Source organism: Heloderma suspectum, chromosome 3, assembly GCF_057233095.1.
Source record: "Heloderma suspectum isolate Gila_16-S chromosome 3, 16-S_ref, whole genome shotgun sequence".
Lineage (NCBI taxonomy): Eukaryota > Metazoa > Chordata > Lepidosauria > Squamata > Helodermatidae > Heloderma > Heloderma suspectum.
In genome coordinates, this window is record NC_139460.1 from 997,802 (window position 1) to 1,049,688 (window position 51,887).

Sequence of the window (51,887 nt, forward strand, 5' to 3'; positions counted from 1 at the left end):
AATGCCGATTTCAATGGGTCTCCTTGGGACTAATCCGGCCTCTGGCCTCTTCTGTACAGGCCGCCTGCCTGGCACGATGCCCGAGAGACGTTAGGCCTTGAGGGGAGAGGACCACCCTCGCCCCAGCCCCAGCCCCAGCCCGGATGCGGCCCTCCCGCCCCGCTTGGCCCGGGCATCTCCTCCTGAAAGGGGCGCCGGCCTCGGCCTGGGTGGCCCTGGGGACGGCGCTGCGCCGAAGGGCGCTCAAGCCCCGCCGGCGCGGGCCAGGGACGCGAGACGACGGCTCGGGAGGCGCGCGGGCCGCCGCGGCGCTCTCTCGCGGCGCTCCGCCGGGGCCTTCGCCCGGCGCGGCCAGGCCGGGGCGCCTCAGGCCACGCTGCCCCGCTCGGCCGCGGGCAGGGCGAGCTTCGGCGCCCCGCTTCCCGGGCAGGGCAGGGCAGGGCAGGGCAGGGCAGGGCAGGGGCGGGCCCCGGCGGGGCGCCGCGCCCCCGCAGGCCCGCAGCGCGCCCCTCCCCGCGGCCAGGCGGGGCGCGTCGTCTCGGAAGCGGAAGCGGCGCCTCTTGCCGCCTCCTCGCCCCGCCGCCGCGCCGCCTCCATCCTCGCCGAAGCGCCGCCGCCGCGCCGCAGGTACCGCGCCGCGAAACGCCCCAGGAGCGGCCGGGCGGGGCCCGTCGTGACGCGCGAGCGAGCCCCGGCTGCCCCGCCGAAGGGGCCGCGGCCTCGAGCGCTTCCGGCGGGCGGGCGCCCCGGCGTAGCCCCCAGACCCGGGCGGCTGCCGCCAGCTGCCGAGGATGCCGCGGCCCAGCCGGGACCCGGAGCGGCGCCCCGGCGCGGCCTGGCGCGGGGAGCCGCCCTCCGCCTCGCGGCTGGCCCGCGCGGCGGGACGGAGCCCTTGCCGGGCGGGCGGCGCGTCGGAGCAGCCCCGCGAAGCCCCGGGCGGGTGGGCGCCGCCCTGCCTCGCGCCCTCGCTAGCGGCTGCTGCCCCCCGGCCTCCCGGGCCCCGCCCCGCCCCGGCGCAGGCTGGCGCGCACGCAGCCCGGTGGGGGGGCGCCTGCCGCGGAAGCGGGCGCCCCCCGACCTGCTGTCCTGGGCTGCGCTCGGCTCCCGCCGCACATCACCCAAAGCCCCGTGGCCCCTCGGGAGCGCGCCCGGGGCCGGAGGGGTCAAGCTCCGCCCCCGCGCTCGGGGGCCTTCGGCCCGTCTGCTGCCGAGGGGGCTTTTAGGGCCTGTCTGGTGGGGGCCTCTGGCCCGCCTGCGGCGGGGTGAGGTGTGCGAGCAGGTGCAGAGACGCGAGTGCTGCAGCGGCCCCTCGCCCCCCCCACGCCTTTTTCTCCCATCACCTGCAGAAGACCCTCACTCGAGCTTCCCCTCCCCTTTCAGCGCCGGCCCTGCTCGCCATCAGGGAAGAGGGTGCACGTGGACGTGGACGTGGGGGCTGGGAGCTCCGGGCGAGGGGGAGGTTGCCGCTGGCACGAGAGAATGCGGGGGGCGGTTCCTGGGGATGAGGGGGGGGGGCAAGGATTCTTAGGCGGAGACCTCTCCGTGGGCGGTGGGACCGAGGTGCTGCTGCCCGTGGGGTGGGGGAGCCGCCTGGGCCTCCTCCTCGCAATGTGTCCTGAGCCCCCGTTCTCTTCCGTCTCCAGGCCCTGTCGTCTGCCCGGCCCTCCTGGCGCTGCCGCCGAATTCACACCCGCAGCATGTAGTTGCCCGTCCCTCCCTCCCTCCCTCTCTCTCTTCCTCCAGCCCTGAACAGGTGAGGCCTCCCCGGGGATGGAGGTGCAGCAGGGGCATTTGGGCCGGGGCTGGCCGTGGATGGGGAATGGTGGGAAGCTTCCTGCATGCCTTAGGAGAGGGTGTTGTTGAGCATGCACAGAGTGATTTCCTCTTGGTACCACCATTGGCCCCTGCCATGCCTCCAGGAATGGGGGCAAAGCGCTGAGGTGTCTGGGACTCCGGCGCTCAGCCCGTCCCACAGCCATGACTCTTCCCTGCAACGTGGAGCTGCCACAGATCTGTGCATGTTTCCATTCTTATCCCAAATCTGGCTCCCCATTACTGTCGCCTTCAGTATGTCAGACCTCAGTGTAAACCCCGTACTGGAGCAAAGACACAAAAGTCCCATGACAAGCCTAATATCGTTCCAACAGAAGGGCTGGCGTTTGGGGAGCCTCTTTCCTGGCCCAGCTCTGGAAGCAATGCAGCCAAGCATGCACAGAGTGGCTTCCCCTTGCCACAAGCAGCCTCCGTGGGCAGGCATTAGGAGCTCCAGGGCAGGATATGCGTGTGGTGGGGGAGGGCTCTGGGGCTCTGGGCCTCCATGGCTTGACCAGCTTCTCTTCCTTCCTTCCTTCCTTCCTTCCTTGCTTCCTCCCCACTGTGGCAGGGCCTTCTTATACTTCTCCCTGACCCCCAGCACCATGTCAGGCTCCCTGAGCAAGAGAAATGGCTTGGCCAATGACAACAGCTGCCTGGGGCTGAGCCTGGCGCTGGTGGCGCCCCCAGGGGGCCAGATCCTGCCACGCAAGGGCCCCCGCAATGCCTACAGCTGCACAGAGCTGCACAGCGTCCTGGGGCTGCCACCCGCCCTGGAGGAGCCGTCCAACACCAAGTGGGTGAAGGACGGGCAGAACCAGCTGCGGCAGGCGGTGGAGCGTGGCTGTGACCAAAACCGCAATGAGCTGAGCCCCTCCACGAAGGAGCTGAGCACCCTGCTCATCCCGCTGCCGGGCGAGGACTGCGACGGTGGGGAGGAGGAGCGAGAGGAGGAGGAGGAGGGCCACGCCGGCACCCAACGGGCGGAGGAGCAGGAGGAGGACTCCGCGCCCGTCCAGAGCGAGCCCGCGACAGAGTCCGAGCAGAGCTCCGAGCGGGCACTGCCCCGGGGCGACCAGGGCCGCAGTGCCAGCCTCCTCTTCGGCGTGCGCAACAGCGGCGCCAGCGACGAGGACTCCAGCTGGGCCACCCTCAGCCAAGGCAGCCCAGCTGGCAGCTCTCCTGACGAAGCGGGTAGGGGCTGGCAGCGGGGGCCTGGGCCGGCAAGGGCGCTGTGGGGCAGGGGGCGTTGCCAGGCGGGGGGCTGGCCGGCAGGGGCGCCCGGGGGGCAGGGGGCGTTGCCAGGCGGGGGGCTGCGCCAGCAGGAGCAGCCCTCTCGTCGGCAGGTTGAGGGGCTGAGACGGGCCTCAGGGCAAGGACGGGAGGAGGGCCTGGCCGGCTGCCAGCAAAGCTGGCCTGGGCCCCAGTGCACGGTGTGTCCTGGAGCCCCAAGGATGGAGGACGCCACCACCACCACATTGCCAGTGCTGCCCTTTTCGCTGCCCTCCCCCCCCACACACATCCACCAGGCATTCTGATCCACCAGGCACACGCGACCCCTGTTTCCTTTGGGGCCGCCTTCCCTGACCTGGCGCCTTCCAGGTGTTGTGGACTTCAACTCCCGTCAGCCCCGTACAGCATGGCCAGTGGTCAGGAAACCTGGGAGATGTAGTTGAAAACATCTGGAGGGCACCGGGCTTGGGGAAGGCCCCTCGGGGGAAGCATTCAAACTTTGGAGACCCTCCCGGGGCCCCTCTGGCCCTCCAAGGCCACGTGCTCCCTGCCCCCCGGGGCTGTCTTCTGGCAGAGCTTTGCACTGCCCGCTCCTCCACTCTCCTCCCATTGTCCTGACTTATTGGCTGTCTGTGTGCAGCGCCTAGCACTCCACTCAGTGTCCAAACGAGAGACAGGATTCGGCCATTTCTCCCCCCGCCTCCACGTCCATGGTGCCTCATGAGAAGATGATTTCTCCCTTCCATGCTCCCCCCACAACAGGGCGGCATCTCAGAGGACGTAAGAGGGCGCATGTGGAGTCAGAGCCCCCCCCCCCCCCCAGCAGAGTTGGCTGCTCCCTTGTTGGGAGCTGGGCTGAATGCAGTGGGTTGTCGTCCCCCCCCCCCAGGGTTTTAAATCCACAAGAGAGGAGGGGAATTTTCGCCCCTGGCCAGCTAAATGGGGCAGGAGAAGGAGGAAACCTCCCTACTGAGGCGAGAGGGAGTCCCCCGCCAGAGCGGGTTAGCCCAGAGCAGAGCGCACGTTTTCTGGGCAGAACAGCCATTTGGGGTTTCTCCGAGAGCAAAGAGCTGCAGCTGGGTCAAGTAAGTGAGCCAAGCTGCATGAAGCTGGGAAGCCCCCCAAGGGTAAGCAACATGGCCAGCCTGCCCCCATCTCCATCTCTGGCCAGTTGAGGCTCCCCCTTCCAGTAGGGAGGATGGGTGGGAGGTCTGGGGGCCCATTTGGGAGCATCATAAATAGGCAGCAGCAGCACCCCCAGGCTGTTCCTATTGTTCCTTGCTCTGTTTTGCCCTGGGAGGGGTCTCCTGAGGCTGCTCTGGAGAAAGCGCTTCAGGTTTTGGGGACTCCATGCGCCCCCCCATGCCTCTCTTTCGCTCTCTCTGCCTCTCATGCACACATGTATGTGTTGTGCCTGCCCCCCACCCCTGAGCTTTGCTAGGCTGGCTGGGCTTGCAAGGGCTCCTTGGCCACGGGTTCCGCCTCGGCAGCTGTGATGTCAGCCGCACCTGGGGTGGCCACCTGGGAGCAGGGGAGCTGCTCGGGGAGAGCAGGAGATTGAATAGCCGTCCTCCTCAGGAGAGGGAGGGCTGCCTCTTCCCCTCTGCCCCCCCCCCCAAGCCCTGCTGGGTGCCAGGCCAAGGGAGCGGGTGCTCACCTCACCAGCCCTCGCGGTCTCCGCTGAGTCCCACGGGAGGGCTCCGTGTGCGCGTGCACGCCTGTGCAAGATGCAAAGCAAACTGGAGCAGGAGGTGGTTGCGGTGGAGGGGAGGTGCCCAGGCCTGGGTGAGGAGTGGGTGGGATCCAGGTTCTGAGAGCAAAGTAGGAGCAGGGGGCTGAGGTAGGGGTGGGGTTGGGGGGAAATGCAGTGCTGCTTGTTGTCAGGGTGGGGTTGTGGAGGCTACAGGGACCCTTGGGACTCGGACACTGATCTTGGAGTAGCAGCACCAGCAGAGCGTTCTCTGCCCCCCCGCTTTCTCTGCCCCCCCTGCTTTCTCTGCCCCCCCCCGCTTTCTGCTGAGGTGTCAGGTGCAGCCTAGTGAGCAAAGGCGTTCATTGCTGCAGCGCTTGCACCCCCCAAAAAAAATCTGGTGGGGCTTTTCTTCTGTGGGCTGGCAAGGAAGATAGGTTTGGAGGGGGCAGGGCCTACTGGACTCTCTGTAGGGAAAGTGGTGGTGGGGGCAGCCTGGGGACACCTGGGTCTATTGCTTGGGGTGGGACTGAGAGGGAGCGTGGGGGCGGCTCCAGGCCCCCTGTGCTGGACATGCGCTGGGATTGGCCCTGGGCTCCTCTGTGGCCACTGTGGCACATGCCCTGGAAATTGTGTGTGGGCTGGAGCTGTGAACAGAGTCTGGCCAGGTGGGTAGGGGTCACAGAACCATAGAATAGCAGGGTTGGAAGGGGCCTACAAGGCCATCGAGTCCAACCCCCTGCTCCATGCAGGAATCCAGGTCAGAGCATCCCCGACAGATGGCTGTCCAGCTTTGCCTTGAATGCCTCCAGTGTGGGAGAGCCCACTGCCTCCCTAGATCATTGGTTCCATTGTCATATTACTCTGACAGTCAGGAGGTTTTTCCTGATGTTCAGCCGGAATCTGGCTTCCTATAACTTGAGCCCATTATTCCATGTCCTGCACTCTGGGATGATCGAGAAGAGATCCTGGCTTTCCTCTCTGTGACAACCTTTGAGGATCGCCCCTCAGTCTTCTCAAGGCGAAACATGCCCAGTTCTTTCAGTCTCTCCTCGTAGGGCTTTGTTTCCAGTCCCCTGATCATGTTTGTTGCCCTCCTCTGAACTCTCTCCAGTTTGTCTGCATCCTTCTTAAAGTGCGGTGCCCAGAACTGGACACAGTACTCCAGATGAGGCCTAACCAGTGCTGAGTAGAGGGGAACTAGTACTTCCCGGGATTTGGAAGCTATGGTTCTATGAATTCAGCCCAAAATAGCCTTTGCCTTTTTTGCAGCCACATCACATTGTTGGCTCATCTTCAGCTTGTGATCGACAACAATTCCAAGATCCTTCTCACTTGTAGTGTTGTTGAGCCACGTATCCCCCATCTTGTAACTGAATGCCTTGGGTCCCACAAGGCATTCAGCTGCCTGCACTTGGGAACTTGGGTGGGGTACCAAGGTGGGTGGGAGGGAGTGGTGTGTGTGGGGGTCCTCCTGCACGTGGGTGTCACAGCATGATTTGGCAGCGTTGAGGACTGGGGGCTGCTCAGAATGGCAGCTCCATTTCGGGATACCGGCAGGGCTTCAGATGAGAACAGTTAGGGGTGGGGGGTGGGGGGCGGGATGGGTCTGAGCCCCAGGATGTTCCTGCTCATTGCTCTCATTCATTTATTTATATGTTTATGTATTTATTTTTACTTTATACATGTATTACATTCCTGTACCGCCCAATAGCCAAAGCTCTTACCTCCCTGCCCCCCAGCACCACCCAGCTGGGCACAGAGCTGCCACTGAGGGCCTGATCTGCCTGGAGGAACGCCTGCCCAGGAGGGGCTTCCTGGCAGCCCTGCTCCTCTCTCATGCCCCCCCCTTCAACGTTCAGGACGTCCCTGCCATGCGCAGGGTGTGGCAGGATGTCTAGCTAGTTTTGGGTTGCTGTATTTGTATGAATCTGTTTTAAATGGTTGCCCCCCCTCCGCCCAGCCCCTTCCAGATAGCTTAGTCTACACACTTGGAAGAACTGAAATGGGCTCCTACTGGAGTAAGGGAGGGATCGGGTGGGCTGGGGGGTGAAGCGGAAGGAACCAGACCTATGTAACCCATGGTCAGGCCTCACCACCTCGGAGGCAGAAGAGCGGTGGGGCGAGCGGTAGCCAAGAGTGTGTGGAGAAGCGCAAGAGGCTGTGCAGGGGATCTGTCCACTGGGTGGGGGTGGAAGTGCCTGCGTGTGTGTGTGGGGACTGGATTGCTTGTCCCTGAGAGCCGTGAATGGCAGCCCCCCCACCTTGGCTGGCAAATGCCCCAGCACCACCTCTTCTGGCTGCCCATCCCAGTGGCTCTGGGTTGGACTGGCTGGGGGCGGGCAGGAGGGATGCTCCTTCAAAACACACTCAGATGGCTCACTTGTCTTCCTGCCTGCCTGCCTTCCTTCCACAGATTCCTTCTGGCTGTGTAACTCCTTGGAGACGGACTCTGATCTCCCGGCAGGATGGATGCGGGTTCAAGACACATCTGGCACCTACTACTGGCACATTCCAACTGGCACCACCCAGTGGGAGCCCCCCTTGGGGAGTGGGAGCAGTGACTCCCTGGGAAACAGCCCCTCTAAGGAGGTGCCGGTAAGGGCTGAGTCTGTGCCCCCTCCCCCTGGAGCTGAAGCCCCTCAACTGCCAGGTTTGACAACTGCAGCAAGGGCTGTCCTTGATGGCTGCATGGAGTAGAACCAGGCAGCCCATTCCTGAGGAGGGGGATGATGGAAGGCCCCCCTATGAAGCTTTCTTCCAGGCCCAGTTTAAGAGGTGGCACCCCAATATCTCCAAGGGGCAGCTGTCTCCCCTGATCCAAATCCCCTCTTTCCTGAGCCTGCTCATCTGTGTGCCACGTTCTCAGTGGCTGGTTCCCTGCGTTGTGTAAATTTGGTCCTGTTTAACCACAGAACCTGCTCCAAATTTGTCCAAAGCTCCCCGGTGGGTAACCAAGCTACTCCCAACAGACAGACATCACTACAGACAATATTGTAAATTGAAATCTATTTAAGGCTTTATTTCAGAAAAATACAAAATATAAAGAAAGTGGCATGATGCTTATATGAGCATTAGAAACTTTATAATTACAGGGAAAGAGAATGCAAGAAAAATAGACGACCAGTTAAAAGAATTGCAATTGCCAAAGCTGGTACTATGAATTTGGCTAATAGGATAACGGCTTGAGCTTCTAACATTGTAATGACTCCTCCTTCCAACGTTTTCCTGTTTACTACTTGCAGTTTAAAGCTAAACTAAAGCAAAACTTAACTAAAACATAAGTGTTAACTCTCCCGTTACTTCCTCCTGTACCTTACTTGAATATATAAAAGGTACGCTAAAGCATTACTAAGTTCCTCTAGGCATGTGAAGAATAGAGGTACAAGTTAGAGTGGAAGGAAAAACCCAAGACTTGGAAATAATTCTAAGTCCCATCTTCAGAAATAACTCCAAGTCTCAAGCTCGGAAATAAATCTTAAGTTCCAAACTCGGCAATAATTCTAAGTTCTATTTCAGAAAATACTCTTAGGACTTAAAAAAAACAGAAAAAAATTCTAAGTTCCAAAGTCTATAAGAGTCTAAAGAGGTTCACAGTTACCCAAATCCTTGGATCTGGTGGTGAGGCAGAAAGAGTGAAGCGGCAGCAACATGAACAGCAGCAGCAAGGAGCTCTCAATGCCTGTGCTTTTATACACGTGCTCTGGTCAAAGGTGGGGCCCCCAAGGAGCAATGAGGCAACCATCTTCCAATCAAAATGGGGTGTGTGTGGGTAGACAACCCGCTCCCCAATCATTAGTCAGGTGTTTCCTCTGTCTCATAGAATCATAGAATAGTAGGGTTGGAAGGGGCCTACAAGACCATCGAGTCCAACCCGCTGCTCAATGCAGGAATCCAAATCAGAGCAGCCCTGACAGATGGCTGTCCAGCCTCATCTTGAACGCCTCCAGGGTGGGAGAGCCCACCACCTCCCTAGGGAATTGGTTCCATACCATTGTCATATTGCTCTAACAGTCAGGACGTTTCTCCTGATGTTCAGCCGGAATCCGGCTTCCTGTAACTTGAGCCCATGATTCTGTGTCCTGCACTCTGGGAGGATCGAGAAGAGATCCTGGCCTCCCTCTCTGTGGCAACCTTTCAAGTACTTGAAGAGCGCTATCATATCTCCCCTCAGCCTTTTCTTCTCAAGGCTAAACATGCCCAGTTCTTTCAGTCTGTCTTCATAAGGCTTTGTTTCCAGTCCCCTGATCATCTTTGTTGCCCTCTGAACCCTCTGAGTTGGTCTGCATCCTCCTTAAAGTGCGGTGTCCAGAACTGGACGCAGTACTCCAGATGAGGCCTAACCAGTGCTGACTAGAGGGGAACTAGTACTTCCCGGGATTTGGAAGCGATGCTTCTATGAATGCAGCCCAAAATAGCATTTGCCTTTTTTGCAGCCACATCCCATTGAGGCTTATCCCATTGATAAGCACTCTTTGAGTCCGATTCTGTAGCCAACTGTGGATCCACCGGATCGTTGTTTCATCTAGCCCAGTTTGAGCTAGTTTGTTCACCGGGATATCATAGGGCACTTTGTCAAAAGCTTTGCTGAAGTCAAGGTATATGATGTCCACAGCATTCCCACAGTCCAAAAGGGAGGCTACCTGATCCAAAAATGAGATCAGATTCGTCTGGCAGTACTTGTTCTTGACAAATCCATGTTGGCTTCAAGAAAACACTGCATTGTTTTCAAGGGGCTTTCAGTTTAATCTTGGAATTGTTGTCGATCACAAGCTGAAGATGAGCCAACAATGTGATGTGACTGCAAAAAAGGCAAAGGCTATTTTGGGCTGCATTCATAGAAGCATCGCTTCCAAATCCCTGGAAGTACTAGTTCCCCTCCACTCAGCACTGGTTAGGCCTCATCTGGAATACTGTGTCCAGTTCTGGGCACCACATTTTAAGAAGGATGCAGACAAACTGGAGAGGGTTCAGAGGAGGGCAACGAAGAGGATCAGGGGACTGGAAACAAAGCCCTATGAAGAGGGACTGAAAGAACTGGGCATGTTTAGCCTTGAGAAGAGAAGACTGAGGGGAGATATGATAGCGCTCTTCAAGGACTTGAAAGGTTGTCACAGAGAGGAAGGCCAGGATCTCTTCTTGATCATCCCAGAGTGCAGGACACGGAATAATGGGCTCAAGTGACAGGAAGCCAGATTCTGGCTGAACATCCGGAAAAACCTCCTGACTGTTAGAGCAATACGACAATGGAACCAGTTACCTGGGGAGGTGGTGGGCTCTCCGACACTGGAGGCGTTCAACACGAGGCTGGACAGCCATTTGTCAGGGATGCTCTGACTTGGATTCCTGCATTGAGCAGGGGGTTGGACTTGATGGCCTTGTAGGCCCCTTCCAACCCTACTATTCTATGATTCTATGGATTCCTTTATCATCTCCAGAATTTTCCCAGGGATTGATGTCAGACTGACTGTTCTGTAGTTCCCAGGTTCCTCCTTTTTACCCTTTTTGAAGATAGGGACAACATTAGCCCTCCTCCAGTCATCGGGCACTTCCCCCGTCCTCCATGATTTCTCAGAGAGAATAGACAGCGGTTCTGAGAGTTCTTCTGCCAGTTCCTTTATGACTGTAGGATGCAGTTCATCTGGCCCTGGAGATTTGAACTCATTCAAAGTCATTAGGTGTTCCTTGATGATATGCCTGTTGATCTCAAGCTGCAATCCTGCCCCTTCAGCCTGTACTTCGCCTTTGCCAGGGGGGTCATAGACCCTCTTTTGGGAGAACACTGAGCCAAAGTAGGAATTGAGCACCTCTGCCTTTTCTTTGTCATCTGTCATCGTTTTGCCATCCCTATTTAATAGCTGAACCACCATTTCTTTCCTCTGCCTTTTACTATGCACGTAACTGAAGAAAGCCTTTTTGTCGCTTTTAGCATCCCTCGCTAACCTCAGCTCGTTCTCAGCTTTAGCCTTCCTGACTCCATCCCTGCAATTCTGTGCTACCTGCCTGTACTCTTCCTTTGTTACTTGGCCTTCTTTCCACTTCCTACATGTGTCCTTTTTTGTTTTCAGGTCATCTCTAAGCTTTCTGTGAAGCCACATTGGCTTCTTCTGTTGCCTTCCACCTTTTCTTCTTGTTGGAATTGTTTGTGACTGTACCTTGAGAATTTCCTTTTTTAAAAGCTCCCACCCATCTTGGACTCCTTTTCTCATTAGCGTTGCTTGCCATGGGACCTTATTGATCATTGTTCTGAGTTTATTAAAATCAGCTTTCCTAAAATCCAGGGTATGCGTTTGGCTACACTCGGCATTTGCTTCCCTTAGAACCAAGAACTCAAGTATAACATGGTCGCTTTCCCCCAGAGTTCCTGTAACTCTGAGCTTGAGATCGACAGGCTTATGGTCAAGGAACACCTCATTACTTTGAATGAGTTCAAATCTCCAGGGCCAGATGAACTGCATCCTAGAGTCATAAAGGAACTGGCAGAAGAACTCTCAGAACTGCTGTCTATTCTCTCTGAGAAATCATGGAGGACCGGGGAAGTGCCAGATGACTGGAGGAGGGCTAACGTTGTCCCTATCTTCAAAAAGGGTAAAAAGGAGGAACCTGGGAACTACAGACCAGTCAGTCTGACATCAATCCCTGGGAAAATTCTGGAGCAGATCATAAAGCAATCCATCTGGAAGCACCTTGACAACAATGCCGTGATTACTTGAAGCCAACATGGATTTGTCAAAAACAAGTCCTGCCAGACAAATCTGATCTCATTTTTTGATCAAGTCACCTCCCTTGTAGACCGTGGGAATGCTGTAGACATCATATACCTCGACTTCAGCAAAGCTTTCGACAAAGTGCCCCATGATATCCTGATGAGCAAACTAGCTCCAAGTGGGCGAGATGAAACAACGATCATGTGGATCCACAGTTGGCTACAGAATCGGACTCAAAGAGTGCTTATCAATGGGACCTTCTCAAGCTGGGGAGAGGTAACGAGTGGGGTACCGCAGGGCTCAGTCCTGGGCCCAGTGCTCTTCAACGTTTTTATTAATGACTTGGAGGAGGAGGTGCAGGGAATGCTGATCAAATTTGCAGATGACACAAAATTGGGAGGGATAGCTAATACTTTGGAAGACAGAAACAAAATTCAAAGTGATCTGGATAGACTGGAGTGCTGGGCAGAAAACAACGGAATGGCATTTAATAGGGACAAATGCCAAGTTCTGCACCTAGGAAAAAGAAACCCAATGCACAGTTACAAGATGGGGGATACGTGGCTCAACCACACTACAAGCGAGAAGGATCTTGGAATTGTTGTAGATCACAAGCTGAAGATGAGCCAACAATGTGATGTGGCTGCAAAAAAGGCAAATGCTCTTTTGGGCTGCATTCATAGAAGCATCGCTTCCAAATCCTGGGAAGTACTAGTTCCCCTCTACTCAGCACTGGTTAGTCCTCATCTGGAGTACTGTGTCCAGTTCTGGGCACCACACTTTCAGAAGGATGCAGACAAAATGGAGAGGGTTCAGAGGAGGGCAACAAAGATGATCGGGGGACTGGAAACAAAGCCCTATGAAGAGAGACTGAAAGAACTGGGCATGTTTAGCCTTGAGAAGAGAAGACCGAGGGGAGACAGGATAGCGCTCTTCAAGTACTTGAAAGGTTGTCACAGAGAAGAAGGCCAGGATCTCTTCTTGATCATCCCAGAGTGCAGGACATGGAATAATGGGCTCAAGTTACAGGAAGCCAGATTCCAGCTGAACATCAGGAAAAACTTCCTGACTGTAAGAGCAATACGACAATGGAACCAATTCCCTGGGGAGGTGGTGGGCTCTCCCACACTGGAGGCCTTCAAGATGAGGCTGGACAGCCATTTGTCAGGGATGCTCTGACTTGGATTCCTGCATTGAGCAGGGGGTTGGACTCGATGGCCTTGTAGGCCCCTTCCAGTCTTACTATTCTATGATTCTATGATAACTGCTACTTTACCCACTACGTCATCTCTGTTGGTTAGGATCAAGTCAAGGATAGCCGATCCTCTAGTTCCTTCCTCTACTTTCTGTAGGAGGAGGAAGTTACCTGCCACACAAGTCAGGAATTTTCTGGAGGGGCCATGCTTTGCAGAATTTGTCTCCCAACAAATATTGGGGAAATTGTCTATTTGCTTTTCAAAAGTTTCATCCTCGTCCTCTCCTTGATTTGGTGGCCAGTAGTAGACTCTGACCACCAGGTTCCTTTTATTCTTTGCTCCATGTATTTTAACCCAGATGCTCTCCGTGGGGCGACCAATCTCATCCTCCTGTATTTCTGTGCAGAGATGAGTATTTTTCACATACAGTGCAACCCCACCTCCCTTTCTGTTCCTCCTGTTCTTTTTGAACAAGTTATATCCTGTAATTGCTGTATTCTAGGTAAGGGAGTCATCCCACCAAGTCTCAGTTCCACCTATCAAGTCATAATTTCTGTCCCGTATTAAGAGTTCACGTTCACTCTTTCTGTTTTTCATACTCTAGGCAGTAGTGTATAGGCATCAAAGATCATGTGCTTCATGGTCTGGCTTTCTTCGTACATGTTTGTGAAGGTCTCTCACAACCTCACATGTTTGGGGAACATCTCTGGCACCAGCACAAACGGGTTCATGGAATCATAGAATAGTAGGGTTGGAAGGGGCCTACAAGGCCATCGAGTCCAACCCCCTGCTCAATGCAGGAATCCAAGTCAGAGCATCCCTGACAAATGGCTGTCCAGCCTCGTCTTGAACGCCTCCAGTGTGGGAGAGCCCACCACCTCCCCAGGTAATCGGTTCCATTGTCGTATTGCTCTTACAGTCAGGACGTTTTTCCTGATGTTCAGCCGGAATCTGGCTTCCTGTAACTTGAGCCCATTATCCCGTGTCCTGCACTCTGGGAGGATCAAGAAGAGATCCTGGCCTTCTCTGTGACAACCTTTCAAATACTTGAAGAGTGCTATCATATCTCCCCTCAGTCTTCTCAAGGCTAAACATGCCCAGTTCTTTGAGTCTCTCTTCATAGGGCTTTGTTTCCAGTCCCCTGTTCATCTTTGTTGCCCTCCTCTGAACCCTCTCCAGTTTGTCTGCATCCTTCTGAAAGTGTAGTGCCCAGAACTGGACACAGTACTCCAGATGAGGCCTAACCAGTGCTGAGTAGAGGGGAACTAGTACTTCCTGGGATTTGGAAGCGATGCTTCTATGAATGCAGCCCAAAATAGCCTTTGCCTTTTTTGCAGCCACATCACATTGTTGGCTCATATTCAGCTTGTGATCGACAACAATTCCAAGATCCTTCTCACTTGTAGTGTGGTTGAGCCACGTATCCCCCATCTTGTAACTGTGCATTGGGTTTCTTTTTCCTAGGTGCAGAACTTGGCATTTGTCCCTATTAAATGTCATTCTGTTGTTTTCTGCCCAGCGCTCCAGTCTATCCAGATCACTTTGAATTTTATTTCTGTCTTCCAAAGTATTAGCTATCCTGCCCAATTTTGTGTCAACTGCAAATTCGATCAGCATTCCCTGCACCTCCTCCTCCAAGTCATTCATAAAAACGTGGAAGAGCACTGGGCCCAGGACTGAGCCCTGCAGTACCCCACTCATTACCTCTCCCCAGTTTGAGAAGGTCCCATTGATAAGCACTCTTTGAGTCCGATTCTGTAGCCAACTGTGGATCCACCGGATCGTTGTTTCATCTCGCCCACTTCGAGCTAGTTTGCTCATCAGGATATCATGGGGCACTTTGTCGAAAGCTTTGCTGAAGTCGAGGTATATGATGTCTACAGCATTCCCACGGTCTACAAGGGAGGGTTACCTTGAAATGTCCCAAAACGTGGCCCAAGGTCTGCCACCTGGACATGTACCTTGACTGACGCGTTTCTCCCTGGTCCATCTTCTCTGGACTCCCGGTCATCCTTGGCCACTTTTGGGCCTATCCGCCCAAAGACCTCCTCCCTCTATTTCGCCGCTCGTGCACAGGGCTACAGCTTCCCCCACCCCAACTGGCATCAAGGAAGGACGCTCTCACCAGCAGGTGCACAGCAGGATTTGTCAAAGAGTGCTTTCCCTCGGCAGGCCTCCGAGCAGGCTCAGCTCCGCGGTTCATCTCGCTCAGGCTCTCTGCCAGCACTGTGGCCTTGTGCAAGCGCTGCGAAGCCGTGCAAAGACAGCTGCATCCCCCCCCTTCTTCAGAGACAGCCCTGCAAGATCTTGAAGTCTCAGTCAGTGAAATCACCAGTCAGCACAGAATCAAAACTTCAGTCTTCTTGCCCAGGGGCCAAGAGTCTGGAATATAAGACTGGTTCTTAAATTCAAGTCAGGTCTTTCGGGGGCTCTTCCAATAGGTCTCCCCCAAGCCCTCACTCAGGTCATGCAGCCATTCCAGATCAAATTGGCCATCTTCAGCCTTTGTTAGCAACATTATTTAACCCCTGTAGTACAGATTAACGCTTTGGAGATCCACCAAAATCTGAGCTTCAGCGGATTTGGGAGACTCTTCAGTACTGATGCATCATGTTCCCTGTCCTTGGGATTAGTGTGCCTAGGGGTGAGCAGAAGCAGATTTCCCCCAAATTATCCAAATAAAAAGTAAAAGCAAGCTCCAAAACACACACAAAAGCTTCATTCCTATGTAAAAGCTTAACACTGACAGTGGTGCAGATGGGGGGGGGGGGCTGCCTCACTATTCTTATTGGCTGACCTCAGCCTCTCCCCCCCACCTTTGTAGCTCACCTGGATGGAATTTGGGCAGCCTGAATGCTCTGTGGATGCTGACTTCTGGAAGGTGAGGAGGGGCCTTGAGCAAGGGGGCTTAGTTTGGCCCTGTTTGCTTCCACCGGCTCAGCCAGGCTGCCGCCCTGCTCACCCACTCCCGTTTCTGCTCTGCCCAGGAGGTCCCATCGGAGGAGGCAACTCCCGAGCCCCAGCCAGGCGAGGCCCAGCCTGGTTCATACTTGGGGCCCCCCAGTGCCCGGTGAGTGAGAGCAGGAGGGTTGGAGAAGGGGCCTTATGCAGCCTCTGGGGGAGGGGGAGCCCCACCCTGAAATGACAGGCCCTCGCCTCTGATGCTGGCAGGGCACAATGGCCTGTGACAACTGCTGCAGCAGAGCACCCACGCACTGTTCCCCCGTGGCCAGGGGCACAAAGCATCCACTGAGCCACCAGCGGGGCTGCTTCTAGCCCAGTGCCTTTCCTGGGGTGGCTTCAGCCGACCACTCTTTGCCTCCCTTTTCCCAGCTCATCCCTGGAAGAGGAAGGTGAGGAAGAGGAGCAGTTCCTGGGCCTCCCCCCAGGCTCCAAGGTAACCTCACCGTGGGAGGGGCTGCGTGGCCCTGGCTGGTGTGGCGCTAGGAGGCCGCGCACTGGCCAGGGAGAGTCCAAATTGGGCCCCAGGGACACATGCAGCTCTCTGGCCTCCTTTGCTCCCAAGGTCAGAGGCCAAGCAGGTTTGCCCAGTGGGGAAAAAGCAGTGCTTGAATTTGGGGGGGGGGGAGTAGAGGGGGGTGTTGATTCATCCCACGAGCCCCCCCCCCCGCTCTTCCCATAGCCTTCTAGAAACACTAGCTGCCTGTCTGCCACCCCCTTGCATCTGGCCGCTGAAGGAAAGAGGGGAGGGATGATCCCTATTCTTCTTGGTTCGTGCACAGAGAACATGCAGAAAGGCAGCTGGAGTGGGGGGGTGCCATCCCTCCTCCCCCCTCGCACCTCCTTCAGCATCATGTTTCTCTTATTTTTGCACAACGGGGGGGGAATGTTCTGGGGTTTCTGCTTCATTGGTGCAGAGGAAGCCTGCTGCCCCCCGCCACTCACCTGCGCTGCCTCTCTCTCTGCCCCCCCTCCCGGCCCTGCAGTGCTTCCTGGTGCGCCCCCTGGGCTGGGTGGAGATGTCGGAAGAGGAACTCACGCTGGGGCGGAGCAGTGGAGCCGTCAGCAGCTGCATCCGGCAGCTCTCGGGCCAGAACGCCGGTCCCCATGGCTCCTGGGCGGAGGCGAGTCGGGGCGGGGGGCGGAGAGGGCCCTGGCTGGTGAGGGCGGAGTGTGGGAGGCCAGGGGCGGGGGGCTGGGGCTGGGAGGCCCCCTGCCCCTGCCAGCGCTGTACGGGCTCTGGAGCCTTCCTGGATTGGGGGGGGGGCTGGGCCTAGGAAGAGGAACTGGGCTGGAGGGTGATCCTGCCGGTGGAGGGGCTGCTGACGATGCCCCCGGACCCTCCTAGGGCAAGGCCATGCTGCTGGTCCTGGAGAAAGAGGTGCTGAAGCTCCTGGACCCGGAGGAGGGTACTGTGTTGCACAGCCAGCCCCTCGTCGCCATCCGTGTCTGGGGAGCCGGCCGAGACAGCGGGAGGTACGTCATGCGGGGGGCATATCCAGGCGGGGAGATGCAGTGCAGAAGGCCCAGCTCTCGCCAGGGTGGCAGTGCTGCGGGGGGGCGGGTGCTGGGATGCTTTGCCTGGGCTGCGGCAGGCTGGCCGGTCGGCCGGCCACCCAGCACAGTGCTCCTGCTCTCTGCCTCAGCTGCTCCACGCTGCCCAAGAATAGGGCCGGCCCGCCAGCAGAAACCTTTGCCCTGTTTTCAGGTAGGGGATGGGGGGGAATGGAGGGAGGAGAACCTCAAGTGTTTAACAGCCCCTTCCCAGCAATGTGCCTTGCAGAACGGGGCCCCAATCTGTCAGCGCGGGCCTGTCCTCTGTTCTAGTTGGGCGTGATTTCAGGTGCTCCCGTTCTTACTGACGTCATTTGTTTTGGGAGCCGCAGTTGTGGCAAGCGGGCAAAGGCTGAGACCGGGCGATCATAGGGACAGTGATGCTGCAGGATCGGGACGAGAGGGCAGGCAGGAGGGAACAGACATCGCACATCCATCACTTAGGCAGGGTGCACATCCCCAGCCCTCACCCTGGCTGGTTTCCAATCATCTAGCAGAGAAGTGCCCAGGAATTTTGGGTTGTGGGGCGGGGCTTAAGACTTTAAAAATAGGTGCTGAGGGGGAGAGGGGGATGCGTGGATCTTCTTGAGGGGTCTCTGCTCTCATAAGAACATCAGAAGAGCCCTGCTGCTGGATCAGACCAAGGGTACATCTGGTCCAGCATTCTGGTCACACAGTGGCCCACCAGCTTTGGCCAGGAACCTGCCTTGTGCCACTCCTGGCTGGCTGGGCTGTAGACAAGGGGTGTGGAATGTCTGGTTCTCTAGATGTTGGGGAACTACAAGTCCCATCAGCCCTAGCCAGCCTAGCCAGTAGTGAGGGATGATGGGAGCTGGAGTTGAACAACACATGTTCGTTCCCATCCTTGCTGTGGACTGAGCTGCAAGGGGCTGGTGGGTTGGCAGGGGGCTCGGTGAGGAGGGGGATGAAGTCGATACACTGCCCTTGTTGTACCTGTTGTAAGTCTTTTTAAAAAAGAGGGATAGGCCCCTGCCCCAAGGAGCTAGCAACAGTGCTGAGCGCAGGTCAGGGAGAGGCATGGGAGATGTGGGTTGTTTTGTCTCTGGGCTTTCTGACTCTGTGGTTCTCCTGTCTACCAGAAGAGGCTGGCAGAGGCAGCCCAGTTTCTCCTGGGGATTCCTGGACAGGTGTGAGTGTTTGGGGGGTGGGGGTGAGGGGGCAGCCTCTGACCGCTGGAAGATTTGTGGATTGCGTGGGACGTAATCCAGTGGAAACCAGGGAATCTCAGCTGTGGGGCCTGGTGGGCCCCTGGGGAACTTTGTGGGTTGGTCTGGAGAGCCTTAGGCACATGCGGGGCTCTTTCCCTTGGCGGCAGGCTCTGTGGTTCTGGGGCTCCCGAGGCTGCCTTTGGTCAAGCGTTCTGGCTTCAAATGAGGGGGGAGTTGGGAATGCCTCTGCTGGGTCTGGAGCAGTGACAGCCCCCCGCCTCAGCCGCGGGGAAGCAATGCGGCGTGGACAGAACGCTATTGGCCCAGGCCTGGGGGGACAGAAGGGGTGGGGCTGTGGGAGAGACTGTCTGTCATAGTGGGGGGCAGGTGCTGAGTGAGGGAAGGTCTTGGGCTGCTCCACAGGCCCCTCTCCCCTCCTGCGCCTCCCTTGCTGACCTCTGGAACTCTCCTTTCTCTTCCCTCATGCTTCACTTTGGCATTCAGGGAGAGGTATGTTGTTGGGCCTGCACCCTCCCCTCTCCCCCACAGTTCCTCAGGAGCTTCCCCTTGCGCCCCCCCGCCCGAAAACCTTTGTGAACAGGTGAAGGTGGCCCTCGGGGCGCCCTTGCAAGGACAGGCACAGATGTGGTATTCCTCATCTGCATTCCTATTTGAAAGGGGTGGCATTTGCGGGGGGAGACTCCTGCTGTGCCTGGCAGGTTTGCTTGACCCCCATCTCCCACACTGGCACCTCTCTTGGGAGAGGGGGGGGCTCCCCTCCTTGCCTGTTCACCCACTAACCACGTCTCTGGCAGGGATTTTGCATATGTGGCCCGGGACCAGCTGACCCAGATGTTGAAGTGCCACGTCTTCCGTTGTGATGCGCCTGCCACGAGCATTGCCACCGGCCTACATGATATCTGTTCCAAGGTGAAGCTCAGCCTCCAATGTCCAGCCCTCCCCACGCGTCCTCCCTCCAGCCTTGGCGCCAAAGGGGGAGCTGAAGTCGGGCCCAAGGCGTCCGGGGGGGTGGGGGCTTCCCTGAGGACACGGCAGCCATCTGTAGCCAGTGGGAATAGTGGTGAGGGACGGGTTCCACGGGCCATTGTTCACAGCCCTGAAGGGCCCAGTCGCTGGAACTGGGGCACTGTGGGGTTTGCAGGGAGAGTGCCAAGTGGGGCCAGGTGGTGGGGCAGAGTTCAGTTTCCTGGGCTCAGCTTTCTTATACGAAAAGGAAGAAACAAGCTTATGGGCCCCATTGCTCCAAAGACCTGCTTTCCAGGGGTGAGGGCATGCCCTCCATGCTTGGGGAGGCCAGAATGTCCTGGGCCAAGTCATAAAGAGGCTTCCTCAGCCATGCTCTTTGCAGCAGGGCTCAGCTTTTCTTGGGGCAAGCCCTCGGTGGGTCTCCATCCATGGCCAGAGCAGCTCTTCCCTGGCCCCTTGGGGCATTTTCCTTCTGCTGATGGTTCCCCTGTTTGGGCACCCTGCTGCCTGCTCCCCCATCAACCGTGCACAAAGGACATTTTGCCAGCTGCCCTTGTACCCCACCCCATGCTCTTTGGCAGCAGCGGAGCGATCTTTGCCACATGAGCAACGGAAGGCCAGGCCTGTCCCAGGCCACTGATATTTGGCCCCCAGGTTCTGCACTCTTAGAATAACAGAATCATAGAATAGCAGGGTTGGAAGGGGCCTACAAGGCCATCGAGTCCAACCCCCTGCTCAATGCCGGAATCCAAGTCACAGCATCCCTGACAGATGGCTGTCCAGCCTCGTCTTGAAGGCCTCCAGTGTGGGAGAGCCCACCACCACCCTGGGCTAGGTAATTCATTCCATTGTCGTGTTGCTCTAACAGTCAGGAAGTTTCTCCTGATGTTCAGCCGGAATCTGGCTTCCTGTCACTTGAGCCCATTATTCCGTGTCCTGCACTCTGGGATGATCGAGAAGAGATCCTGGCCTTCTTCTCTGTGACAACCTTTCAAGTACTTGAAGAGCGCTATCCTGTCTCCCCTCGGTCTTCTCTTTTCCAGGCTAAACACGCCCAGTTCTTTCAGTCTCTTCTCATAGGGCTTTGTTTCCAGTCCCCTGATCATTTGTTATCATTTGTTCCCACATGGATGAGAAGAAAGGGATACCTGTCAGTGGGCTTTATGAGTGCAGGCAACCCTTCAGTCACGTCTCTAGTCCGTCCTCCCGGGAGACAGCACGCCTGGCGAGTCCACGGGTCTTCTGTGACCGCCCCTCCCCCCACAGCTCTAACGCTGACAAGAGGTCTTGTGGGCAGCCTGCCGTTAGGGGACAGGCAGGGGCTGCTGAGGCTACCCGGGCCTCTTGGTTTGGTGGAAGGGCCCTGATCCCCCGATCGACCCTTTGCTCTCCCCTAGATCATGACTGAGCGGCGGAGTGTGCGGGCGCCCCTGAACGGGATGTTGCTGGATCACTCCCAGCTGGTGGAGATCCCCTTCCAAGGTAGCTGCGGGGTGGGCCAAGGGCAGGTCCTCGATTGCCTCTGTGTGTGTGGGGGGGGGGGGGGGGGGCTTCTCCATGGGAAATGACACAATTTGCCTTTTGCCCCTAAGCCAGGCTTTCCCTACTGGCACCTCTGGGGCAATTTAGGGGGCACAGCGGATGGAATGGCTTGTGCACCCTAAATGTTCATTATTAGGAGGGGGCACTTACAGTCGCTACCTGACCCCCCCCCCCTTCGCCTGGGTCAGCCTGGGCCGGTGGGGGAGGGTGTTTCAACACACCTTCTCATCGTTTTCTCTCTTTCCTCTCCCTCAGTCGAGTTTCCGGCCCCGAAAAGTGAATCAGTCCAGAAGTTCCAGGTGTATTATTTGGGCAGCGTTTCAGTGGCCAAGCCTGTGGGTAAGATGAGCTGCAGTGGAGCAGGTGGGAGGGAGGGGGGTGCTGGAGGGTCGCTGTTTGGATGAGAACCAAGAGCATTGTGTGTGTGTGCATGTGCGCGTGCGCAAGCATGGATGCCTTGGGAGAGGGCCCGAGTGGGGGTCCGGCAAAGGAGCCACAGTCTCCCCCAGTACACATACTGCCTCCCTGGCCATATTTACCACCACCAGCCACAAGGAGCTCCAGCAATGGGAATGGGGGGCAGGGGTATGGATGGTGTGACAGACCGGTGTGTCTGCACCTCCAACCCGGCGAGGTAGGACAGGCTGCAAGTCACACTTTTGTCTCCCTGTCTCAGAGGCCACAGCTCCACCACCACTCCTGTGCATTTTTAATATCCTTTATCCTCCCCACACGAGAATCCAGGCTTATGGCTTTTATATATGGAGAAAGATCGTTCTCTTTTCCAGACCTTCCTTTAACTTGCTTAACATCCAGGTCCGCGTGTTTGCCAAGCAGTCCAGTGCACAGGCAGACCGTCTTCCCAGAGAATCCAATCAACTCCAGTTTCCAACACAGTATATTTATTAAAGAATCAAGCAGAGAGAAGTTGAGGAATAGTAGCTTTTATAATAAAATGAAGCCTCAAACTCGCTCGCTAACCCTTATCTGGATCCTAAGAGTGACTCCCCAAAGCCCCTTGGTGGGGGGGCAGGGATGAAGCCCACCTGGGCTCCTGGCTTGAATGTGTCGCACACAAAGACCGTTTCCTTCCCAGACAGAGTATTCCTGGGGGATGGCGGGAGGTGCAGCCCCGGGGGGAACTCAGATGGGCCGATCAGTAGCTGGGCGGGCCTGGTCATGCGCCCCCAGGGGGCTCCTACTTTCACATGGCCGCGTTGGTTTGGGAGGGTCATGCCAACGCAAGCTGGTGTCTGCAGCCACCCGGCTCTGTTCTTTGTGAATAGACATTTCCCGAGAAGACCGGGCTGGGGCTGGAGAAGGTTGGAGTGCTGCAGTGGTCCTGGAGGGCAAGGCTTTCCACGGCTATGAGCCACAGTGCCTACCTTCAGGCACAGCAGCAGCGGGCCTCGAATGCCGGTTGCTGTAGCACTGCAGCAGGAGTAGGGTCCTCACGTCCTGCTTTTGGGCTTCCCATTGGGCATCTGGCTGGCCACTGCGGGAAACGAGATTATGCCCTCACGGAGTCTGAAGGATCCTTGGAGGTCATCTAGTCCACCCCCTCAGTGCAGGCTCTGCCGTGCAGGACGCAACGAGAGCATCACTGACAGATGGCTGTCCAGCCTTTGTTTAAATCACTCCAGCCAGGAAGGGCCCCAGCCTCTTGAGGCAGAGCCTGTTCCCCTGTCAAACACTTCACTTCTGTGCAGTCTCCACACGTTGGTTCTAGCCCTTTCCTCGGGAGCAGTGGAGAACCAGCCAGCTGCGTGGCACAGCCCCTTCGATCAAGGAAGACCGCCATCGGGCCCCCTTCATCCTCCCTTCTCCAGGCTCCACATGCCCAGCTCTTTTGACCGTTTCGCATAGGGCTTAGTTTCCAGACCCCTCACCATCCTTGTCACCTTCTTCTGGACACGCTCCAGTTTGCCAATGCCATTCTTAAAATGGGCTGCCCAGAACTGGACACAGCACTTCAGATATGGTCTGATTAGCACAGAATAACAGTGGATCTGTTACTGCTCAAGATATGGACACAGTGCTTCTGTTTATGATGCCTAATATTGCATTTGCCTTTTTAACAGCTACGTCACACCACTGGCTCTCGTTTGACTAAGTTAACAGTGCAATCCTATGCATGTCTACTCGGAAGTAAGCTCCACTGAATTCAGTGGGTCTTATTCCCAGGTAGGTGTGTATAGGATTGCAGCCTGAGACTCCTACACCCTTCTCACATGTTCTGCTGCCAAGCCAGGGCTGCCCCAGTCGATAGGCATCTTTGATGCTTTGTCATGCATCTCTGCTGAGTATCGTCTTGGTGGCTTGGCCCAACATTCCAGTCTGTCAAAGTCATTTGGAATCTTGGTTCTGTCTTCTGCAGGGTTAGCTATCCCTCCTAGCTTTGTGTCACCTGCAAATTCAATAGGCACAATCCCTCTGCTCCTTCATCTTCTATAAAAATGTTGAACCGTCCAGGGCCTGGAACAGAGTCCTGTGGCACTTCACTCAGGAGGGAGGGCCTCTCTCCCCAGGTGGACACAGAGCCTTGAATGAGCGCTTTTGTGGTATAGCTGTCGGTCCAACTAGCTGTGGTCCTTTTAACAGTCATATCATCCAGCCTGCTTTTTACCAGCTTGTCAACTGTGGTATCACGAGAGACTCTTTCAGATATTTTGCTGAGACCAAGTTATACTGTGCCCATGGCATTTTCATGATCTACTGAACAAGTAACTCTCTCAAAAAAAGGCGATCAGGTTGGTCTGGCGAGACTCACTCTTGATAAACCCACGCTGGCTCCCAGTAATCAATGTCTTCTTTTTAGATGTTCACAGACGGGCTGCTTAGTCATCTGTTCCAGAATTTTACCTGGGACCAACATCAGTCCAATTGGTCTGTAGTTTCCCGGATCCAGCTTTCCCCTCTTTTTGAACTTTTGCTTTATCAACCAGTTCTTCCCTGTTGGTTCAGGATGAAGCCAGGAGAGCTGATCCCCTTGTTCCTTCTTCCACCTTCTGAGAGATGAAGATGTCAGCAAGGCAAATTGAAAATTTATTAGATGTTCCACTAAGTTAGACGTCCAGCAGATGTCAAGGTGATTTAAATCCCCCATTACTACTAGGACAGGGCATCTGTTAAAAGTTTTGTTACCTGTTCCAGGATAATACTATCCGTATCTTCTGGCTGGTGGGCGGTCTGTAGAATACAGCCACAACATCACTTTTGTTTCTCACTCACCCGATCTTTACCCAAATGTGGAACTGATGTCCTCGCTGCGGAAGGCTGTGTGGAGCCAGAATTGGCCTTCACAGCCACCTGCAGACCCACTGCTAGATATCACTGCTAACACTGATAGGTGTTGATTGACCTGTCTTCTATGAATCTGTCTAATCCTTTTAAAGAGTTATCTATATAGACTCTATCTTTGGAAGACAATCTTACTCGGTCACAAGTGATCACCATGCTGCTGCTGCTGCTGCACCGTCCCAGTTTCCTGCTGTATTTCCCTGCAAATTACTGGGCTCCACCACCACTTCTCTGCCTTCTCCTTTGCCACACGTGTCTTTGTCCCTATTACTTGGCTTGGTACTTTGCTCTGGGTAGGGCCAGAATTTGTTTGGTTTACAATTTGATGTGAATTTACCTAATCTGCACTTTCTGAACTTCTACTTGAACCCAAATGCAGTTGCACTGCGAAGTCTGCACTTCCCCAGATACAGTGAGCAAGTTCTCCAATAAAAAAAAATCTGCACCAAAAATATGTGTATTAAGAAAAATGCACATATTAGGGGGAAATGTGCACAAAGTTACTATGTACTATGGGGGAAGGGTAGTGCATACATCTGAAAAAGTTTGCACAAAAATGCACATATTAGGAAAAATGTACATGAAAAACTACACACTTTAAAAATAGAATCTGCAAATTGCAAGGAAATGGAACGGAAGGAACTGAACTGTGGAAATTTGACAAACTGAGGAAGAATGACCTTTGCAGAATCCTCTGTCCCTGGCTCTGGGCTTTTGTCTTCCTCTCCTCTTGATCAGTCTTGTGGGGCTCTCGCCGGTCACTGTCTTCCCAGACTCCCTCCTGAGGCGCGCCCCATCTCTTGCCGGGGCTCTTCCATCGGGAGCGCTGGCCACAGTGCAAGAAGCCGCGCCTCTCCTGACTGGGCTGTCTGTGCGGGCGGGTCGTCACCTCCGTTGTCCTGCTTTCCGTGCCTGCGGCCCAGCCTCGGGCAGGCGGGAGTGCCGAAAACGCGGCTCGCACCCCCGAGGCCCGCCCAGCCTCTGGAGACCCGCCCGAGGCTTCCGCTGGCGGCGGCGGCGTTCATGGCCACGGGGGCAGCGGCAGAGGCGCGCAGTCGGAGGGACTCGCCGGGCTTCTCTCCTGCCTGTCCTGCGCGTGCTCCAGGAGGGCAGCGCAACTCCCGGGAAGACGTGTCCGGCCTGCACACCGCTGCCTCTGCCCCTCTCACGGGCAGCCGCCGACCCCCCCCACGCGCCGCCGCCGCGGGTTGTTGGTGGCGCAATTCGTCCCAGTTGGCCGGGGGCCTCGCGAGCGCCTTCTTTCGCCCCCCATGGGAGGGGGGCGGTCCTTCTCCAGAGGGCCCAGGGCCAACCTCGGAGGGGCGAGCCTGCCATCGGCCGCCCGCTTCCCGCGGCACACGCTGCCCCCCCCCCCCCCCCCGGTTCTCTCACCTGAACCTCTCCGTGCTCCGGCGAAGCCGCCAGGGGGAGAGGCGGGCCTGGAACCCCTTCCTCGCCTTCTCGCGCAGCACGGCTGCTGGCCCGCCGCTTGCTGCGGGGTCCTTCAGGCGCTCCTCGGCAGGAGGACCAGCAGCCCAGGAGGCAACGTGTAGGCTGCCACCGCAGCAGCTCCCTGCCTCGCCCGCGAGGCGAAGGACGCCGGATGCACCCAGCGCCGTCTGCGAGGGCTCCCTCTCACCCCTCCCGGCGCAAGTCCCATGGAGCCCCCCGCTCCCTGTAGACGGAGGCCCCTACCGCAGAGCTGACCCACCCGCTTCCCCAGCTACAGGCGGGGTCTCCAGCCCCAAGATTTTGGCTGACCATGGACAGGCCTTGGGCAGGTCCAGCAGGCTCTTGGGTGGGAGCGGCCCAGGCCCCCTCAGTCAGTGGTGAGCCCCTTCCAAGGTGCCCCCACCTGGGGGAGCTCTGCCAGTGTCCCCCTTCCCCCACATCAAAACATGTCCCCCCTCAAGCAGCCACTTCCTTGGTCCGGGGGTAGGAGCCTCTCTCAGCCTGAATTCCATGCCAGAAACTCTCGGGGGCCGCATTCCAGTGGGGGTGGGGCCAGAGGCAAAGGGCCGGGGCCAAGACACCCAAGTGCCAGCTGAGAGCGCTCCCTGCCAGCCGCTCAGCCCCAGGAGAGGCACCTTAGCGTTTTGAGGGGGGGACACTGCGTAGAAGCCAGGAAGCCCCCAAACGCTCAGTGGCCGTTCAGTGGTTCAGGGAAGGGGTGGGGCCATCTGAGGGATGCAGGGAACCATATTGGGGTTCCAGGAGGGCAGATTTAGCCCTCGAGCCTGGGGTTGCCCACCCCCCCGCTAAAGATTTGCCAAGCTCGCCTGTGAACATGACCGGCCTGACCATGCCCCGCGGGGCCGGTTCCCTTGGCTGCTGGCAGGAGAGAACGTTAGCCATGAGGGAAATGGAAACACCATGGGGCTGCCAGAGCAGCGAGGTCGTGCATGGTGCACCAGGGCCCAGGTGCCATGGCCCCGCCGCCCCTGTGCCGCTCAGCCCTCGCCCTCTCTTGTGGTTGACTCCCCAGGCATGGATGTCATCAACACGGCCCTCAAAGTTGCGCTGGAAGGTGGCGGCAAGGAGCAGTGGACGCCCAGCCAGGTCAGCGTGGCACCGGCCACCCTCACCCTCACGCACCAGCAGGTGAGAAGGGGCCAGGCTCTCTCCCCGGCTCCCCAGGCAGCAGGCCTGGTGGCTCCCAGCCGCTGCTCTTCCACCTCAGCTGTGATGGGCAGCGGACTGCGGGGGGCCTCAGTGCCACACGTGGGCGCACGCATCGTTCTCTGGGAGGCCCTGTTGCCGTGGGGGGCGGGTGCTTGTGCGCAGGGGCTGCTCTGACTCCCCGCCTGCTCCCACCAGTCGGACGCTGTGCTGTGTGAATGTCGTGTGCGGTTCCTCTCCTTCATGGGCATCGGGAAGGACGTCCGCTCCTTCGCCTTCATCATGGCTGCCGCCCCGGGCAACTTCCGCTGCCACATGGTCTGGTGCGAGCCCAACGCGGCTGGCCTCAGCGAGGCTGTGCAGGCCGCCTGCATGGTGAGTAGCCCGGCCTGTGCTTTGTGTTTCAGGGAAGGGAGGCACTTTCCCTTCCCAAGCCCCTTCGGTGCATTCCTGAGTTCGTTTTTGTGGACGGCCCAGAGAGCTTTGGCTGTTGGGCGGTATAAGAAATATGGCAGAGAACTGTGTGCATGCCTCCGGCCAGCTGCCCTACAGGGATGGCCCTTGCTCATCCCTTCAGCTCTTGAGCTGGGCCAGGGACTTGGCCGGTTGTGGGGGGGCAGGGGCTCCTGGCACTCCCTCCTGCCTGCCCTGGGGGAGAGGAGATGGGGAGGGTGCGTGCGTGCGTGCGTACTGCCTTCACCCGCTCCTCCTCCTCCTCAGCTCCGCTACCAGAAGTGCTTGGATGCGCGGCCTCAGACCAGCAGCTCCTGCCTCCCAGCACCCCCTGCGGATTCTGTGGCCCGCCGCGTGGGCTCCACCGTCAGGAGGGGGGTCCAGACCTTGCTGGGGACCCTCAAGCCCAAGCGCCAGGGGGCTCAGACGCCATGAACCCTCTGCAAGGAACGTGGAGCCCGTCCTCGGGGGCCCCATCAGCCCGGCTGCCCTCCTTCCCTGGCGTGCATCCCCACATGAGAGCGTGCTGCTGTGTATTTATGGGGTTCGAGTGTGTGTGCGCAAGTGGGGCAGGGGAGGGCGTCATATCTAGGGCTCTGTGCCGCTTCGGCCAGGGTGCCCCCCGCCAGGCCGGATTCCCTGTCTGCGTGTGTAGGCGCTTTTAACCACTAGAAACGGCTGCTTCTGACTGAACGAGGCGGACGTGGACGGCCCGAAGGCCCCCGGGAGGGGCGGCACCAGTCTGCAGGGGGCCCGGGGGCCCCACCAGGCCACACCGAGGGGCTGGGGAGCTGCTCTCTGCTGTAACGGGAGCGGTGTGTTGTACTACCATCGTGAATAAACTCCGTTCCCAGGACTTGGCTTCCTCCTTGAACGGAGCGGAAACGCCACAGGGCGGGGGGGGGCATCTTCTGTGGAGCTGTTGGGGCTTCTCCGCTTGAAGGTTCATCACAGCCTGACTGAAGGGCGGACCCTGGCTGCAGACGTGCTGTGTCCTGCTAGAGAACTCCGGCGCCAGAGGGAAGCTGCTCAGCGGGGGGGGGGGGGGGGTGCACTGGCTTTCCCTGCAGGCCCAGTTGCTGGCACCAGTAGGCAAAAGGGTGCCAGGTGGAGCTCCAGGGAAGCAGAGCAAACGGGGTCTCGGGGGACCAGGGGTCTGATGCAGCTGAGGGCCACTTCCCAACCTCCATCTCGGAAGAGAAGGCCGTCCCTGCATAACGCAGCAGCAGCCTGTGGGAGCTGCTGGCCCAGGCGGCGATGTGCTCTGTTGGCTTGGCGGGGGTGTGAGGCCGCCGCTTCATGGAACTGTCTACAGATGGCTCGTTAGAACCTCCAGCCTCAGGGGAAGTATGCAAGCAGGGGTGGTGGAGAGACGGAGACATACACACTGAACAAGGGAGGAACTCTGCCCTTCAGGGTCTGCTCGGGGGTGGCCAGCTTGGAAACTAGAGGCTGGCTAAATGGTCCTTTGCTCTGATCCAGAAAGGCAGCAAGGGTGGCAGGTGGACACGCTGCAGCATCAGGCCGCTGAATCCTATCCTCACCCTGGCAATACTATGGGGAAATATGGAAGAGGCGAGCGGGCGGGGCTGCTCACATGGGCCATGCATCCATCTAGCCAAATGGGCAAGGGGGCTGTAGCCACAGCTGCCACCTGGAGCTCACGGGGACGCTCCGGGCAGGACCAGAACGTCCCTGCGCCAGAGCACAAGGGGAGTGGGGGGCTGTCCCCTCCCCCTCAAAAAAAGTGCCTCAGTGCAGCCAGATGCACTCTGGGAGTTCAAGCAGGTTGCTGACGAAGGTGAAAGACAAGCAAGGTGGGACAGACTCCACTAAGCAAGGGGGGGCCCTCCCTGGACACACGTCAGGCAGCCAAGAGGAGGAGGAGAACCAGAAGCCATTTATTGCAAGGGGGGAGTCATTAAAGGGAGGAACATCCCAGTAAGCGCAGCAGAGCACAAGGGAGCAGCCCCTTGCTGAAACGGGGGCTCCTTAGGCCAGACCGAGGTGGCGGCTGTGGTGGACCCTGCCCAGGACAAGGGACCAAGGGCGGGGGTCTCCGGCAGCCCCGCCCCCAGCAGCAGCTTGCAAAACCCATGCGGACAAAGGCAGAGCTGGGGGCGGGGGGGCCTGTGGGTAGGGACAGACTGCCAGGCACAGAGCAGAGGGCGCACCTCTGCCTGCAAGCGGGGGCCACCACTCCTCCAGGGCCGGCCTCGCTGTGAGCAGGGCTCTTTGAGTGCACTGCGCCCGTCCACAGCACACCCTGGCAGCCCCCCGCCCTCAGCCCCTCTGGGCAGGAGCACCATCCTTCCGGGAGCTGGGGCGGACGGGCAGGCCGCCTGAGGGCCAGCAGGCCGTGGCCCCTCTGGGAGGCCCCCAAGGCATGGGAGGCAAGCACCTGGCCAGCGGGGTGGACAAGGCGGAGCGGTGCCCCTGCCCACTCTCCAGCAGGCTGTCACTGCTCCACTCCCGCCCAAAGAGCGGGGCGGGGCTGCTGGATCCCGGCAGTGGCCCACCTACCCAGGGCTTGCAAGGCACCCAGCAGGCGCCTCCAGAGAGACGTCCTGGAGAGACATGGGGGCAGGGGCTCTGTGCCTCCCCCAACTCAGGCAGGGCCTCCCCCCAGGCACAAACCTTTATCTCCCAGGCTCACGGGCCAGCAGCAGGCCCTGCGCGAGTGCCCGGGGCAGCCGCCCCCCTCCCCGCCCCTGCTGGGCCGCCCTGCCCTTTGCCCCTAGCAGAGCCGCTGCCGCCGCCACCAGGCCTGGATCTCTGCAAAGGGCATCTTCTGGGCCTGGGCCTGGCAAAGGCTGGGGTCGTCGGCACGGCCAGTGCGGAGGGCGCACAGCAAGGCCCCCTTGCAGGCATCGCCGCACGGCTCCCGGGGGGGGTGGCCCTTGTACATCAGGTACCAGAAGCGCTGGAAGAGGGACTCGTCGGCCTGGAAGCGCCGCAAGAGCCGGTCCCAGTCTGCCGGGAAGGCAGCGGGGAAGCCGTACGTCTCCCGAGCCCCATAGAGGCGCTGCCATTGGGGGACGGCCCCCGGCACATTGGCCAGCGTCAAGTTCAAGATGAAGGTCTCGTGGTCCAGCACCAGGTAAGAGCTGCCAGGGTAGATGCCGTCCAGGTGATAGACCCGGTACCCTAGGGGGCAGGAGGCTGGTGTCAGGCAGCAGCAGCAGCCTGGCCCCTGGGCAGAGGGGGGCTCCCAGCCAGGGAATGACGGCTCCCAGCATGCACCACTGCCTTGCAGGGGAGCAGCAGCAGGCAGCCCTCTGCCTGGAGGTGCAGAATGGGGCCACCCCTGGCCTGCGGGGGGAAGCCACTCACCTGGGTTGAGGTTGAAGTACGTGGTGACGCTGGGGGCCACGAATGCGATGCCCACCGGGCGGGAGAGCGTCTCCTCGTCGTAGAACATCTCAAATTGGTCGACGTGGGTGTGGCCAAAGAACTGCCCGGCCACAGTGCCCTCGAATCTACAAGGACAGGCAGGTGGGGTCAGCAGAGACATGCTGGATTCCAAGCGCCCCCCCCCATCCTTTGCCACACCCTGGGAACTGAGGCAGGGCTTGCAGAGACGGAGTGCACATGCCTGGGTGCGGTGGGGGGCCCCTGGGAGGAGCCTGCTCCAGCCACAGGTGTGGGGGCGCGTGCAGACACGCCTCTGTGAGGGAGGGGGCTAAAGGGAGGAAATTGAGGCACCCCAAAGCCCCGGAGATGGATCGGGGAGGGAGCTCCGCAAGCTGGCTGTTCTTGCCGACAGCAAGAAAAGCGTGACCTTTTCAGGGCCACCTGATGACTCGGGGCGGCTCTTGCCTGAGGAGACCAGCAAGGCAGCACTTGGAACTGCCCCGCCCCGGTGTTTTCAAAGCGATTCCCCGGAGTCCCGAGCTCTCGCGTGGGCGCGGGGTTCTGGGCGCGTCCATGTCTCGACTTGGGCAGTCCTGGGCCTGGCCTCAGGAGGGGCTTTGCGGGAGGGCACTGCTGGCTCCGCCGGGCTGCTCCAGGACACTGCCACCCTCGCTCCGCAGAGGAGAGATCGCCCCACAGACGCAGGCCCAGGACTTGCCTGCGTGGGTGGGACGCCCCTTGCAGGCTCGGGAAGGGCAGCTCGTGTGGCCCTGGAAGACCACCTGGGAAGGGCCGATGCTGGCAGCCACCTCCCGGGCCCAGCTGCCTCAAGGCCTCCCGTTGTGGCCTGTGGCCTGGGGCACCCCTCCCCGCCACCCCACGTGTCAGCAAGCCGGGGAGCGCGGTGCAGCAGGGCGGGCGGAGGCCTCTCACCGGTCGATGATGCGGTAGTAGTTCCATCCCCAGGAGCGCAAGCAGTGGGAGGGGGGGATGTGCCCAATGATGTGGACCTGCAACCAAGAAGAGGGCTGGTAGGGCGGCAGACACGGGGCAAGAGGCCAGCTGGGAGTCCACAGCCCGGGAGGGTCCAGGGCCAGAAGCCTCGGGCTGATGGGGGCGGATTGCCATGCAGCTGTTTGCCCTCTGACGGCGGGGCAGGGCGGGGCGGGGCAGGGCGGGGCAGCCCCCCCACACTTCAGGAAGGACTCGGACCAGGCCGGGCTCCATGCCCTGATGCCCAGCGGCTGCCAGCGGCCTGCGATCAACAGCCCCCCCAGTGCTCTCACCTTGTCCCCACGGGCCTCCGCCCTCTGCAACACGTCCACCAGCCACTGCAGCTGCCCGGCTGGGTCTGTGGAGTTGATCAGCAGCCAAAAATTGGCCTCTGAGCAAAAGTTCATGTTGAGTGAGACGAGTCGGAGGCCGGGCAAGACCCAGAGGGTGTAGAAGCCGCCTTTCCTGTGGAAAGAAGAGTCCATCAGCAGGGCAGAAGCGGCCCCAGGGGCCTCTGCAGGGCCAGGCCAGCCCCCCCCCAACCTCGGGAGGCCTCCCGGTCCAGAGGAGGGTGGCAGGCAAGGGAGCCCCGGAGCGTCTCCCTGCTCCATCAGCAGCACTGCAGGCCCCAGGCTCTGTCTGCTCCAGGGCACAGTCCAGAGTGGAAGGCCCCCTTCCCACAGAACGGAGGTGGTGGGAGCAGGCAGCTGCCCCTGCCCCTGCCCTGCCCTGCCCCCTGTGGCTCCAACCCACACTGCCCTCCTGGGCAGCACAGGGCTGCAGAAGCCCCGTGGAAAGGCCCGCCCCCCCGGTGCCCCGTCCAGCCTCTGGCACTGGCCTGACCCTCCCTCCTGCCACAGCCCCCATGCAGCAGCGACTGGGCAGTCCCCCAGGGCTCCGCTCTGGATGAGCAAGGAGAGGTGCAGGAAAGGCCAGAATCCACAAAGCCTCAGGAAAAGGGTGAGCACGGCCCCCAAGGGCACGCGCCCGGGGAGAAGGCACGCCCAGCTGGAGAGGGAAGGTCTCCCCTAGCGGCTCCACAGGAGCACCCGCCGGCTGCAGCCGTCCTGCGTTCCTCGCTTGCTTCTCAAGGTGTACCATGGCTGAATGAACTGAGATTTGGTTTTAAAAAAAATCTACATGCCCAACTTCTGAGCACTAATATTGTTCCACGGAATCATTTGAGCGCATGCTATGTGCCCTACTGAGAGTCAGAGAATGTTTGCGCAAGACCAGCCAATTGTTTTGCCAAGACAAACCGAAAGGGAGAGAGTGAAAAAGCTGGAGAGCAGTTACAGGAACTCTGGGGGAAAGCGACCATGTTGTACTTGAGTTCTTGGTTCTAAGGGAAGCAAAAGCTGAGTGTAGTCAAATGCATACCCTGGATTTTAGGAAAGCTGATTTTAATAAACTCAGAACAATGATCAGGTAGGTCCCATGGCAAGCAACGCTAATGAGAAAAGGAGCCCAAGGTGGGTGGGACCTTTTAAAAAAGGAAATTCTCAAGGCACAATGACAATTCCAGCAAGAAGAAAAGGTGGAAGACAACAGAAGAAGCCAATGTGGCTTCACAAAAAGCTTATGGATGACCTGAAAACAAAAAAAGACACATATAGGAAGTGGAAAGAAGGCCAAGTAACAAAGGAAGAGTACAGGCAGGTAGCACAGAATTGCAGGGATGGCGTCAGGAAGGCTAAAGCGGAGAACGAGCTGAGGTTAGCGAGGGATGCTAAAAACAAACAAAAAGGCTTTCTTCAGCTACGTGCACAGTAAAAGGCAGAGGAAAGAAATGGTGGTTCAGCTATTAAATAAGGATGGCAAAACGATAAGAGATGACAAAGAAAAGGCAGAGATGCTCAATTCCTACTTTGGCTCAGTCTTCTCCCAAAAGAGGGTCTATGACCCCCCCAGCAAAGGCGAAGTACAGGCTGAAGGGGCAGGATTGCAGCTTGAGATCGAAAGGCATACGGTCAAGGAACACCTAATTAATTTGAATGAGTTCAAATCCCCAGGGCCAGATGAGCTGCATCCTAGAGTCATAAAGGAACTGGTAGAACTCTCAGAACCGCTGTCTATTCTCTCTGAGAAATCATGGAGGACGGGGGAAGTGCCAGATGACTGGAGGAGGGCTAATGTTGTCCCTATCTTCAGAAAGGGCAAAAAGGAGGTACCTGGGAGCTACAGACCAGTCAGTCTGACACCAATCCCTGGGAAAATTCTGGAGCAGATGATAAAGCAATCCATCTGGAAGCACCTCGACAACAATGCCGTGATTACTCGAAGCCAACATGGATTTGTCAAAAACAAGTCCTGCCAGACGAATCTGATCTCATTTTTGGATCAAGTCACCTCCCTTGTGGACCGTGGGAATGCTGTAGACATCATCTACCTCGACTTCAGCAAAGCTTTCGACAAAGTGCCCCATGATATCCTGATGAGCAAACTAGCTCAAAGTGGGCGAGATGAAACAACGATCTGGTGGATCCACAGTTGGCTACAGAATCAGATTCAAAAGAGTGCTTATCAATGGGATCTTCTCAAACTGGGATAGGTAACAAGTGGGGTACCGCAGGGCTCAGTCCTGGGCCCAGTGCTCTTCCACATTTGTATTAATGACTTGGAGGAGGAGGTGCAGGGAATGCTGATCCAATTTGCAGATGACACAAAATTGGGCGGGATAGCTAATCCTTTGGAAGACAGAAACAAAATTCAAAGTGATCTGGATAGAGTGGAGCGCTGGGCGGAAAACCACACAATGACATTGAATAGGGATAAATGCCAAGTTCTGCACCTAGGAAAAAGAAACCCAATGCACAGTTACAAGATGGGGGATACGTAGCTCAACAACACTGCAAGCGAGAAGGATCTTGAAATTGTTGTCGATCACAAGCTGAATATGAGCCAACAATGTGATGTGGTTGCAAAAAAGGTCAATGCTGTTTTGGGCCGCATTAATAGAAGCATAGCTTCCGATTCCCGGGAAGTACTTGTTCCCCTCAACTCAGCACTGGTTAGGCCTCATATGGAGTACTGTGTCCAGTTCTGGGCACCACACTTTAAGAAGGATGCAGACAAACTGGAGTGGGTTCAGAGGAGGGCAACAAAGATGATCAGGGGACTGGAAACAAAGCCCTATGAAGAGGGACTGAAAGAACTGGGCATGTTTAGCCTTGAGAAGAGAAGACTGAGGGGAGATATGATAGCACTCCTCAAGTCCTTGAAAGGTTGTCCCAGAGAGGAAGGCCAGGATCTCTTCTTGATCATCCCAGAGTGCAGGACACAGAATCATGGGCTCAAGTGACAGGAAGCCAGATTCCGGCTGAACATCAGGAAAAACTTCCTGAGTGTCAGAGCAATACGGCAATGGAACCAATTACCTGGGGAGGTGGTGGGCTCTCCCACCCTGGAGGCGTTCAAGACGAGGCTGGACAGCCATTTGTCAGGGATGCTCTGACCTGGATTCCTGCATTGAGCAGGGGGTTGGACTCGATGGCCTTGTAGGCCCCTTCCACCCTACTATTCTATGATTCTAGGGAAGAAGAATCTTTTTGCAATGAGATAAAGATCCCCGCAGGTGCAGCTAGCAACGAGGGCTTCAGCCATGCTGCCGAGGGCCCCCCATGCCATCGCCTTTTCAGTGCCACGGTCCAGAGGGCATTTGAAAGCAATGAAGGAGGAAGGCGGGCCTTGGTGCCAGGTGGACCAACGGGGTAGAAGCGGAAAGGGCCACAAACGGCCAGGGCAGAGCAAGCAGCACTGTGCGAAAGGCAGCCGGGTTCTTGGAGACGTCATCTGATCTCTACAAGGCCTTTGCTTGCCATGACTGCCCATTGATAAATACAAATACTGTTGAAGGTGCATAAGATCACTGCCTTCACTCCGCTTTTCTGTTCACATTACACCCCAAGCGCAACACAACCGAGCGCCCCCTGAAATAAATACAACCGCAGTCACGAGCCCGCCCCACCGGACCATCCAAAGCACGGCGTCAGAGCAATGCCACCAGACATGCGTTAATCACGGACTGCAGCAGTACCCCCGGAGGCCAGTCGGGGCCAGGGGCTGGCAAGCAGAATGGAGCACCGCACGGGGTTTGAGGGGGCACCAGACGTGCCCCCTCTGTGGTCAGGCCTGACCGGAAGCTGGAGGTATTTCAGGCGGCTTCTGAGATATCCTCCTTTCCTGGTTATTTCAAGCGCCTCGAAGACAGAAGCAAGTGAGCAAGCGAGGAAGGCAACCGCAACCAGCAGAGGGGGGGGGCACTGCGGGGCAGGGGGGGTCCCATGGGGCCATTTCAGAGCTGACTGAGCACGTTTTCTGCTTGAGCGCTGGGGCGGAAGAAATGCTCTTGGTGCACTTTGTACGCAGGCTGGACTGGGCAGCTTCTCCTTCGAGGGACTTTGGCTAGCAAGGCTGGGAAAAGGGCCCCTCTCAGCACAAGGCCCCAGAGACCGGCTGCTGGAGGAGGAAGAGACCACCACGCAACCTCCGTCAGCAGACCGAGAACATGTCCGTCCTGAGAAGCCCGGCTGGCAGCCAGGGGTCCTGGCTCCCACACTGTGCCTGGCGCTCCGCTCCATCCTGGCCAAGCAGCCCCCCCACCCAGCCAGCCTGGCCACTTCCTGCCCCTGCGGAGATGTGCCAGGTGTCGGCGCCCTTGGTTTAGGGCAGGGATGGAGAACCTGTGGTCCTCCAGATGTTCTTGGACTACTCATCCCTGGCCATTGGCCCTGCTGGCTGCAGTAGATGGGATGTGGAGCCCAAGGCCATCTGGAGGGACACAGGTCCCCTGCCCCAGACCTGGGAGATGCTCCATGAGAACAGGAGCAAGGAAGCCCGGCCATCAGGGGTCCCTCAGCTCATGCTCTCCCCGCACCCTGCCAGACCCTCAAAGCATGCACTCAGCGCCCCTACCTCAGGGTGGCCAGCGCCTCGGAAGGCAGCCACGGGTGCCAAGCCTCGGCCATGGCAGAGTAGAGCCAGGCGGAGGACTGGTTCCCATGCACGTAGGGCGGGGGGAAGGCGTTGACCGGCACAGACTCGTGGTTGCCCACAGCAGGGTAGACAGGCAGTGGCCCCAGGTGCTTTTGGATCAGGCTGGTGACGGTGTGGAGGGCTTGCAGCTGGTCCCCACGGCTCTGCTGCCAGATGTTGTGGGCCGGGATGTCCCCAGTCCAGTAGGCCATGTCGTAGGGTCCCGTGGCCGCCAGATGCTGCAAGAGGTTCTCCAGCGTGTGCAGGGGCAGGTCGCACTTGCCGTAGGTGCCCCAGTGGCCAGCCCCCGGCCCCCGAGGCTTCCCGCCCCGGCAGCACAGCGGGTCCTTGCAGGCGGGGTCGCTGCCGGGCGTGTAGCCCCGGTCCCAGTGCAGGTCGGTGAGGAAGAGCACGCGGGCCATGGGGGTGCCCGGGGGCGGGGGCACAGGGGGCCGCACGGGTGGCTTGGGCGTCTCTGGCAGCGTGACGTTCCAGTCTGAGAAGATGTCCCAGCGGCCGCAGCGAGCGCCCACCAGGAGCCCGCAGATCTCGGCTGGGCGCAGGACAGAGCGGGTCCAGGCAGCCAGCAAGTCCTGCTCAAAGAGGCGGATGGTCTCGTTGCACACGTGGGGGGGCGCCAGGTGCAGCTTCACACAGACACTCACGGCCACCTGCTGGATGTGGCCCACGCTGGTCTCGAGCTGCGAAGCACAGAGTGGGGACCGCGTCACACGAGGGGCAGGCAAGGAGGGCCTGGAGGGGGCAGTGCACTGCCTCCCGCCGAACAGTCCCAGGGCCGTGGGGAGCTGGAAGGGGTGCAGAGCAGAAGCCGGGGCCCTTGGCAAGTCTGCACGTAGTGCCAAGCCTGCAAGGGGCTGGCAGCACAGGCCTCTGAAAGCGGGCCAAGAGCCAAGGCCAGCTGGAGGGGAGGGCTGCTTTGGGGCCGCCCCCACGTGCGTGAGGCTGCCGCCGCCTCCTACAAAGGAGCTCCTTGAATGCAGCAAAGATGCTGATGCAAATGCCGCCTCAGCTGAAAACAGCCGGATACAAGAAATGAGAAGTGCCGAGAAAGGGCCCTGCAGGAAGAACTGGGCTCAGCTCTCCACCGCCTGGGCTTCCTGCGCAGGGCTGAGTGCGAGCAAAGGAGAGCACAGTCTCCACTGGCCATGGGTGCCCCGGTGGCCTCTGGCCTCGACAGCAGAGACTGCGCACAGAAGGAAGGGGCACCTGACCCTTCACCCTGCCCACCCATTCTCCCATGAAGCAGCCTGGAGGCAGAGCGGGAGCATTGTCCAGGGAGAATGGGATCTCGCAGCCCTCCCTTCCTGCCTATCTGCCCCGCCCCTGGCCCCCCACAGCAACGGTGTGGGTTGGGAGCAGAAATGTCCAAGGTAATGTTTCAGGCTGGCCCTGGACGTCCTGCTTTGTCACGTAGGCTTCTGGTTCCGATGGAGACCTCCCTTCAGCACAGCACATCATCCTCTCGGATGTTTAATGTGCCCCACAGTACTCGGCGCAATGCAGAGCCACCACAAGGAACTTGCACGCCAAGGAGGCCCAAGGGGGGAGCTGCCTATGAAGCACATGGCGGCAGGGAGCAAAAGTGGCTGTGCCCCCCCCCCCCAGCCATGAGTAGTTCACGCCCTCCTCCCCTGAGCCAGGCCAGGCCCACAGCTGCTCAGTGGGCAGCAGCCAGCCATGGCTCAGGGGACGGGTGCAGCCTGAGCAAGGTGGGGGCGGCCCAGACCCCCCAGGACCTGGCAGTCAGGGGGCTACAATGTCTGAAACGGGGAGTTACATCCCCCAAACCGCCCAAGGCCAATGAGTGGAGGGCCAGGTCTCTCCACAAAAGCATCCATCTTAGCCCACAGTTGATGCCACGTCCCATGGCAACCAGGAATGCCACATTTGTTCCACATTGCTTGAGGAGGAGCTGCAAGCTTCAGCCCCGAAACTGCAGCTGGCCTGTTTCACCCCTTGCTCAAGTGACCCACCGCTCCTGGGGGGGCACTGATGGAGACACCCCCCACCGCAGGCACATCATAAACCCCCAAGCACTTCAGTCTATTCTCCCTCCTAATGAAGCTGATCTCACCCCCATGATTTTGGGATTTAAGGCCACCTCAACCAGGGACCATCAACCCTCCCTCCACCAGTGACAATTAGCCACAGGATAAGCAGGTCTGGAGGGGCCAATTCTCTCCATTCAGTTGATAACACCATTAATATCCTCCCAGAGGTTAGAACCGGAGATGGAAAACGGGAGCTGAGCTCAGCCAGCAGGGCATCCCCCCCCCCTCCAGGTGCCAGCCCTGCCCTGAGCCCCAGGACACGGGGGGGGGGGGACACAAGGGAACGCACCCCATGGCCCTGCACAAGCCTGCCCTGCAAAATGGGCAGCACTGTGACCCCCTCCCCAACTCCAAGGAAAGTAGGGGGATGAGTGGGAGGCACCAAGCGGAAGGCGCAAAGCTCACCCCGTGCCACGACGGGAGGAGCCGGACAGGCAGGGCAGAGCAGGGACTTTGGAGGAGGCCAACGGAAGGAGACCCTGGCCACCCAATGGAACCAATTCCCTGGGGAAGTGGTGGGCTCTCCCACACTGGAGGCGTTCAAGACGAGGCTGGACAGCCACCTGTCAGGGATGCTCTGACTTGGATTCCTGCACTGAGCAGGGGGTTGGACTCGATGGCCTTGTAGGCCCCTTCCAACCCTACTATTCTATGATTCTATGACACCCCCCCCTTCCAGGAGGGCAAGGGATTTCCCAGGAGAGGGGACAGAAAGCGCAACCAGTTCCGAGGGAGGACAGGCAGAAGTTCCCCTTCTACCCTTCCCTGATTAAAGGCATTTAAGTAGATGGAGACCCCGCCGGGGGCGGAGCGGAGCATGGCTCCCAGCCCCATTAAGGCTGCCCTGTAGCCCCAGCTTTTGGGACTGCCCAACCCTTACGGCAGGATTGGGGCCCTTCCTCAGCGCAGGAAGGCACCCTCCTGTGCATAGCCTCCTGGGAGCTGCGTGCTCCACACTCGCTCTGCCGAGGGGTGGGGTGGAAGACAACGGGGGTTAACCCTTCCTTCAGCTGTGACCTCCCCCAAATCGCTCCCCACACTCCCATCAGGCTGGGGCTGCATGGGGCTGCAAAGGAGGTGGCGGGCTGACCATAGAGGGCGCGTGGGCCTCTGCTTGCCCAGCCCTGAGGCAGCCGGCCTGAGCCACGCGCCCCTGGCAGCTCCACGGCTCGAGCCAGAGATGGCTGGAGCAGGGAGTGCCGTCGGTGCGACAGCCTTGGTGACAGCCCGTGGACTGTGGCACCTGGGCAAGGTGCTCGTGGAGGCTGTGGGCAAGAGACGCGGGGCCTGGGGCAGGCTGAGGTGAGAGTGGCCCACGCCGGGGCAGGCCTGCTTGGGGAGAGGCTGCAGAGGGCCCAGAGAAAGCCGCTTTCTGGGGCAAGCACAGTGCAGGTGGCAGAAGGGCAGGCCGGCACAGGGAAGCCTGGCTGGCAGCAACCTTTGCCTGCTGCCCTGGAGCGGCAGCCGCTTCCTATAACTGAAACGTCAGCCGAGGCCACGAAGCAGAAACCAAGGCAGGGAGTCATTTCTTCGTGCGACACAGAATGACACAACAATGAGCTGGAAGCCCCAGCCACAGAGCGAGGAGGGCCACTGCGACAAGGCCCACCCCCTGCCTGAGCTGCCTCGCCCCACCCACCGCCACAAGGCCCCCATGCCCACAGGCCGGCTCTCTCCGAGGGCCGGGGGGAGGGGCGTGCTGCTGCCTTCGTCCCCTTCCCACACTAAAAGGGGCTTGAGCGGGTGGTTGCCGGCCAGCTCTGTGCTGCAGTGGTTCTGCTCCTGCCTGGACAGCCAATTCCAGACCGTGGTGCTGGGGGATTATTGCTCTGCCCCCGGCAGCTACGCCATGGGGTGCCACAGGGCTCTATTCTACCTCCCGTGCTGCTCAACGCATGCATGAAACTCCTGGGGGAGGTAACCTGAGGTGTGGGCTGAGGCGCCACCAATGCACCTCTCTCTCCTTTTCTCCAAACCCAGGTGAGCCTGTGGGTGTTCTAAATCAGGGCCTGGGCATGGCAACGGGCAGGATGAGGGACAATAAACTGAGACTCCGTCCAAACAAGACAAAGGTGCCTGTTCCAGAGAAAGAGTCAGGTTCATAATCTCTCGAGTCCAGCCAGGCTGCCTCTGTGGCATGCAGCACCTTTTATCAGCTGGGGCTGATATACCACCCACGATCCCATCTGGACAGAGGCGGCCTAGCTACAGCCACCCATGCTCTGGTAGCCTCTCGTCTGGATTGCTGCAATGTGCTAGAAGTGCGGCTGCCTTTGAAAACAGTCCGGAAACTTCCGCTGGTCCAAAATAGGGCAGCAAGATGGTGAATGGGGACTGGTCAACGTGATCATATTACTCCAGTGCTTTGTGATCTCCACTGGCTGCCAGTCTGTTTTTGGGCCCAATTCAAAGTGCTGGTATTCACCTACAAAGCCCTACATGGCTTGGGGCCAGGTTACATGAAGGATTGTCTCCTCCCATATATACCCGGCTGGACCCTAAGATTATCCTTAGAGGCCCTTCTCCATGTGTCCCTGCTGAATGAGGTGAGGTGGGTGGCTACTAAAGAGAGGGCCTTTTTAGTGGTGGCACCCTGGTTGTGGAACACCTCCCTAGAGGCTCTCTTGGTGCCTCCCTTGTGGTCTTTTCGTTCTGGCACCAGGTGAAGACCTTTTTATTTTCCTACACTGTTTAGCACTTCAGTTTTGAACAACTGTGTTAGTGTGTTTTTAGAACTTTGCACTGTTTTAGATTGTTACTCTGGTTTTATTCTGTTTTAAATCTACGGGTTACTTTTATTATGTTTTACTATGCTATTGTATTATGTGGTCTTAGCTTTGGGTGGTATAGGAATGTAATAAATAAATAAAATAAACTCTCAAAAGTTATTTTAACCACTCTGTGCTAGAAACAGGGCGCTGGGCCAGGTTATTTAGGGACCTGGCCCCCTGCTGTCCAGTCCCCAAAGGGAATCCCAGAATGGCTGATGAAAGAGGCGGATGACTTGGTCCGGAGGTGTTGCTAAGCCCGGGCCCATGGGATCTTATTTGGTCGCTGCCCGGAGGAAGGTCTCAGGAGTGGGCCAGGCTGGGTTCAACTGTGGGCCCCAGGACCGCCAGTGAGCTCAGAAAGAGGGAGGGATGATGGCAGCACTAGCCTGGCAATAGGCTAGTTTCGGAAACAGAACGCTTTCAAAGAACAGCTTGAAAATCCAATGCTGAGGGGTGGCTTAAGCGGCTGGCCTTGAACCTGACCCAGTCAGAGCTACACAGTGGGGGGGGGGGGAGGCTTCCGGAGGGAAGAAGGAAGAAGACTCCCCCCCCCCCCAAGCAACACCGCACAGGAACACCGCAACGCCTTTTATAATGGCAACAGGTAGGACAAAAGACGTTCCTGTTTAGAGTGCGTAAATCAATGTTTACAATGAACATGAGACACCCCTGCCCACAACGGAGCCATTTCCACTCTTCTGAAGTTACGTGGGGAAATAATTCTGATGCTGCCCCACAGGATACCTTCCCCTCACAGGCTCCAAAGACTGGGTCCCCCCCCCCAACAGGTCTTCTTTAGAGGCAGGCAGGTGTCATTACCAAGAAGCAGAAAGAAGGAAAAGGAAGCTCTCGGAAAGGATGGTGGTGGCAGTGAGCTGTGTGCATGAGGCAGCTGGATAAGGGACAGGTGGAGAGGAAAGACGGAGCCTGTCTCCCCTGCGGGACCAGCCCAAGGAGTTTCCCAGTAGGCTGCTCTGGAGAAAACTCAGGAGCGTGACCACAGATCCTGCCAGCTCCACTTGTCTATTGCGACAGCCACGCACAGGGAAAAGCAAGGGCGGGGGAGGCATCCATATCATATGATGGCCAGCAAGAAACGGGAGGAAGGGAGGCTGTGTGCGCGCGGCGGGGTGAGGGTGCGCGCGCAGAGGGCTCTGGGGCCGTCTGTGCGGACGGGGCCTCCTCAGCAGCGGCCCCGAGACCGCGGCCTTCCTCCCCCAGGGGGCCTGCGCGACCGGCGGTCCCGCGGGAGGAGGCGTCACTTCTGGCGGGGGTGACCACCCCCAGTTCGCAGCGGCCGCCGGCCTTCCCTCGCACCGCCGCTTTGCAAGGCATCCGCGCCAGCCGCCTTCCCGGGCCGCCGCGCGCCGGCCAGAAGCCGCCCGCCGAGAAGCCCTGGCGCCGCACCCACCTGCGCGCCGGCGTCGAGCGCGGCGAAGAGGAGCTTGCAGGCGGGGCAGGTGAGGTTCCTCCAGCCGAAGCGCGCGCCGGCCACGGGCGGCGGCCCCTCCAGCGCGCCCGCCGCCGCCGCCAGCAGCAGCGCGGCCAGCAGCGCCCGCGCGCCCGGGGGCCCCCCGCCGCCGCCGCCGCCGCCGCCGCCGCCCGCTCCCATCCTCGCCCGCGGAGCGCCTGGGCCGCCGCCGGAGCAGGAAGCGCGCCGGACTGCGCAGGGCCGGGCGGGGCGGGGCGGGGCGGGGCGCCCTCCTGCGCTCTGCCGGCCGGCGGCGGCGCTGACGCGGCCCGCGGCGCTTCCGGCGCGGCGCGCACAGAGCGCTCCCGGCAGGCGACGGATGCGGCCGAGGGCGGCGCGCCCGGTTGCAAGATGGCGGCCGTGGCGTCGGGTTCCCTACGTCAGAGGCGGGGGTGGGGGAGGCGGCTCTTCCGTGGGAGCCGATTGGTGGCTGCCCTCCAATCGCCGCGCAGTGCCCCGCCCCGCCCGGCGCGGCGCGGCGCGGCGCGGCGATGGCCCGGCCCTGGCACGTGCGCGAAATCCGGGGCGGGCGCCCCCCGGCGGCTGGTTCCGCGGGGCGCCTCTTGCGCCGCCCGGCTGCCCCGGCCCCCCGGCGGGGCCGCCCCCTGGCTCCTGGCCTGGCCCTCTGAAGGCAGCGCGCGAGCTGGTCTTGATCATCTGTTCGTAAAAATTTAGCGGGGCGGCCCCCCCGCCCCCCCGCAGCAGCTGCTCCTCGTGCTGCGCTCGCCGCGCTCGCGGGGACGGGCGAGACCGCTCGAAGCATCCGACTCCGCCTAGCGAGCACCCGGCGACAGCGAGGGCGGCGCCACGGAGCTCGCCGGCAGCCTCGCAGCGTTCCGCGGCGCGCCGTGCATGTCCTCGCGGCGCCTCGACAGGCAGGCAGGTGCGTTCCCGGGTGCGCGGCGTGTGATCGGGAGCCGTGAGTGAACACGCACGTGGGCAGCGGGGCAAACGGGCCAGAGGCCGGAAGCGCGGCGCGGCCAGGCAGGGGCCCCGGCCTCATTCCAGGCCAGCCCCCGAGTGCCGGGCGCGGCGACGCGCCCACCCCGGCGCTGGCGAGGTGCCCGACGCTCGCCGTGTCATTCAGAAGCCGCGCCGTCGTTCTTGCTCAGCCCAGGACGGGAGAGCGGCACCTCTGCGGACCCCGACCCCTTCGCTGTCGCCCCACCTTCCCCACACCCTCGCCACCCGCGCCCCCCGCCTCTCCCCTTACTGGCCGAGTGATCCTCCCGGGAGCCTCCTCCGCAGGAGGAGGGCATTCCAGCTTTTCTTGCTCCAGCAGGGGTGGTGGTGATGATATGGTAATGGTGATCATCAGTTACAGAGGGCTCTCATAAAGGGCTCAGAGCACTGGACTTCTTTCAGCAGCCCTGCATGGCAGGTGAGCATCACCGCCAAGTTACGGCCTCCTCAGCCACAACAGCGGAAATGCTCTTCTGTGATCAGGCCACCAGAAGACAAAAGCCCCCAGCGCCCATTTGCCTCCACAGCAGCTTGGTGTGCTGAAGTCAGCGGGTGGCGGCATGGAGCTCAGCCGCATTGCCTGCTCACCCATGTCTGAACGTGAAGCTGCCCTCAGAGGCCCCACCGACGTGCGCCTGACTCCCCTCTGCATCCACCTGCCAGGTGACTCTCACGCAATCTCATATTTAGGGGCAAGGGCCAGTTTTCTTTCTAATCTTCTCTTTTCTTCCCAATTTTCTTTGTATTCTTTGCATTTCTTGCTGACACAACCTTGCAAAACATTCATTCCTGTGTTTCAAGTAGGGCTGTCACCCGATCAAATCAGTCAAATTTTCATACATGTGCATATGAGAAAAAAGCACCCAATCTTCCTAGAATAAGAACCATATTTTGTTTTTGTTTTGATGCCTTTGGGTCACATATAGCAGATGCCTTCTTAGCTTAGAGGAGGCACCTCCCTACCCCCAGGAGGAAATAAACACTTCTTCTAAGGCAGTTCTTGCCATTTGCAGCTTTTGTAAGTATTGCTAAGAACACATTTTAGATTCTTAAAAAATCCACCACATTTCTTAATCAGTGAGCCCTTCTTAGTAGACCGATGGCTTCCCGGGGAGGCACGAGCACTGTAGAAGCGCCAGGGGATTGCTTTGCCCTTCCTGGTGTCCAGTACCCAGCTTCAGCCAGCTGATGGCATCCTGGCTGTGCTTTCTGGAGGGGAAGCCTGAGTGGGTCTGCTGCAGCAACACAGCCAGACTGTGGTGGTTCCTAAGGCTCTCTGCAAAGCAGGCCCCTGCAGGGCTCCAGGCAATGCAGGGCGTGAGACAGGCGAATCATTCCTGCTCCATCCAAGTAGCTTATTTCCCATACCAGAACAGGTGTGCCTGGGACTCTCCTCACCAAGAGAGAAAGCTGAAGCTAAATGGACAGACTGTGCTCAGCGAAAGATTTATAAGCCCCAGCTGAGGGTTTGGGGCTTCAGGGAGGATTACAATTTATGGGCTGTGGTCGCTGAAGCCTCCCTCAAGCCAGATAACACAAAGTGCTACCGTAAAATATATATTCATTGTGCAAACAGACTTAAAGAATAACATACCTTTGCAGTGAGGAAACAAGCAAGACACATTGCCATGTACAATACAATCAGGATGATAAGAAGCATAATAGCAATTGTGGCTAGCATATTTCTTAGTAAAATTCAAGTTTAAGTTTGTATTCCTCTCAACAAAGCCATCATCGTTGAGATCTTATAGTTCCCTATCTGGCAGGCATGGTTGGAAGAACTTAGGTAACCAAGTTTGGAGGCTTCTTATTCTCCCAGGACCTCTCTGTTGCTCAACCATGCTAAAATCTCACTATTTATAACATTCTACCTAGCTCAAGTTTGTTATCTTGAGCAAACATCTATGCAGCTTGACTCCGGCAAGCGCTTCACACCCAGCCATAGCCTCCACCCAACTTCAAGAGGGCCACTCCCAATACAGCCAGGCTTACAGCTCACTTCGGAAGCCCCTCGCCCAACGAACATACGAAGACCCATGCTGGATCAGACCAAGGGCCATCCAGTCCAGCATTCTGTTCACACAGTGGCCAACCAGCTGTCGACCAGGGACCCACAAACAGGGCAACAGCATCCTCTTGCCTGTGTTCCCCAGTAACTGGTGTACATAGGCTGACTGCCTCTGGTACTGGAGGTAGCACATAGCCATCAAGACTAATAGCCATTGATTGCCTTCCCCTCCAGGAATTTAACTCCCTTTTAAAGCCATCCAAATTAGTGGCCATCCCTACATCCTGTGGTAGCAAGTTCCATAGTTTATGGAACTCCTAGTCTATGAGTCTATGATTCTACATCTTGCTTCCTTGAAACATCTTCCTGTGGTTGGTTCTGTCTACTGCACATTGGGAGATTAACTTGCCCTAGACTGAATGTCACACCCTGGTGTCCCCCTGCCACATGCAGAGCAGGCCTGACATTTTACCATTCCAGTTCAAAAAATAAAATGGCAGTTAAAGTCAGTGCTGCCCTCTCAGTAGGGCTGCCAACTTCTCAACTGGCCTTTGTAACTCTGCCTTTATCAGCTGCCTGATCTGCCTTCATGAGCCTCTGATGAGAAGCTTCCCTTTCTGCAGATTAAGATTCTGCTGACAGTAAAAGAGCAGCCCACAAGCAGTGTTCGTTCCAGGACTGGGGGGGGGGGGGTCCTGGGCAGGGGACCTCAGTAGGGTACACTGGGGGTTTGTGCTACCGGGGGCACATGGGACGGTGTAACACAACTGTGGGCAGATGCAATCCTTGTGCAGACTGTGTGCAGAGCTACTGCCTGCAGAGTGACTCTGAGAGGTGCAGAGCACAGCCGGAGACCTTGCATCACGGGTGGGGGGCTCCAGGGGACCCCCTCGGTGGCACTGCCGCACTGGGAAAAGCACCCACGGAGCCCTGACTTTGCCAGCAGCAGCTGTTAACTCTGGCTTCTTCAGCCAGGGAGGGGGCAGGGCAGCAACCGAAATAAGGTGGCCCCCAGCGTGGGGATTTTGTGCTTCAGAAATGGAAAATACGTTTGGGACGCCCCCCCCCCCCCCCCGATCAAAACATTATGCTGTACTGTCAAGTAAAGCGCCGCATATTTTGTAGTCCCTGTCCCATGCTTTGGCATCCAGGCTGCTCAGTCTCGGCAGGCCCCGCATCGGGGCCGCGCTCCTGCCTCTGAGCTTCTGCAGCGCACACAGTGGAGTCCTACCAGAAAAGCCCCCGTCGGAGGACACTAGCCTGAGGCAGCCACCAAGTCACCACGCCCGGGGTGGGCGGTGGCAGCAGTGCTCGCCAAGACGCTGAATCTGGGTGCGTCTGAGCAGATGACGGGGGGAGGGCAGTGGGGCTGTGAAGCACCGGGCAGCTCCCTTAAAAGCAGCCCTGCCGATCAGAGCAAGGATGGCACATGCAAATCAGACCACACATATTCATCAGGATGCCAGTGGAGCTGCTGCAATATCTTGATGTGTTTTTATGCCCCCCGCCCCCCATGCACCAGGGCTCCTACAGAACAGGCCACATCTGTGTGCTGGGGTAAAACATCCATTCCTTTGGGGGGAGGGCTGTGCTCTGTGTGGGTGTGCGTTGGTGGCACTTAAGTTGGGCAAGTCAAAGCAGTAGTCCTCGGATCTAGGGGTAGAAGGTGCCAGAAGACCATCAAGTCCGACCTCTGGCTCTTTCCTGGACCATCTGCACATAAACCTCTGCAGCCGTGGCCATGAGCAAAGAAAAAAGTGCTCCAGACACAGGTGGCATCTCCAGAAGACTCCAAGCTGAAGAACACCAGCAGAAACCGCACTCAAAGTCTGCGTTGCAGGCAAGGCCTAGGCAGGGACAGAGCAGGCAAGTGCCAACATCCATGGTGCATCCAGCTGTGGCCTCCCAGTCTCAAAAGGGGGATCCTAGAGCTGGAAAAGTTGCAGAAAGGGGCAGCCAAAATTATCAGGGTGTCAGGACACCTGCCTAAAAGTATTTCTAGGCCTCCTTTAAGACTGGAACGCTCTGCAGGCACCTTCCCTTCAAGCACAGGTGGGGTGCTTTTGAGTTTAGGCAAAAGGAGATGGGAGCGGGGACATATTAGAAAAGTATTATGGAGCTAGACACCTCTGAGCCCAAATGGGAGAACCAGAGTGCCTGGTTTTAAAGTGGACGGCAGAAAGGGCATCACAGAACCTGCTGGAGTGGAGAGAACCAGGGGGATACGGTCACCTCTGGATAGAATCATAGAATAGTAGGGTTGGAAGGGGCCTACAACGCCATCGAGTCCAACCCCCTGCTCAGTGCAGGAATCCAAGTCAGAGCATCCCTGACAGATGGCTGTCCAGCCGCATCTTGAACGCCTCCAGTGTGGGAGAGCCCACCACCTCCCTAGGGAATTGGTTCCATTGTCACATTGCTCTATCAGTCAGGAAGTTTTTCCTGATGCTCAGCCGGAATCCGGCTTCCTGTCACTTGAGCCCATTATTCCGTGTCCTGCACTCTGGGATGATCAAGAAGAGATCCTGGCCTTCTTCTCTGTGACAACCTTTCAAGTACTTGAAGAGTGCTATCATATCTCCCCTCAGTCTTCTCTTCTCAAGGCTAAACATGCCCAGTTCTTTCAGTCTCTCTTCAGAGGGCTTTGTTTCCAGTCCCCTGATCATCTTTGTTGCCCTCCTCTGAACCCTCTCCAGTTTGTCTGCATTCTTCTTAAAGTGTGGTGCCCAGAACTGGACACAGTACTCCAGATGAGGCCTAACCAGTGCTGAGTAGAGGGGAACTAGTACTTCCCAGGATTTGGAAGCGATGCTTCTATGAATGCAGCCCAAAAGAGCATTTGCCTTTTTTGCAGCCACATCACATTGTTGGCTCATCTTCAGGTTGTGATCGACAACAATTCCAAGATCTTTCTCGCTTGTAGTGTTGTTGAGCCACGTATCCCCCATCTTGTAACTGCATTGGGTTTCTTTTTCCTTGGTGCAGAACTTGGCATTTATCCCTATTCAATGTCATTCTGTTGTTTTCTGCCCAGCACTCCAGTCTATCCAGATCACTTTGAATTTTGTTTCTGTCTTCCAAAGGATTAGCTATCCTGCCCAATTTTGTGTCATCCGCAAATTTGATCAGCGTTCTCTGCACCTCCTCCTCCAAGTCATTCATAAAAATGTTGAAGAGCACTGGCCCCAGGACTGAGCCCTGCGGTACCCCACTCGTTACCTCTCCCCAGTTTGAGAAGGTCCCATTGATAAGCACTCTTTGAGTCCGATTCTGTAGCCAACTGTGGATCCACCGGGCCGTTGTTTCCTCTAGCCCACTTTGAGCTAGTTTGCTCATCAGGATATCATGGGGCACTTTGTCAAAAGCTTTGCTGAAGTCGAGGTATATGATGTCTACAGCATTCCCACGGTCCACAAGGGAGGTGACTTGATCAAAAAATGAGATCAGATTCGTCTGGCAGGACTTGTTTTTGACAAATCCATGTTGGCTTCGAATAATCACTGCATTGTTTTCAAGGTGCTTCCAGATGGATTGCTTTATCATCTGCTCCAGAATTTTCCCAGGGATTGATGTCAGACTGACTGGTCTGTAGTTCCCAGGTTCCTCCTTTTTCCACTTTTTGAAGATAGGGACAACATTAGCCCTCCTCCAGTCTTCTGGCACTTCCCCCGTCCTCCATGATTTCTCAGAGAGAATAGACAGCGGTTCTGAGAGTTCTTCTGCCAGTTCCTTTATGACTCTAGGATGCAGTTCATCTGGCCCTGGAGATTTGAACTCATTCAAAGTCATTAGGTGTTCCTTGACCATATGCCTATCAGTCTCAAGCTGCAATCCTGCCCCTTCAGCCTGTACTTCGCCTTTGCCAGGGGGGTCATAGACCCTCTGTTGGGAGAAGACTGAGCCAAAGTAGGAATTGAGCACCTCTGCCTTTTCTTTGTCATCTGTTATCGTTTTGCCATCCTTATTTAATAGCTGAACCACCATTTCTTTCCTCTGCCTTTTACTATGCACGTAGCTGAAGAAAGCCTTTTTGTTGTTTTTAGCATCCCTCGCTAACCTCAGCTCGTTCTCAGCTTTAGCCTTCCTGACGCCATCCCTGCAATTCTGTGCTATCTGCCTGTACTCTTCCTTTGTTGCTTGGCCTTCTTTCCACTTCCTATATGTGTCCTTTTTTGTTTTCAGGTCATCCCTAAGCTTTTTGTGAAGCCACATTGGCTTCTTCTGTTGTCTTCCACCTTTTCTTCTTGTTGGAATGGTTTGTGATTGTGCCTTGAGAATTTCCTTTTTTAAAAGCTCCCACCCATCTTGGACTCCTTTTCTCGTTAGCGTCGCTTGCCATGGGACCTTACTGATCATTGTTCTCTATGATATGGACTCTACAGGAAGGATGTGCTGGGGGATGTGTTGCCCTGTGCGTCAGAGGGCATAGTGTCAAGCAGACCAGATACCACAGTGATTCTCCACAGAATAACCGTGAGTGAAATTACCAGGTCTCAGACTTGGTTTAGTACTGGGACCATGCTATCATCCCCCAGACCAAAACAGTCAATGTGAATCTGAGATGCAGAACACTCACGCTAGGTCCTGAGCAGCACCACTTAGGATTGAATCCAGGGTCAGGTCACCTCCACTCTGGTCGGATCCACAGTTGTTGAGGGCATTGAGAAATTAAGCCTCTTTCTCGTGGCTGGAACATGCATTTCTCCAGTCAGTGTGGGGGTAACTGAAGTCGCCCATTACTGCAACACTTCCTTGTTTGGATGGCTTCCTGATTTCAATCTCCATCTCCAGAATGTGTTTACTGCTTCCATCAGTAGTGGGGAAATGGCCATGGCCTATAGGCCACATGTGGTCTGCAGCTGAACTTCATGTGCCCACGGCAGTCTACCCTGCACTCCCCGTGAAAGTCCAGGTAGGGGAGAATTGGGTACCACTGACTTTGGAATACTTTGGAAGACAGAAACAATACTTTGGAAGACAGAAACAAAATTCAAAGTGATCTGGATAGACTGAAGTGCTGGGCAGAAAACAACAGAATGCCATTTAATAGGGACAAATGCCAAGTTCTGCACCTAGGAAAAAGAAACCAAATGCACAGTTACAAGATGGGGGAGACGTGACTCAACCACACTACAAGCGAGAAGGATCTTGGAATTGTTGTCGATCACAAGCTGAAGATGAGCCAACAATGTGATGTGGCTGCAAAAAAGGCAAAGGCTATTTTGGGCTGCATTCATAGAAGCATCGCTTCCAAATCCTGGGAAGTACTAGTTCCCCTCTACTCAGCACTGGTTAGGCCTCATCTGGAGTACTGTGTCCAGTTCTGGGCACCACACTTTAAGAAGGATGCAGACAAACTGGAGAAGGTTCAGAGGAGGGCAACAAAGATGATCAGGTGACTGGAAACAAAGCCCTATGAAGAGGGACTCAAAGAACTGGGCATGTTTAGCCTTGAGAAGAGAAGACTGAGGGGAGATATGATAGCGCTATTCAAGTACTTGAAAGGTTGTATCAGAGAAGAAGGCCAGGATCTCTTCTCGATCATCCCAGAGTGCAGGACACGGAATCATGGGCTCAAGTGACAGGAAGCCAGATTCCGGCTGAACATCAGGAAAAACCTCCTGACTGTTAGAGCAAACGACAATGGAACCAACTACCTAGGGAGGCTGTGGGCTCTCCCACACTGGAGGCCTTCAAGACGAGGCTGGACAGCCATCTGTCAGGGATGCTCTGACCTGGATTCCTGCATTGAGCAGGGGGTTGGACTTGATGGCCTTGTAGGCCCCTTTCAACCCCACTATTCTATCATTCTATGATCTATGATTCTATCCTGAGGGCACTTTCTTTGCCTGTGCCCCAGCAGTGGGCACTCTAGCTACCTGGCAGCCACAGAGAAAACTCTCCACTCTTCCCCTCCACTTCACAGCTGGCTCTGAGGTACAGGGGGTGATAGATCATGGAGGGAGGGGGAGGCAAATCAGCCCACCTTTGGCTCTAGCTCTGCCCACTGTTTGTGCCCCTGGATACATAGAGACAAGCTCAGGTCCAGCTGTGAGAT

General features: G+C 57.6%; 2 protein-coding genes across 4 annotated transcripts; one reads left to right on the forward strand and one right to left on the reverse strand.

The window, feature by feature from the left end:
- The first annotated feature begins 525 nt into the window (after positions 1 to 525).
- APBB1 (amyloid beta precursor protein binding family B member 1) lies at positions 526 to 28,182 on the forward strand. Of its 2 annotated transcripts, none has more exons than XM_084842206.1 (15): positions 526 to 627; positions 1,644 to 1,753; positions 2,384 to 3,006; positions 7,152 to 7,333; positions 15,463 to 15,519; positions 15,626 to 15,708; positions 15,972 to 16,035; positions 16,586 to 16,723; positions 16,948 to 17,075; positions 19,138 to 19,252; positions 20,707 to 20,791; positions 21,107 to 21,190; positions 26,637 to 26,752; positions 26,969 to 27,145; positions 27,491 to 28,182. In XM_084842206.1, exons 3-15 carry the CDS (start codon positions 2,418 to 2,420, stop codon positions 27,656 to 27,658), a joined length of 1,986 nt encoding a protein of 661 aa, XP_084698332.1. In that variant the 5' UTR covers positions 526 to 627; positions 1,644 to 1,753; positions 2,384 to 2,417; the 3' UTR covers positions 27,659 to 28,182. The 2 variants fall into 2 exon arrangements, with proteins under 2 accessions (XP_084698332.1, XP_084698333.1); XM_084842207.1 differs by lacking the exon at positions 526 to 627 and adding an exon at positions 1,003 to 1,267.
- On the reverse strand, positions 21,780 to 43,212 carry SMPD1 (sphingomyelin phosphodiesterase 1). 2 transcript variants are annotated; one of them, XR_014788918.1, is made up of 7 exons: positions 42,799 to 43,212; positions 36,485 to 37,245; positions 31,864 to 32,035; positions 31,511 to 31,587; positions 30,557 to 30,702; positions 24,832 to 30,370; positions 21,780 to 23,859 (listed from the first exon to the last, which is right to left on the reverse strand). XR_014788918.1 is itself a non-coding variant. In XM_084842208.1 (6 exons), exons 1-6 carry the CDS (start codon positions 42,997 to 42,999, stop codon positions 29,961 to 29,963), a joined length of 1,767 nt encoding a protein of 588 aa, XP_084698334.1. In that variant the 5' UTR covers positions 43,000 to 43,207; the 3' UTR covers positions 21,780 to 29,960. The 2 variants fall into 2 exon arrangements, 1 of the variants encoding a protein (XP_084698334.1); XM_084842208.1 differs by having other exon boundaries at positions 21,780 to 30,370; positions 42,799 to 43,207.
- Between the last annotated feature and the right edge of the window lie 8,675 nt (positions 43,213 to 51,887).

Coding starts and splice junctions, on each gene's coding strand:
- APBB1 (XM_084842206.1), top strand. CDS start 2,418: ATGTCAGGCTCCCTGAGCAAGAGAAATGGCTTGGCCAATGACAACAGC. Junction 17,076..19,137: donor GCCGGCCGAGACAGCGGGAG/GTACGTCATGCG, acceptor CGTCTCTGGCAG/GGATTTTGCATATGTGGCCC. Junction 26,753..26,968: donor TCACCCTCACGCACCAGCAG/GTGAGAAGGGGC, acceptor TGCTCCCACCAG/TCGGACGCTGTGCTGTGTGA.
- SMPD1 (XM_084842208.1), bottom strand. CDS start 42,999: ATGGGAGCGGGCGGCGGCGGCGGCGGCGGCGGCGGCGGGGGGCCCCCG. Junction 37,246..42,798: donor CGCTCGACGCCGGCGCGCAG/GTGGGTGCGGCG, acceptor TGTGCTTCGCAG/CTCGAGACCAGCGTGGGCCA. Junction 30,371..30,556: donor GTACTTCAACCTCAACCCAG/GTGAGTGGCTTC, acceptor CCTGCCCCCTAG/GGTACCGGGTCTATCACCTG.